Raw genomic sequence first — 72,089 nt, 5'->3', positions numbered from 1 at the left:
ATGTATCGCAGCCTCGTGGTTTTGTTCAAAGAGGGCAGGAAAACAAAGTGTGCAGGTTAAAAAAGGCTTTATATGGTTTAAAGCAAGCTCCACGAGCTTGCTATGAAAAAATACATGCATATTTGACTGCACATGGGTTTCAGAATAGTCCAACAGAAAGCACTTTGTATGTTAAACGTGTGGAAGGTGTACATCTAATCATTGCTCTCTATGTCGATGACATGCTGCTCACAGGACCAAATGAGAGTCATATTGCTGATTTTAAGGCTGATTTGAATGCCTCTTTTGAGATGTCAGATTTGGGGCATTTGCATCATTATTTGGGGATACAATTTAAGCAGTGTGATGGAGGTATTGCTTTGTGTCAGACAAAGTATATTGAAACATTGTTGCGGAGATTTGGCCTTGAAGACTGCAAGCCTATTGCTACTCCAATGGAGACAGGTTTGAAGTTGAGTCTTCATGATGCTGGAGATCACTTTGATGTCACACTCTATCAGACAGCTGTTGGTTGCCTCATTTATGTATGCATTACGAGGCCAGACATTCAGTTTGCAGTCTCACAGGTGAGCAGATTTATGCATAGCCCAGGCATTAAGCATTGGCAGGCAGTGAAGCGTATCTTTCGCTATTTGAGTGGTACTCGGCATCTTGGGTTGTTTTATCCCAAGGGGGGATCATTGCCGCCAGATTTACATGTTTTTTCAGATTCTGACTGGGCTGGTTGTTATGACACACGCGTGTCCACGAGTGGTTTTTGCTTCATGCTTGGAAGCTCATGCATATCATGGTTGAGCAAGAAGCAGCCTACTGTGGCCACTTCTAGTTGTGAAGCTGAGTACAGGGCAGCTTTCACAGCTACGGTTGAGTGTGTGTGGCTCAGACGCCTTATGGCTGATTTGGGTGTTGGGCAGCCATCTGCCACCACCATCTTCACTGACAGTCAGAGCGCATTGGCAGTTGCGCGGAACCAAGTGTTCCATGCTCGTACGAAGCACATTGAGGTGCACTACCATTATGTCAGGGAGAGACTCTCTGCAGGAGAGATCAGTTTGGCTTATGTGCCAACACAGGATAACCTTACAGACCTTTTCACAAAGGCTCTGCCTCGTGAGAAGTTCGAAGCTTTTCGCAAAGCTTTGGGCTTACTCCCTTTTGTGGATTCGTCCACATAGCTAGACACTTCCCTATACATGAGTGCTAGCTCTTGTTCACCGCATCACTCCAGGGGGGATTTGTTACCATATTATAGTAGTGATGTGTGTGAACACACTTAGGACCGCCGGGGCACTTTTTCCCTCACTAGGAGGTTTTTTCCCCCGTGCATTGTATATACGCCCATTATCTTCTAGGGCTTGTTATCTTTCATTTTTGGCACTCATAATACACTACGGTGTTGTGCTCAAGCTTTCTCATCTTCTTGAAGTTGTGTGTGCATTCCTGCAACCCTAATTCCAACAGAAACCACTTGTGTGGGCTTTAAGTGTAGTTACCAATGCCCGTAGGGTACCCACGTCATATGCATCTATGCTCTGGTCGGGTGCTAGAGCCTGAGCCACTAGAAAGCGTTTCAGTCTACGCACGCTCACACCATCCCTCCACGTTAGCATCTTGGCCTTCGGCTGGAACCCGAGGGAGTGCAACCCAAGATCCACGAATAGTGGATACTCGTCCTCTGACTCAGAAGCCATGGAAGGGCACCCTACCAAGAACCATCAGGAGACAAGCCAAAACATGCCAGTGTGGGCCCCACAACTCGGATCTAGCATGTTTAGTCGTCTAATAGAGACCTTTAGTAGAGCTACACGCTCTGAACATGCGACAAGCGAAGTAAATGAAGAAGGAGGGGTAGTGGATTCGCCATTCATATCTTATGTAGACCCTACCCTCCCAAAGAGTGTCCATGTGAATATTCTACCCACTTCGTTTAATGAGGGCCCTACTGAGCTACCACATTCCGATGCTCTTCCTAAAGTAGAAGTCCCTAGAAGCCAATCCATAAGAAGTGACATTGCGTCCACTTCAAGAGAACCGTTTGGCACACCAAGTCTGGATGGGATATTTCTCAATGAAAATTGGGAATATGATCTACACACAGAGACTCTAACTGACCTATACACGGGTTACACATACCATGTAGGTTGGTTAGAAGTCCTATGATCTACATCTAGCGCCACTAATCTAGAGGAGCAACAACAAATGATATGTGAGGTTATTCATAGAATTATCCAAATTGAGAGGCAAAATAGGGGAGTGAACTTAGTTTCCACTGGCCCTATGAGATTTTTGGATACGGGCAAGGCCAAACAACCAACTCTATCACAATTGGAGACTCCCTTGGTGAGTCCCATAGACCCTTCGTATGTTGTTTTGCCTGGAGTCTCAATGCAGGTTGAGCCCACAAGCAGTAACTTTAGCTTTCCAACCTTGGCTCAACTTTCCATATTAAGGAATCCACAATGCCTACCCCAATGCTGACAGAAAGCGCACCTGTTACCACTGTAGTTAGTACGACACCGTTACCTAGTGGAACAGTACCTACAACAGTGCGTACCAGTGCCTATCGACCCTATGTACCTATCGCTACTCATGCTTATGTAGCTCCTACGCCTCTTAGTATGCCAATGGCGTATGCTCCACAACCACCTTATCACAAGCCTTATCCAAGAGGAGCTAGGCCTAGTCACATATCATATCCTACGTCATTTGCCAACATACTTAAACACACCAACGCCAACTCCTATCAGCCAGGCTATCCTAGAAGTGCCTCCACCAGCTATGCCTGCTCACCTAGGTGATCTCGCAGGGTTTGCTCAGACGATCGGACGATCTATTGTGGAAAACATGCGGGGTATGCCTGAGAGAGAACCTAGAAGCAAGGCAGTACAAGTGGCTAAGCTCACTCAAAACTTCAGTGGTAACGAGGATGTTAGGAAGCACATTGAAGTCTTTGAACACGTGTGTGATTCCTTGGAAGAACACAATGAGCTGCATAAGTGTAAAGCCTTAGGCTTAACCTTGAGTGGGAAGGCCGGAGATTGGTACCGAACCTTAAGGATTGAAGAGCGCACTCACTACCCCACTCTCAAGAGATTGTTCTTGAAAGAATACATACGTGAGGGTGTGCTTGGGGAGTAGCATCTCAACTCCAAAAAGCTGAACGCGAGGAAGGGGAGTCAGTGAGAGACTTTATAAGTTGATTGAAGCATCTAAATTCTCGCTGCACTCCCGATGAGAGCGCTTCAATAATAACCAACTGCTCGATAGATTCATCCGAGGATTGCGCCACGAGGACATTTACAATGGCCTAGTCATTAGAGGTCTTACAACGTGGAAAGCAGTCACTGCCAATGCAATCCAGTTAGAAGACAACTTGATGATTGTGCAGGTAAAAAGGTGTCTTCGAAAACAAAATCCGTTAGTTCGCAAGTATCTGGGCACGAGCCAATGACGGTGAAACCTATTGCCAAGGAGCCCAAGATATCTGAAATGTCTGTGAGACCGGCCTTACTAAGGCTCTCCAAGAACACTTTAGGGGTAATCGAGCTCCTCAAAATAGCCATATGTACCCAAGGAGAGAGCAACAATGGTGTTCGGTGTGCTTAGGACCACATAGCACGAGTGAATGTCCCACATTCAGAGTCAAATTCAATGGGAATTGTAATGCATGTGGTAAGTACGGCCATCAATCTAAAGATTGCCTAGTACTTAAGCGAATGTTGGCAAATCAGGCACCACTGGCCTGGTCAAACACACCTCAAGTACCCGCGCTAATGCCTGCATAACCTGTCGAACCGCACACAGCATATAGTTCCAAGGAATCCGAATGTAGTCCAATCTGTGCCGTTACCACCGCCAGTGCTAGGACCACAACCTCCACATCCCAAGGATTACCCCAATAAACCAGATGGGTTGTGAGACACGTGCGTGTGGGGATTTTGAAGAGGAGATAGACCCCACTACTCCATATGGGATTGATGCGTTGGAAATGATTCCCCAGTACTACATGGAGGATCGTTTCGGGCAAGTCAAGCGTGTATATCAAGCGGCTGCTCTCGCCACAAGAGGGCAAAACCTTAATACCTTGGCAAGGAGACCACCTCTTCAATGTTACGAGTGTGGTGGACCGCATCGTATAGCGGAGTGCCCTAACAGGCTACAGAAGATCGCTACTCAGATGCAACCAAATCAAGGGAGCACATCGGGAATGCCTTTACTTACATGTCATCGTTATGGCATAGATCATTTGATCGCTCAATGTCCACATAATCCTAATGCACCCAAGATTATGCCATTGAATTTGGTTGAGGTCACCAACCAAGCACGAGGAACCACACCCATTGTACCCGTGAATGTAGTTACACGATCAATGCTTCAAAATCAAAACTACATTCTTGAAGAGAGGGATACTGCATCAATCGCTCAGGCAAAGAAAAAGAAAACACGGCGGAAGAGATCGCTTAATGCCACGAGCTCCAAGCCTAGTTCAAAGACTAACATAGGGACAGGAGATGACCCCGTGTATATGAATGATCCTGAAGATGATTCCGATTCAATAGAAACCATGGGGACCAAAGCCACTACCTTAAGGAGGGAGGAACCCACTCGGGAGCTCAATGAAGGAGAATCAAGCGAGTACATGAATAAGGGGAAACAGAAGGAAACTTCCTCGGCCCCACAACCAAGTCAGTTAATGCCCTCTCGACCACCCAAACTGACTGAGACTCCCCAAGACAAGCCACCTGGGCCAAAAACCCTCAAGAAAAAGATTGAAACTTACCCAAACCCAGTTGAGGAGATTGAACAAGTGCAACACTTAAGGGGTTTGGTGCAAGAAACACAAAGAGAACTGGAGCCAACAAACCCTGGAAAAATCAATATTCCAGACACAGTGTTTCCTACGCAAGTTCAGCCTCACAGGAACCATAAACCACTAGCTATACCTAGTATCATTTGGGAAGAAAGTGAGGATAGGACATCAGGAAGTGGGCAAACACCCTTTTTGCTTGAAATAATGTTTAGTGAGGGAATGCCTGACCCCATCGAAGAGGAAGTGATTCCATCTTCACCAGTTCCTAGTCAAGGGGCGATATCTCGAAAAGCACCATTGAATGTGTCCAAGCTAATGGATTTCATGTCCTCTGAAATCAGAACCATGATCATATCCAAATTATACGGAGATCCTGAGCTATTCTTAGCTCTTCGGGCATTTCTCAATGGAGAACTAAAGGCGGGGCTACCACAATTTGCAAATATGGATAGACCCGACACGCTTCAAGATGAAGGGGAGCATTGGGATCTACAACCCAACTTAGATGAAGATTCGGTCGTTGAAATACCTGTGAACAAGTTGGGACAGTACTTTGAAGGTGACGAATCTAATGCAACCCTCCCCATTACTACCAAGGGATTAACTCTAAAGAGAATCCTTGATGGTGATGCTGGAGTGAGCATTGTGACTAAAAACTGTTAGGAATCCATGGGGAGACCTCACCTCGAAGTCACAAACATAGTGGTTAAGATGGCAAACGGAACTATTGCTAAACCTATTGGAATGTTAAGGGACCTTAAGATCAAGGTTCTGGGATACAAGGTAAGACATACCTTCATTGTTATGGATTTCTCCAAGCATCCTATGTCATATCAAATGATCTTAGGACGTCCTTTCATGAGGGAAGCACAAATGGTGCATGACTGGTCAAAAAACCATGTCTATCTACAATTCCAGGACTCTGTCATTCGAGTTGATCTTGAGAATGGTCGTGCACATCCTTTAGGAAGCAAGGTTATCATTGATAATCGATCGGATACCACTATTCACTCCGCCCCATTAAGGTATTGCTATACATGCAAAAAAGAGACTGATGATGGAAAAGATTCTCCTTATATGGATGTCCTACCGGGTATGACTGAGTCGGATAACGTGGATTGGGTACACCTAGCGGCAACCATAGACACATGGGGAAATAGAGGCGCAAGTTGGGTAACACCTGAGGGGCAAGATATGCCACCGTTAGTGCCAATAAACATGATAGGTGTTATGCACTTGACTCCTGATGGCAAGAAAGTGACAAACTCAACTGACAGTAGTGAAGACTTTGACCAATGTAACTCTGAGTATGAATCTCAAGAACAAACTGACTCTGAGCCTGCTGATGGGGGGAATGAATCAAATATTCACCCAAATGTGGAAGCAAGGTGCTGAAGGCCTAGGACAGTGACCTCCTGCAGTTCATCCGAAAGTGAAGATCGACCAAGTGAGTCCGAATCTGATAGAAACAAAAATCAAAAACTTGGTAAGAAGAAAACGAGACATAAGCGCCAACGCTATCGAGCTAATGTACGCACTGCAATAAACAAGGAAAGATCCAATGATGCAGAATGGCTTAGTTATGTAGGAGCCATTGATGTTCATCGAAAGTTAGCGGATAATTGGGGACAATACCTCCAAAGTGTCATGTGGTGTATTCCGCAACCTCATGACGTCGCCCAATTAGAAATCGAAGAGAAGCCGAAACTAAGTTGTACTGCAAGAAGGCGACTAAACCAAGAGTTGGCTCAGCAACAAAAGGAAGCAGAATTGAAAGAAAAAAGCATGGCACAACAAGAACCAGTAGACTTACACCCCGCACCAGAGCATTTCAAATCATTTACCACAGGGGAACGTAAAGTGGTCTACACAAAAGCCCAACGAACGCCTACCAATGGGAGTAGCGGTGTCTACGATGGCCCTGCGGTAGTTAAGGAGATAGACTTAGCAGATCCGGGTGAGGAGTCTAAACCAGTTTTTATTGCTCAAGACCTCACCAAGGTAGAAGAAGCTGCACTTACAAATCTTCTTAAAGAATTCAAGGACATATTTACTTGGACATATCATGATATGAAGGGTGTTCCACCCTCGGTGGTGCAACACACGATTCCAATGATTAGCACTACTAAACCAGTCCAGCAAACGTCCCTACCCAATGAATCCTAAGTACGCAAAGATTGTACAAGAGAAAATTGAAAAGCTTGTAAAATGTGGATTCATATACCCTATTGAGCACTCAGAATGGGTTTCTCCGATAGTCATCGTATCAAAGAAGAATGGGAAACTCAGAGTGTGCGTTGATCTCAAAAAGGTTAATGCAGCCACCAGAAGGGATCATTACCCCTTGCCCTATTCTGAACATGTGCTTGAAAGAGTGGCAGGCAAGGAGGCATATAGCTTTTTAGATGGGTACTCGGGTTACAATCAGATCACAATTGCAGTCGAGGACCAAGCTAAAACAGCATTTATCACGGAGTTTGGAGTGTTTGCCTTTCGCGTCATGGCTTTTGGCTTGACCAATGCACCTGCAACATTCTAACGATTGATAAACACGGCCTTTAAGGAATATCTAAGGGACTTTTGTGAAGCTTTCTTAGATGATCTTTGTGTTCATTCCTCTTGGGATGAGCACTTGATGTGTTTACGAAAAATATTTGAAAGGTGTAGATTATATCGCATCTCCTTGAATCCTTTCAAATGCCAATTCTGGGTTAAACATGGAGTTATCTTAGGGCATATAGTGTCCAAAAATGGGATTTCCACGGACGACAGTAAAATCAAGGTCATTCTGGAATTGCCACCACCCACCAACTACAAGGGAGTCCAACGCTTTATGGGCCACGTTGGTTATTATCGAAGATTTATTCTATTCTTCGCCAAGATAGCTCGACCATTGTATAAGCTTCTCATCGAGTTTATTTGGACCGAAGAATGTGACCGTGCCTATGAGTTATTAAAGAAGGCCTTGGCGAGTGCTCCAATCTTGAGAATGCCTAACTGGGATTTACTCTTCCATGTGCATATTGATGCATCAAACTTTGCTATTGGGTGTGTGTTAACTCAACCTGGAGAACACAAGCTAGACTACCCCATTAGCTTTGCCAGTCAACGCCAGTTGAACGATGCTGAGATGAACTACACCACTACTACGGAGCGAGAAGGGTTGGCAATGATATATGCAGTAAGGAAATTTTGTTATTACCTCCTTGCCACCAAGTTTGTTTTCTATGTGGATCATCAAGCATTGTTGTATCTGGTAAACAAACCATGCTCCACAGGAAGAATCACACGATGGCTATTGATTCTTCTTGAGTTGATTTCACTGTTGTTGTGAGACCTGGCAAAAAACATGTTATGGCTGATCATTTGTCTCGCATACCTAATGGTGAGGCTCCTACGGGGGTTGATGATGACTTACCTAACACTTCCCTGTTCATGGTGGAGACAATGCCTGAATGGAGTGAGAAGATTGTTAACTTTTTGGTTAATGGCTTCCCACCCAAGGAGCTTCGTAAAGATCTAGCTCGAAAGCTGATCAAAGAATGCGAACCCTATTGCCTGATAGCCGGGACTCTTTATAAAAGAGGAAAGGATGACGTTCTTAGGCGTTGTGCTCGAGAGGATGAGTATCTATACATTTTGCAAGAGGCACATATGGGCGTAGCCGGTGGTCACTCTCAGGAGACTTAACTGCGCGAAAGATCTTACAATCAGGGTATTGGTGGCCCACTATGTTCCAAGATGCATCACTCTTTGTGAAGGGTTGCGATGAATGCCAACGATACAAGAAACCCTAACGGAAAGATCAGATGCCCCTACATCCAATCAAAGTAAACCAACCATTTGAAAAGTGGGGTTTAGACTTTGTAGGTCCAATTAGCCCAGCAGCCCGAAACACACAATCTCGCTATATTATTGTGGCCACTGACTATATGACCAAATGGGCTGAAGCGAAAGCGACACGTAAGGCAGATGCAAGGACAACATCCAAGTTCCTCTTTGAAAATATAATCACACGCTTCGGTTGTCCTTTTGAACTTGTGAGCGACAATGGGACGCATTTTATAAATGACGTGATTAAGGAGCTCACAACAAATTTCATGATATCCCATCATAAATCTACTCCTTATTATCCGCAAGCGAATGGCCAAGCCGAGAGTACAAACAAGACATTAATCTCTGTTTTGACAAAGACAGTTGAAGCTCATCGCACGGATTGGGATCTAAAGCTTACGACAGCTTTATGGGCCTATCGTACTGTATACAAAGTGGCTATTAATTGCACACCATTCAAAATGGTATATGGCCAAGAAGCAGTCATGCTGTGGGAATTTGTCATTCCTAGTCTTCGTGTTGCTACTCAAGAGGGTTGGGATGGTAATCCCTTAGTAGAGCGTCTATATATCCTTGAGTGGCTAAACGAAGAAAGACAATTGGCTGTAAACAATGCCCTTGTGGAGAAGGATAGAAGGAAAAAATGGTTAAATCACCACCTGAAGGACAAGGACATCAAGGTTGGGGATAAAGTCCTGATGTATGGAGTGCGTAACAAAAAGAAGAAGCTCAAATACGCTGGTAAGGGACCGTATAGAGTATGTGAAATTACCCCGCAAGGTACCATTAGAGTGGAGACTCTCGACGGAGTTGAAACCATTGGATTCCTTAATGGGAGTAAATTCAAAAGATACTACGACCCCCTGAGCCAAGAAGAGTTACATGCAATCCATCAAAAGAAGGCAGCTAAAGAACAAGCTGAGCTTAAAAAGATACAAGCGAGAGTCGAAGCCAAAGAACGTCAACAGCGTGCTAGGCGACAACGAGAAGCCAACTTGGGAATTACGCAAGTATTTTTTGAGGAAGCAGAGGAGGATTCACTGGAATCCGACCCACCTCTAAGATACCCAATTGAGTTACAGAGTCCTTACGGGGAGGTGCTGTATAATGCATTATTGGATACAGGAGCTCAACATAATGGAACCACCTTTATCCAAGAGCGCTATCCAAGTTCAAGGAATCAACAAGAAGAAAACCCCTGTCTCAGGAATTCTGCATACAAAGATTTTTTTGTAGATACATTGCTAAGAGAGTTACCTCTTGAGAGTCCCGAGGATGAGAAAGCACTTAAGCCTGATACGTTATCATGGCTATGGATTATTTGACCAAATGGGCAGAACCCAAGGCCATTGTCAAGGCCGATGCATAAAGCATAGCAAAGTTCCTCTACAAATATGGGAGATTCGGATTCCCATTAGAAATTAAAAGGGATCGAGGAACTCATTTCTTGAATGAGGTGACCAATTTTTTCTTGGAAGAATTCTTGATCATTCTCAATAGGAAATAATCCCCTTATTGCCCACAAGCCAATGGCCAAGCATAGACCACAAACAAGATCTTATGCTGCTCACTAAGACCTTAGAGTTCTCTAGGAGGACAAAGTGGAAGTAGAAACTTTGTGCTACTCTCTTGGCCTATAGAAAAGACCTCTATTAGCACTACACCTTTTCATTTGGTCTACATATTTGGTCTACATACTAGGTGCTATCCTGCCAATTTAGTTCTTAATTCCAATCTTAATAGTTGCTAATGCACAAGAATGGATAGGTCATGAATTGTTCGAGTGCATTTTGGAGCTTAAGAAACTTGAAGAAACTAGGCTTCATCTAGTTGTTGGGATGTATGCTAAGAAGTGAAGACAAAAAAGATGGTTTGATTCTAACATTTGTAAGGAGAGCTTCAAGAAAGGAGACCTAGTGCTTTTCTAGTCTTTGAAAAATAATAAAAGAAATTTAAGATGAGGGGCTTAGGAACTTATCGAATTTGTGAGTTTTCCAAAAGTGGGATCAAACTAGAAACTCTAGATAGCATTGAAATGGAAGACTTCATTAATGGAAGGGAACTCAGGGAAACACTATGGTCCCTTATCCTTTGAACAACTTTAAAGCCATGCATGAAGTTGAAGAAAAAATAAAAAATTAAAAAGAACATATTCACCAATCTCAGGAGAAAGCAAAGGCAAGAGAATAAAAGAACCGCAAAAAGAGAAACACCATCTCAGTTAACATGGCCAAAACCATCAACAGTGATCATGATAAAGACAAAGAAGTGTAGAAAGTAAGGCTCATTATTGACATTTCGACATCAAGGTCCATGATATCAAAGCCAACCTTGTTAGGTTATGGGGTTCGTCTCGTAAACCTTTTGTCTCATGAGACGTGGGTTGAATTAGGAAAACCTCCCCTAAGGCAAACACAGACTCTAGTTCAAAAATTAACATGATAATGTAAAAAGAGTCTGGGTTTGTTGCAATTATCATTTCTTGTCTGAGGAAGGTAGCTTTTATGTGATGCATGTAGGAGCAATGATCAAATATATGATCTTAGGAAGGAGTTGCCTTGCCAAGAAACAACTTAGGGAGGAGCAAAAGGAGAGGCTTGTTGGGTGGGGTTAGATCTAATCTTGGGAAAATGCGCATACCCCTATCCATCAGCCATATCCTCATTCCTCATCTATTATGTATGTGCTATGAGACCCATGCATATTCAATGATTCTAATTATCATCACAATTTATTATTATCCTGAAGTGGTTACAACCTTAAATTATAGGTGTTATAATATTTAGATAAGGATTGTTACTTGTATCTAGAGCTCCCAAACTCAGAATTCAAAACTTTTAATGCATTTGAAATCCCACAAGTAGCTACACAACTTCCTAGTTTGGGCTTTGTTCATTCGGCCATTATGATGGTGTTATCAAGCAGAGAGGTGTCAAAAAATAGCCTTCTAAAAAGATGAAGAAGAATCCCCTCTTGTCCTCCCTCTAGCCTCCTTTAATAGGAAAAGGGGGTAGCCACCATGTAAAAGGGGATCTCATGCAATCCCGTGCAACTCCTCATGTAAAAGGGGATCTCATGCAATCCCGTGCAACTCCTCATGTAGTCAAATTAGCCTCCATGTACTCAAGCAAGAGCCTCCATGCAACTCAATGTTAGAGCCTCCATGCAATCTCATTTTGTGTTAAGTGGAATCTAGAATTTCATGTTTATTTTCTTATTTCCTTATTTTCATCCCTTTAGATATTAAGGTTGGATACACCTTAGTTTCTAAGCCTATTTTCCCTTGAAAATACACATTAGAGGCAAAAAGGCTCATGTATATTAACACATTCCTTTTTGATATATTCACAAATTTCTATGCCTCTACTTCTTGTCAACAACCATGTTTAAAGATTATCTCTACGTCTCAACATTATCCCTTCAAATTGCACATCTCAAAATTAAACCTTAGAAATTTACATGAGAGGCAAAAAAGACTCATGTATATTAACACATTCCTTTTTGATATATTCACAAATTTCTATGCCTCTACTTCTTGTCAACAACCATGTTTAAAGATTATCTCTACGTCTCAACATTATCCCTTCAAATTGCACATCTCAAAATTAAACCTTAGAAATTTTCTAATGTGCAAAGTCTAACTTATTTATTTTCTAAGGAGATTCTACGTCTAGAAGAGAAACACTTTCCATTTAATGGGAGTTCTAATTTATTAATGTCTTGTATTTAATTAATCTATAATTTCACAAGACTTGTTAATGTAATGTTATAACCTTTTTATGACGTTAGGGTTATACATGTTCACATGAGAGGGTTATACATGTTCACATGAGAGGGTTCTAATGAATTTTCTAACCTTTTTTGTGAGGTTAGGGTTATACATGCACACATGAGAGGGTTCCAATAAATTTCGTACACACCAATCTTGTCCAGCTTGCTTCTTGCTTGGAAAATAATCTAAGATATTTATTCGACCTTATTTCTCAAATCAAGCTTCTCTCTCTAAGTGCACTCTCTTTTTTTTTAGAATTTATACTTAAAAGAAAATAATTTATTGTATTCATATTTACATAGCTTGGGATGGATCTTATATTTACATAGCTTGGGATGGATCTTATAATTAGCTTCTAAGAAACCTTTAATTTTCACTTTAAGAACTTTGAACTTTAGCTTAGTACTAGGGTCAACCACCACAGATGAATTCTTGTGATTTCTCTAATCTAAGCCTTAAATTATGGAGCCATTTCTAAGTATGCATTTGTGATTCATTAATGTCTAAGAGAACTTAAATCTCTAATCCTTAAGAACTATCTCTCCTATTTTTTCTATTTATGAAATTCTAAAAACTAACCTAGATAAGAAATCCATTTCAATGAAAATATTCTTTCAATTGGGTCTTATACTAAACTTGATCTAATTATGAGATAAAGATATTGTTGCCTAAGGGTTGAACTTTAGAGGGAAATAATAGATCGTCTTTTTTCTGGAATCCCATGAGATTTTGTGACGTGAGAGTTAAAGACGTGAAAGGGATTTCCATGAGATAAAGATATTGTTGCCTAATTATGAGATAAAGATATTGTTGCCTAAGGGTTGAACTTTAGAGGGATTTCCATGAGATAAAGATATTGTTGCCTAATTATGAGATAAAGATATTGTTGCCTAAGGGTTGAACTTTAGAGGGAAATAATAGATCGTCTTTTTTCTGGAATCCCATGAGATTTTGTGACGTGAGAGTTAAAGACGTGAAAGGGATTTCCATGAGACAGAATCATGTGAAAGGGATTTCCGTGAGATGGAATCCCATGAGATTTTTTGGCAGCGTGAAACTGCAGGTGCAGCTTCGTGAAGTTGCAAGTTTTTTACTAGTTTTGTGAAACTACAGTTTTGTGGCAGTTCCGTGAAACTACAGGTTTTTATGATGTTTACGTTTTATGTTTTTGTATTTATCCAAAGTGATGATACCGAAGTGGAGTTTTTACAAAAAACACGAAAATCGTGTGATGATACTGTCGATGCTTTTTAGAGTGCACGATATTGATCAATTATAATCAAGGATAAAAGAAAAAAGAAAAAAGAAAAAAGGATAAGAAAAGAAAACAATGAAGGGTCCAAGCTCCCACCTTAATGTGTGAATGTTGAACGGGGAATGCAATGCACGATCGAATGCAAGAGCTCAAGATGGATGACAAATTGTGTTCGGGCACACGATGCAAAATGACGAAAAAGGAAAGATTTTTGAATTTATAGCGCAGCCGTTGGACTGGGCAGCTACCTTAATGAAGAATGTCATGTGGCATCTTGCGATTGGCCTGTGAAGTAACCATTTCATGATGTAAAGCATTTTGGACCAGTTCACGGCGTGAACTGTTTTGAATCAGTTCACGGCATTAAACTTTTTGAGTTGGTTCATGGCGTGAACCTTTGAGGATTGGCTCACAGTGTGAACCTTTTAGAATTGGCTCACGGCGTGAACTTTTCTGGATCATGAGTGTGCAAGATTGATACCTTCTATTTTTTTCTTCATGCTCAGTCATTCAAACATGCATTAAATGAGTGAATGATACCCAGTTTTACCTTGTATCCATTGTGCGACAAATAGAAACCTTCATCTTTTATTGCCATGAAAACTAAGGTGACACCTTGGCACTTCTAGGTAGGTGTTGCTGCAGGCGTTTTAGCTCCGTGTGGGAGTTTTTGATTCTTCCTTCCACCCAACTGAACAATATTATTAATGGGTCCTATGGTTGGGGGCTTTTATATATGTCCCTTTGTTGAACTTATTTGTTTTTACCTTTAGGGTCCTTGTCTAGCTCCTTGATCTAAGTGGTTTACTGGCATTGCTTTGGCAACCCTCAACCCATCTTGTTGAGTTGTCTTCTTCTTCCATACCAATGTTTGTGTAGTTTGAGCATCAATTTTAGTTGGGAGTTGGTGCTGCATGCTTTTACTACCCTTTCCTTTGTTATCGTCTCGGAGCAGTTTGTGATGGTGGCCCCACTAGGTGGGGTTTGGGCACGCACACACTGATGTATTGCCTTGGTAGTATCCTTGTGCCAGTAGAGTAAATACTTTCAGACCCATTTCTTATGAATGCCTTGTGGGGTGTTGGGTTGGCTGGAGTATTGCCAACCTACTTGTAAAGGCCAATTCTGATTTTTGGCCCTTTTTTTAATCCTTCTTATTATCTTCGTATTATCCTTCTTCTCCTCCTTGTGGGGCTCGTTTTTGAGTTGAACCTTGGGCACCCATTTCTGTGTACCCTGTGACTTTGGATATTATTTGTGTAGGGTTTATGGAACTAATGATTTTTTTGTTTTATGAGTTGATGTCACCATGCTTAGTGTTGCTATCTCCTCAACCATGGCCTGTTTCCATGTGTTTGTCAGGCTCCATAAGGGTACGGACATGACATTGTCACCCTCGTTTAGTAGTGTTGTCCTCTTCTCCCATTGGATATTACATTTGTTGGCACAAATCTAGGATCGTCCTAGGATCATTTCCTCTTCCATGGAACCTACAGGCATGACAAACACCTTTTCAACCAAGGAATTATTTTTGATGGAAATGTTAACACTTAAAAATCCCTCGGCTTTCATAGTTATGCATACTTGTGCATTGGTGGGTTCAAGGTGTGGTCTACCTAAGGCTACCCATGTCTCATATGAGATCAAGTTATGACTTGATCCCTTGTCTATTAGTGTAATGCTTGTTGCATGGCATTTAGTCGTAGAGAGTTCCACCTTGACTCGTGCTGGCTCAATGTTCAGTTCCTCTTCATCCACCAGGAGAGTCAAGGAGAAGCCATGTTCACATATGTAACATCCTCTTCTGGAGTAATTATTTAGCTTTGGCCTCCCTTGCCTTAGCCTCTGCTTAAGCTTGCTGGATTTTTTCCCTTGCGAGCTGTTTTTGTTGTTTCAAGAGATGTTCTTGCAAGAGCATCTCTTGGGTCAGTGGTCCACCAAAATATTTTTTAAGTTTTGCTTCCATTGACGTAACCCTCCATCTGTATGCTGTCAATTGTCTCAATTCGAACGAACCCCTGAGGTGTGATCTCAGACACTCAAAAGGGTCCTAGTCCCCTGTATTTGAGTTTCTTTTTCCTGGTGCTTCCTACACCATACATGAGGACAAGGTCCCCCCGTTTCTAGTTCTTTTTGTTTCAAGTTTTTGTCAAACCAATGCTTTCTGTGTAGTTTCTCGTGTGTAGTTTCTCGACCATGAGTCCATGTGCGATGCAATTAGCTTGGTCTCATCATCATCAAGCTTCTCTAAATCAATTAGCCTTTCAGCTAATGCATTCTCCATCAGAAGTTCTTGCACTCCTTAAGCTCGGAACTAGGTATTCCATAGGCATTACTACCTCAACACCATAAGCTAGGCGGAAGGGAGTGTATCCCAACGCTACCTTATATGATGTTCAGTATGCCCATATGGTCGCTGTCAGCTTATGTTCCCAGTCCGTTTGACATGCTTCCAAGGTTTTCGTCTCAAGATAGTACACAAAATTTTGTTTGTTCTCTCCGCTTGACCATTAGCCTGTGGATAATAAGGTGATGATTTTCGATGGACTACTAAGAATCCAGCAAGTAAATGATCAATCACCTCATTATAATAAAATGTGAGCCACGATCACTAACTAATTCTAATGGGTAGCCGAATCTCGAGATAATTTGCTCATATAATAATTTAGTTGTTGTTCGTGCATCAGCTCGCTTCGAGGCTCTAGCTTCTTTCCATTTGGTGAAATAGTCCATTGGCCATGATCACATATCGGTTTTATGATGGATGTGCTGCTAGACTAATAGGTCCAACAAAATCTACCCCCCATTTTTCGAAGGATTGTCTTACAATAATAGGGGTGAGAGGCATCTTGTCCCTTTGTTGTGGGATAGCAAATCGCTGACATTCTTCACATCTTTTGACAAATTCTATGGTGTCTCTCCGAACAACATAGTCCACCATAACCCTGCTTGAAGTACCTTGCGAGCCGTGATCTCTCCAGCAAAATGCCCTCCTGCTATCCCTGAATGAGCTTCATCCAATATCGTGAACGAACTTATCTTCTCTCACACATCTTCTTAAGACATTGTCTTTACCCAACTTATATAGTTCTCTCGCAATTAATTAATAAGGTGAAGCAAGCTTGATAAGCCGCCACATTTTATCTTTGTTCAAGGGTGTTTCTTACGAAAAACCATGAGCTAGATAATTAGATATCTCCTCGCTCCATTTGGGTACCATATCTAGTTTGAACAAACAAGCATCAGGGAGGTCATCTCATCAACACCAGTTCCTGGTTCCCCATTTGGAATTCTTGACATATGATCTGCTAACACATACTATGTCCCTTTTCTTACCACAACCATAAAGTCGGACTCCAATAGTAATAGTAACTAGCGTGTGATTCTTCCCGTGGTGCAAGGCTTATTCACTAAGTATAATAAGGCCTGATGGTCCACGAAGAACATGAATTTGTTGGCCAATAGGTAATGTCGATACTTCTTGATAGCGTAAACGATGGCCAATCCTTCTCTCTTTGTGGTGGTGTAATTCATCTCTGCATCATTCAATTGATGACTAGAGAAGAAGACTGGATAGTCCAATTTGAACTCACTGGGCTGGGCTAGTACGCATCCAATAGCACAGTTTGATGCATCAATATGCACATAAAATATGAGGTCCCAATTGGGGGGTCATAGAATTGGCATGCTAGCCAATGCCTACTTCAATCGATCGTATACTTTCTGGCATTCCTCAGTCCATTCAAAGACAATGAGTAGCTTGTATAATGGCCTAGCAATTTTAGCATAGAAAATTATAAAGCGGTGATAATACCCAACATGGCCCATAAATCTTTGCACACCTTTGTAATTAGTAGGTGACGGCAGCTCCAATATCAACTTGACCTTGCTATCATCCGTGGATATACCATTCCTTGAGATGATGTGTCCCAATATCACACCATGTTTGACCCAAAATTGGCACTTTAAAGGGTTTAGGGATATATGATATAATCGGCATCGCTCGAACACCTTCCTTAAGCCAGATGGTTTGCCTATCTCAAGAGTGTGCACAAAGATCATCAATGAATACCTCCAACCACTTCTGCAAGTATTCTTTGAAGGCTATGCACATCAATCGTTAGAATGTTGCTATAGGACATTGGTGAGACTGAAGGGCATGACTTTGTATGCAAATGTCCCCCACATTGTATTGAAAGTTGTCTTATGCTAGTCTTCTGGTGCTATTGACACCTAATTGTAGCCTGAAAATCCATCCAAGAAGCTGTAAGCTTCTTCACCAGCCACTCTCCCAAAACATGTTATGTATAGGGTAACGGATAATGGTCTTTTCTAGTAGCTGCGTTAACCTTTTCTAGTAGCTGCGTTAACCTTTTTCGTTAACCTTTTTAAGATCGACATATACCCTAAGTTTTCCATTCTTTTTTGGCACTATTACGATTGGTGACAACCAATCTGTGTGTTCATCTATTTCCTCATTTAAAATTTCTGCATACTTAGGATCTGGTATGGTTTCTACCTAGTTGGTCTTGATCCTCTGAGAGCAAGTCTGGTTTCTGCCTAGTTGGTCTTGATCCTCTGAGAGCAAGTCTGGTTTATCCTCATTCTCACTTTTTGTTTTAGCCATGACTTTTCTAGCCTCATGCTTGGCTTCTACCAAAGCTTTGTTCCGTTTTTAACGCCCATCTTTCATAAGCTTAGGTGTTTCTGGCTCTTAAAGGGTGACTCTTTCCTTGTGTTTTCCCTCCGGTGATATCTTACTCAATTCCTCACCCCAATCCTTAGAAAACTCATCGTGCACCTTAGTGGCTTCGAGGTATCTCATCCACTGGCCATCCATGGGTTTTCTTCGATAGGGCATTTTATCGGGAAATATATCGTTTCTATTTTTGCCACCTTCTGAGGCGTTGAGCGTTGGTACAGCCTTGTGTTATGGTCCCTTCTATGCTAGAGGCCTCCTCTTCTGATTCTTCATCAATGGTTTGCCAATTAACCATATAGACAGAGGTTGTAGGGATAGTTTTAGATTCCACATATTGGGTCCCCCTGGGTTGCATCATAGCTATGGTAGTATGGTAGCTAGCACATGCATCCAATTTTCACTAAAGTTTGGAGGAGGAAGTGGTGCATACATTTCCATTTCCTTTTCTTCCTTGGAATTTTCCATCGTGGGCTGGCATATTTGTACGGATGTGGTCCCGCTCCGTTATGATCGAATCATTACCGAATAGTTGCCCTTCCATGTTCTCAGATCTATCTTTAAAATTTTCAAATCCCTATGTACATACATGTGATCTAATGCCCAATCATGCACACCAATTTGGATTCCCTCATGAAGGGTCTCCCCAATATTATGTCATATGAGTCAGGTTGGCGTAGGAAGTCTATTACCACAAATGTATGATGGTAGCGAAACGTAAAGAGTTTGAGTTTCACATTCTCCAAAAGTCCAATGGGTCTTGAAGATATTCCATTTGCCATTTTAATGATTAGATCTGCTCTTTTTAGATCGGGTTTTTCCCAGTTTTCCTAGCAATGTTTCGTTATGATGCTAACCCTTGCCCCACCATCCAAAATAGCCAATGCTTGGTACCCATCATGATGAATTGGGATTGTAGTATTTGTGTCATCACTTTTGTAATAACGTCCCAATTGATTAACTGGTATCTTGACGACTCGAGTTTCCCTTATGTGTTTTAGGGTTCTTTCTGCCACACAGAGGTGGTAGAACCTCCTCTATAGTATCACCTAGCCTTAGTCCGCCTTCTACCCATTACTTTATGTCTGTCCATAGGGTTGGTGAACTGTGTAGCAGTTGCCCCAATGGCATTTGCACAGGTGTGGACAATACAACCGCCACGAGACTTCCTATGTCTCTGGGTTCTTTAGATATTGAGGGTTCTCCCCAAGTGTGTGTCTCATATTCATCCCTAGGAAAGGAATGGATGGACTCACCCTGTGCATTTTCCTCAAACATCATGGATACTGTGTTTGCTTGAGATCCCTCTTCTGTTTCTTTTGGAATTGGAGTATGTACGTCCAATTCCCTTTCCCTTGTTGGCTCATTTCTTGGATACATTGTATCCCTGATCCAGTTAGCCCTTAGGTTAGCTTCATGAAGCCGTTGACATTCTTTTACTAAGGCCCTGGCATCTTTGAGCTTCCTTATCTCCTCTTCGGTATTTGGGTACTCACCGACTCCTTTAGAAGTTGATGGTCTCCCCCTTTTCTCCTCTAGGTCTGGCTCTTTGTGGTTGATCCCTTGGTCCTTTCTTCTCTCGATTGGGTGGATCCGATGTCGATTGTATCTTCTTCTTGGATTGTGACCCTAGTGTCACCCTTACCCACTTTTTTCACTCTTCTCCCGTGGCCAATGCTGGAAATGGTCGCATCTGCTTGGTTCTTCCCCTTGTCTCCCAATTGGGCTTGGGCTCGTGTCAGGACATTGAGTGGTGTGATATTTCTAGGCTGCACACTAATGGTTCGGATCGTGGTGTGATTAGAAGTGGAAGTCAAACCACTTCGCAGTATGGACGATCCTTGATCAAATGATCAATACCACATTTAGTACAAGAGTACTAGCATGTCATTGGAAAAAGCAGTCAATTGTTGGGGTTTGTGGCGTATGAACCACATTCTTGTTTAGGCACTCAGCGATTCGGTGTGGCCCTCCACAACCAAAACATTGTAGTGGTCCTCTCCTCATGTTCGAGTTCATGTCCTTACCCTTCCACTGTACTGTGGTTTGAAACACAAGTACTGGCGTGTTATTTTGTAGGACATAGAATTCAGGTCTGGACCTCCACAGCTTCCTCATAATACTCTTTGCTAAGTTCTACTTCAGGTACCATCTTATGATGGATCTTTAATCAATACTTGGTTGATTTTAGCCTCTGGTGGTTATGGTGGCAGAACAGGTGGTGGTAGAGGTGAAGTGTCTTGTAGCCAGAACATTCCCCTAGGCAAATAGGAAGAGTTGGGTTGTTCTGCAGCTATAGTGATTTGTCCAGGTGGTCTGGTAAAGCCAATGGAGCTCTAGGTGCCAGCAGCTATGCAACTGCTTGGAACCTTGGATATCTGCACATTGACGTGTCATGATTCCCTAATTTTACACAGTGTGCACAATAGAGTAATGGCCTTGCTCTTAATTGTGGACATTCGTGGTAGTGTGATTAAATCTACACATAGAGCACCACACCAATTCCCTACGGGGGTAAAGATGGTTATGCCCATGCCTAGATGTTTCTCTTCCCTCCTTTACCTTCAATTTCTCTAGTATTGCATTACTGAGCTCGCGTCCACAGTCATGTTTTCGACTTTCTTGCTCCGAGTTCCAATCTCTTGGTGACTCAAAACACGTGAAGTCGTTGTTGCCAAAGATATTCTGACATCTTTTGGTTGTGCTGGCGGTAATTCTAGCATGTTGAATTGCCAATTTGCAACATGCATCTAGAGTGGCTGGTCAGGCTAGTACTAGATAATCATGCATCTTGTGGTCTCTAACTCCTCTCCTGAAGCAAGGCAATAATTGATCATCAGTTAACCTCTCCCTTAGCTTGCACCTTGAATTTAAGTGCTTAAGTCGAGACACATAGTCTCTCGTTGGACTTCATTTCCTTTTGTTTGATATTATGCAAATGTGCCACAGAGCTCCATCTATCACCACTTCTGGAAAAGCTGGGCACAAACACATTCTTGAGTCGTGTGTGAAGTTAACCTTATCCTTGGGTTTGAGGGTTCGGAACCACTGATGCGCTTTCCCTTCTAGGGTCAATGAGAAAGCGTGAATCATTGTCACATCACTAACAAGCCCGCAGGTTTTGCATGTGGATTAAAAAATCTCTACATGTTGAATAGGATCCCCGTCCCCATAGAATTTTTGGACGAGCTTGGAAATGATGTGTGGCTTCATCTGGGAGGGTCGGGATTCTAGAGTAGTGCCTAGTTCCCTGACCATTCCTCAGCCCATTTCTGCGGCGGCCATATTCAACAAGTCCGTCCTTGTGGCTGCATTAAGATCAATGGTTGGATCCACCCTTGGTCTTTGAGGAATTGCTCCCCCCCTACCTAGACCTCGTCCTCTTCCTGTGTTGGCTCTTCTAGGTATCTCCGGTCCATAGGATGGTCCTACCACTGCATCTTGGAGTGGCTCATCATTAGTTGCCTCCTTTGTATGCCTTTGCAGAATTAAAAGTTCCATGTCTTGTACGAACGTAGGATGATTGATCATCTGCTCAATATCTTTTTTGGTGTACAGACTCCTCCACATCACCGCCGCTCTTGCTAGATTATCCTCTTCTTCTAAGAGGGTTACAAACCCTTCCTTAGCTTTGGGCTCTTCATTTAGGGGTTCTAAGTTTGGAATTTCTCCCTCACTTCTTCCCATAACTAATTCTGTCTCCTTACCCCGTGATTGGAGTAAGTTTAAACTTCCCATCTCCTTTTGTTCAGCTCTTGCACTTCGAGTATCGAGCTCTTGTTCCCTTAAGCTCAACTCTCGTAGCTGTCATTCCACCTCGATCCTTTTTAGATCTAACTCTACGTCCTCTGAGGTGGTGGGGAAGAATACTTGGCCCGTCCTGGCCACACTTTCCATGTCTCGTCTCATTCGGGGGGTGCCGATGCTCAACCTTGAATTTGACGTTTGGATCTTGCCTCCTTGGACCAAGTCCAGTGTTGGTTGATGGACCCATGCCTGCAGATTGTGCTTCTTCATCATGACTGGTTTGGAGACCAAAAAATCCTCGGGCGATATCAATGATACAACTAGATCTGGTTGGGGAGGGTGGTTTCTCCTCTTTCGCAAACCCAGAGTACCTTATACCTTCTTCCATGGACTCTTCACTACTAGTTTTAACGGTGGTTAGATTCAAGACACTCAAGTTAGTGCTTATACTGAGTGGCCTGAACCCACACTTTTTTGATAAGAAGATCTTAGGTGATTTGATGCACTATCGTCAGGTGTAAGGTTGTCTCCGATGAGCTTTCCATACCTTAAGTGCATGTATGTATGATTTGATAAGCTATTTTATTATCCCAATTAAGTTTTGATCAGATTTTGTCAACCTATTTCTAAGGCCATGAGATTGGAGGAAAAAGTTCATGTCGTGTGAAGAGATAAGATTTCACATTGTGAAAAATAATGGGTTCACGTCGTAACAAAAAATGGTTCGCATCGTGAAAGTTTCTAAAATGGTTCACGTCATGAACGAATTGGTTCGCACTGTGGGAAGGCTAGAAAAGTGAAATCACCTCTATAGCTACCCACCCAATAGCCTTGGAAAATACAACAAAGACAGGGGGCACCACCAACAGGATGCTGGAAACAAAAATTTCACAGATACCTTGTATTTTAGATAGGGAGTTAATACTTACAGTTGTTCCCTTGATCTCATATTTTACATGTAATATAACTCCATCGAAGTCATCGAAAAAACTAGAGCTTAAGTGTGTGACAAAAATCCATCATATTAAGGATGAGTTTGAGGATGTGAGAGACAGATGAAAATAAACAATTGAAAGAAGAGCTGAAAAAAATTGAATCAATACCAAAAACTTGCAGTCCTATTCCCTCTTGAAGTAATGAAGACCTCATGCTCTTTGATATGAAGCTTCGACTTCTATTGTTGTCAACTTGCAGGAGCTTTAGCAATGATAGGAGCCTTCATATAGAAGCTTGGATATGGCCTTGGTGTAGGAGAGAATCTGGTTCAGTCGAGCAACACCTTCTTGGCATAATGGTGGGCGCACAGGCAACTCTCACACCCTTAGCTTATAAGTACCTTCTCTCTGATGACTCGGGTAATAGCAAAGACGGAACCAGACTCAAAGTTAGGAGCTCTTTTGCTTATGACAGCTACCACACTCAGGATTCACTTACCATGATCAGAGCAGCGAGAGGTAACAAAGACTCTCTAAATGCTATCTGTTTCTTCCCCCTCTCGGAGACTACTAGTTTAGCTTGAACAAGTTGATGGCAAAGTATAGAACTAAGATGCCATTAGCAGCTAGCAGAAAGCCCATCAATCACAATAGAAGGTCCACCAACAATCCCACAAGTGATTGCTTTAGAAAGAACCTCCTACTCTGCTCTCATCAGGACTCTAGCTAGCAACCCAATACAAACACACACACTCTCTGGCTCTTGTGGTAGCAATACAAATCAACACACTCTAGCTCTGCTCTCAGGCCCCCCAGCTCTCTACCTTGGATCACACCCCTACTTATAGTTTTTTCCAATGTTATACAGCCATGAAGGTGACGGGTTCTTCCTTTCTATTTTTGTTCTACTACAGCGATGCTGCTACTTCACATGCTTGCCATTCTTTCATTAGACGACTGCCTCGCCCTCCCACATGCTTGCCATTCTCCTTCGGCTTTGGCTGCATCTTCTTGGCATTCCACAACGACCAGCTCTTCCGTGAATTCTGCTCACGATCACCTTTGACAATATCTTTGTACTAAGGTATTTAATACCTTAATATAGGCTTTAACAAAACCTTTTGTTTAACCTTTATATACAAGTTCTAATATACAAGTTCTAAAAAACCCATCTCACAACCTTTGCCCATTCCAATGTGTCAACATATAAGATCCAGCATCCACTTTGATCAAAGACCATGGGTCTTGGTAATGCTTGAAACTCGATGCTCTTGCCTAAAAAGGCCACTTGAGCACTTTAGCATGCACATCATCATTCCACATCCTACCTTGGGTACCTGCAATCACATTTGATGCCCTATCAAAGGCACCATGCCATATTGCATCTACACCTGGGATTGCATACCACCATGGCCAAAATAGTTCAATACTATCCATCTCCTCTTGCATAAAGGAGTCCCATGTATCTTCCACATCGTGTTGCTTGGTCAAGTCCAAGCTCACATAAGCACACATAACATCAAAGGACACATCTCTATGGAAACCATCATCTCTTTGGCTGGCTTTGGAGTTTCATACAAAGACTTTGCTATAGCATCATGACATAGGGAATCATCATGGCTCAAAGGGAGATATGAAAGAATAGAAAGAGAATAAAAATGGTTATCTGCATCAAACACATCATCACATGCTAAAAAGGCTTCATTGCCACTTTAGTGGGTGGAGTATTGGGCATCCCAATGCTATATGAACATGCATCTTTATGTACATATGCCAAAAAGCCACACTCAAAAAACTCCTAGCAACGTCATGAAGAGTTCTGAAATAGTTCACATCGTGAACGATTTTCTGCACTTTCACGATTCTTAATTTTGTTAGACCTCGTGGCGTCATAGGTGTCAGGATATTTTTTGGCAAGGTAATCTCATGAATTGTGGTGTTAATCACGACACTGATGTCGGGAGTGGTTCACGGCATGAAGTTATAGAAAACGGTTCACGACATGAACATTTTCCTAGAGTTTCACGTGGGAACTTCTCGCGACGACTAATGTGATTCTGGGTGCAAAATACTTATTCAACAGTTCCCAAAATTATTGTGCCATGTCTAAGGAGTGGAATACAAGTTCAAGGCACAGTCAATGGCTCCTTATTTTTGAAATTTTTGTGAATTGGGTCCCTTGAGGCCTCCAAGCTCACTTGTTAAGCTCCAAACCTCCAAGCTCCACCTCCACGTTGTCACCGTAGAGTCGCTCACACCATTGAATAAGGCAATCACTCTCTCTCTCACTCTTCCACACAAGCATGAATCATATAAGCATAGAAGAGGAACAAATGCTAAAATGCTCTCTCTATCAATCTCTCTCAAGAAGAAGAGCTCTTAATATAGCACAAAGGGGGATTGTGTCTTTTCATTTATGAGAAAATGCCTTATATACAATTGGCCCTTATTCACACTTGAGCGCCCAAAACTTACTTAACTAAGGCCTTGGGTGGCCAATATCTCATAATGTATAACTTTTATAGTGCCTTTTCATAACACTTATTAATGTCCTCAATTGGAGGAGCATACTTGTTAATCCAAAATGGGATTAACAAAGGGAGAAGTCTAGATAGGGGGAGAGAGCATATGGTGGCAATGAGAGAGAGAGAGGGATCGACAGAGTTGGAGAGAGCATGAGGGTGCATGTTGAAGGAGGGAGAAAGAGAGATAGTATAGAGGGAGAAAGAGAGATAGTATAGAGGGAGAAAGAGAGAGGGAGAAAGAGAGATAGTATAGAGGGAGAGAAAGAGAGGTAGAGAGATAGTATAGAGGGAGAAAGAGAGAGGGACAGAGAGAGGGAGAGGGAGAGGGATAGATAGAGGTGGAGAGAGCATGAGGGTGCATGTTGAAGGAGGATGAGAAAGAGAGGGAGAGAGAGAGTGTGTAGAGGGAGAAAGAGAGAGAGGGAGGGAGGGCAGGGCAGGGAGAAAGAGAGGGAGAGGGATAAACAGAGGTGGAGAGAGGGAGGGAGGGAGGGCATGGAGAAGGAGAGGGAGAGGGCTAGCCGTAGAGACCCCCGTAGTAACCTAGGCCAGCACTACAGGCTCCCCAGCAGTGAGTCGGAAGAAGAAACCGGCGTGGGGACCGAAGATGAACTACTTGGGCCCATATGCCCAAGCCGTCCATGGGGCCATCATCAGCAAGGAGATCCATACGGCCCATGGAAAGGTAGCATTGTCGTATCATAGCCCGGAGTGCCTCCAAATCCTGGAAGAGGCAGAATTCAAAGAGAAGGGCCTAGGCAAAATGGCACAAATTCTTCCTCCCAAGAACGTTGACACGGAGCTCTGTGCTGAGTACATAAAGACTTATGACAAAGCTACCAACAAGCGAGGCACAGTCATGAAGGCAGACGGCACAATAGAGCAGGTCCTAATCACAGTCATGAAGGCAGATGGCACAATAGAGCAGGTCCTAATCACAGACGAACTAATCCTTGAAGCTCTGCAGCTCCCACCACCAGTCAAGGTACATGCCCATACATTTGATAAAATGCCCTTGGACGTTATGCTGAAGAAGAGTTTGATTGTTGTAACACTCGACACTAACTATGGAGGTTAAGCACGATTGGATGTAAGGGATAGAAAAATATATCAGTTGGATCCGTTAGTACTAAGTCACCCCTAAAGATACCCATAATGATAGTTGGATCGGGATCTCTTTTTGTATTTTGGCAAATTAGTGTTAAATCTCCTAAACTGAGGTCTTCAATTAAGTTTATCTCATACTGAAAAAGGGAGAGGGTTAGTGTAGACAAAAACAAGGTTAGGGTTTGAGGAGGGGCCGGGGAAGTTACCAGCAAAATGAACCTATCTCCGAGGCTCGTTCAATGAGTAGTCTCAATTCATCTGTAGGCTCTGTTCTTTCATCCCTTTCCCTTATTGCTAGTAGCTGGCATTCTGATTCTTGTATCCTCACATACCATTTGTGCAGCATCTAACTCTTCATATCTTCTTGTAGTTGCTTCTTGTGCCCGTCTAGCCGATGCTTCCAATGCATTAGCAGCTTCAATTCTTTTTAGTTGCTCTTCAACTAATAATTGGCTGCTTCTTAGCTGTTGATTGACGTGATCAAGCACTTATTTATGGATAGACATCATTTTATCAAATTTCCAAGGATTTTGTAGTGATTACGTCATATAAGGCTTTGATTCTTTTGGCATGTGCCTTGTTTAATTGCTCCCTTTTAGCTTGAAGATTGACCACTTTCTGTTCCGCTTCCGTGAACGAATTCAGTGAGGGTGGAGATTTGTTTGGTTAACCCTTCTTCTTTGACCTGAAATAATGCCTCCTTGAGCTATTGTGTATGTTCTTCTTCTTTCTCTCAAGCATTAGCCACCTCCTATTGAAGCTTCTCTTTAGCTTGTTTGACTTGTGATGTCAACTCTATGTTCTCTTTGATTTTTTGCACTATGGTTTTGCTAAGCACTTGGTTGTTTCCTTCTAATACATGGTATCTTGCCTCTTGTTCTTATGCAGCCTTCAGACCCTTATGAATGACATCTCTATGTATAGTGTCGGCTTCATCCATTTGTTCCTTGAGTAGTTGTACTTGATCTGTCGTATCCCGTACTTGCTTCCACATAAGGTTGCATTTCTGTCATGTAGCAAATGAGTGGTAAGTAAATGGCATTGCCAAACCCATTATTCTTACTCCCAAATGGAAGTGCTTGTAGAGGTTGGCCCTTCTAATTCTTGTAATGGCAATTGGAGCAAGCCATCAAGACCCTCCTTTGTTTCCTATAGAAAGCGATCATAATCGATGTTATGTGCAGAAATGAATCTACCGTGACATGGCCTTCATCATCCAGTCTTTGTCTCTTGCTTGAGCTCTCAAGCTCGTCAGCGTGTTTCCTTTTTTTCAGCTTCTTGACCATCCTCTAGAATCTCTAGTTGTACGGATGCGGCCTCTTCATGCCTTTTATCCACGGCTTCCTTTGGCACCACTTCTACTGGAACCTTTTATGCACCAATCTTCGTGGATGTTTACTGATCGGAGAGAACAAAATCATGGAGTGGGGAGAGGTTCTTAAAAACCATATGTGCTAGGCTTGGAGGGGGTGTTTGTTGAGGCAAGTCTGAAGTTGTGCTCACTGGTACATCTGAAAGGCTAACTCCCCTTGCCTCTTGCTGTTCCACCACTTGCTGATAAGAAGCAATGTCATGGGCCAATTCAGCTTCCAAGCATTGGTACTCCTCTGCAACTCTCAGAATGATACCCCTCATCTTTTTTTCTATCTTTTTTTGTCTGTCCTTCTTCAATTTCTGCATTATCTCCTTTGTTTCCGTTAAAAATGCTTGCCCTTCTTGCAACTCTTGAGGGTTAATTGCTGGCAGTTTGAGGGGTGCTGCAGCTTGTGGCATGCTTTCTGGAATTGGAAGATCTGCTACATGACTAAGTACCTTGGTGAGCAAGTATGGATTGCACACTTTTGATTGGTGTGCCTTTAGATAGTTCTCGATCTCTCTGTGGATATACCAAGCCCAATCTTCGTCTTTGTCTTCATGCACTTTAGCTATTCAATTGAGAGGGACTCTGTTGTACCGGTCGATTGGCTTGACCTGCATAATTACAGACATTGCTCGGCATGCTTTCTCTATTACTTTATCTCGTATATTCTCATATTCTGCCCCATTTGAATTGTACGAACTCCTTTTGAGCATTGCTTCTATTGGCATCTTTTCAAAATTGTGAGTGTGTATTTTTATCAGTGGTGGGCAGGCAGAGCGACAGCTGCAAAGCTTCATGTAGTAACTCTTCGAAGATGAGGACCTGCTCTGCTATACCATCTGCTTTTGTGACACACCTGCCCCCTCTTGGTTTCCCTATCATAGGATTTTAAGTATTCTGCACATAACTTTGTGTTGATTGTGTTGGGGAGGCATTTGGCCATTCTTCCAAGCCCCACTTTCTCTAGCTTTTCTTTGACTTTTGAATCCTCCAAAAATCTATAAACACTCTGGGCTATGGTACTGTAGGGTTATCTTTCCATGTACTGTCTATTGATCTTTGCTGATCATTGAGCCCTTGAACATCTGTGCATACAGCCCCAGATAACTGAGTTTTGTACTGCGTGGTGCTCTCTTCTTTCGTCCATTGGTGACATTGTGGTACTTGTTTGTGTGACGACCGAAGTCACTTCAACTTTCGATTTTGGAGTTGCGGACAACATCTGGAACATTGAGAAGAGTGTTAGTCATAATGATTGGTAAGAGCTTGTGGTCCTCCCCCTCTTTTTTTTTTGTGATATGGTGTGTTTGTGTGCTATGCTTGATGAGAAGGGGTCAGTGGGGTGAGCAATAACAAGGTGTATACAACATGAAGATGTAGACATGAGTGCTTATTACTTGAAGATGCAAGCGGAAGGCTGAAGCCGTGAAGCGTTTAATCGTGAGAGAGTTAGTATGTGAGAGGCTTAAGCCATGAGAGGGTTAGTATGTGAGAGGTTTAACTCGTGAGAGGGCTTAACCGGGAGAGGCTTAAGACATGAGGGGATTAACCCGTGAGGGGCTTAAGTCGTGAGAGGCTTAACCCGTCGTGAGAGGCTTAACCTGTCGTGAGAGGCTTAAGCCATGAAAGGCTTAACACATGAGATTGCAGGGTTCTAACTTGTGAAGTTGCAGGGTTCTGACCTGTGAAGTTGCAGGGTTCTGACCTGTGAAGTTGCAAGGTTTTAACCCATATGGTTTTTTATTTTAAACAAGTTTATGGGTTAGCTAGGGCATGATTTATTCATTCAGACTGAGATTAAGGACTGTGTAGTCCCATCAAAAGGGTCGTCGTGCGGATGCCGTAAAATAGCAGACTGCTATTTCACGGGTATCTCAAATGCTAAGAGTGATCATAATTTTCATGCATGTTATTTCTTCATACACGGGCGACGGGTGAACACATACAAACCATAGAACACAATCAGACGAAGTGCTTCTATTCACAATATAATGAACAAGACATGCGATTGATTCCCACTATTCCAAAAGAAGGAATGAAAAGAGGTTCAAACATAAGCTTCCACCTAAAATCAAAGGTCGCAAAAGCAATGACAGACAGAAGACCTCGTGAGTATAATCCCGCGAGCGATGAGCATGAATGCAATGTATGAATCTTGAATCCAAAAATCACACAAGAAAAAATACACAAAATAGGGAAGAAATGGCTTTTATGATTCAGTCGTCAGCCCCCGACGGCTAACTTAAAGCTAACTTAAAGAAGCATGCCACGTATCATCGTTCAATTGATGGATGGCTAGTGACCGTTTCACAGCATGAAACACTAAGGCGGTTCACGACATGAATCGTATCTGACAGTTTCATGACGTGAAGTACTAAGCGTTTCACGATGTGAACTATTTCTGACCAATTCACAGTGTGAAGCACTGAGCATTTCATGATGTGAAGCTATCCGATCATTTGTGCGTGCAAATTTGCATACCCTATGCTTCCTATATGCTCAAACATTTAATACCCCATATCATGCATTCAGAGAAGGATTAAATACACATGAAACGAATGATCATGTTTCACGGTATGAAAATCGAACTGTTTTACCTTGTATTCTCAAAGAATGGATACCTCTTATACTTCTTCTCTGTTTATTGCCACACGGAAACCAATTAGGTACTTTGGCACACTTGTGGGAATTTGTTGTTGTTGTAACCGCTTCAGTTTGGAGTGGGAGTTTCTGATTTTGCCCTCCATCCAATTGAAGAGTGGATGGCAATAACTCATCATCCGTTAGCCTCTCTCGTAGCTTACATCTTGAATTCAAGTGCTTGAGCCAGGATACATAATCTCACATCTTGAATTCAAGTGCTTGAGCCAGGATACATAATCTCACATAGACTCATCCGTTAGCCTCTCCCGTAGCTTACATCATCTTGAATTCAAGTGCTTGAGCCGGGATACATAATCTCGTATAGACTCATTATCTTTCTGCTTAATATTGTGAATCTGAGCCACAGGACTCCATCTGTCACCACTTCGAGCGAAGCTTTGGTATGAACACATTCTTGAGCCGAGTGAAGTTGATTTTATCTTCTGGCTTCAAGGTTTGATACCATTGATGAGCCTTTCCTTCTAGGGTCAGTGATATGAGAAGGCATGAATCATGGTCACATCACTCACTCGTCCACAAGTTTTGCATGTTGACTTAAAGATCTCAACATGTTGGATCGGGTCCCTATCCCCTGAGAACTTTTGTGTAAGATTGGAAATGATATGTGGCTTCATTTGGGATGGCTTGGATTCTAGAGTAGTGCCTAGTTCCCTAACCATTCCTTGCCCCATTTACAAAGCCATATTGAGCAAATCTGCCCTTATGATCGTGTTAAGATCTGCATTTGAATCCACCATTGGTCTTTGAGGAGCTACTCCCCCCTACCTAGACCTCGTCCTCTTCCCACATAGGCTCTTCTAGGCAATTCAGGTCTATGGGTAGGTCCGACCAACTCATTATGGCCTGGCTCATTATTAGCAGCCTCCGTCCACCTTTGTTGAATTAAGAGCTCCATGTCCTGCAAGAACGCAGGATCATTGATCATTTACTCTATGTCTTCCTCATATAAAGGTGATGCTCACTTTCAACAGTTTCCCTAGGTGAATTGTCTCCTTCTTCATTGTGTGTATTAATGCCTTCCTCCTCCCTTGGATCTTCATTGTGTTGGGTTCTAAATTTAGGGTTTCTCCTTCAGTCATACCTAATTCCATACCATCAATGGTGTTTCGTGATATTGAAATGGATTTACATTCTCCATGTCTTTCTATTCAGCCCCCCTTGTTCTTCGAGTATCGAGCTCTTGTTTCCTTAAGCTCAATAATCGCAGTTGTTGCTCTACTTCAACCCTCTTCAATTCTAATTCTGTTTCTTCTAATGTTGGGAAGAAAACTTGACCAGTCCTAGCTGCACTTTCCTTGTCTCTCCTAACCCTGGTGGTTCCACTGATCCTCACAATGTTGACAGCCTGGTACTCAAAGGCTAGGTTGGTACTTCTGGTGTCTTAGACCTTGTCCAACACTGGTTGACGGGCCTATACCCAACGATTATGCTTCGTGTTCTGTGTTGCTTCTTTGGAGACCAAAAAACCCCCTAGCTATATCAAAGATACCACTGGATGATCTTATAGGGGAAGATGGTTTTTCTTCCTCTCCAAACCCAAAGAATCGTAGCCCTTCTTCCATGGACTCTCTTCACTACTTGCATCACTGGTGGTTAGATTTCTCTGAGCTGAAACACTCAACTTTGTCGAGTGGCCTAAACCAACACACTTTTGATAGAAAGATCCTAGGTGGTTGGATGCACTATCGTCGGGAGTAAGGTCATCTCCAATGAGTTTACCAGACCTCAAGTGCATGAGAATGTGATTCTCAAGTGCATGAGAATGTGATTTGATAGGCTGAATCACTATCCCAATTTAGATTTTTATAATGTTCTGTCGATCTAAATTTTTAGGTTGTAAAATTGCAGATTGCAGTTCACGTCATGAGATAGCAGGGAATTGTTCACGTCGTGAAATCGTAAATGGTTCACGTCGTGAACAATTTTCTACACTTTTGCGTGTTTAATAGTCACTTCGAATTTCAGGTCCGCGTTGCCCTGATCTAAGTTGGTTGGTCTCAATTCGCACAATAGAGGCACTTTCCTAACTTTGACCTGATCATCATTGGTTCGTGAACTAAATCCGTCACACTGACAGTTCATGTCGTGAATTCACAAAAGACAGTTCACGTCATGAAGTAGTAAGAAAGGGTTCACGCCATGAAACAGGGAATGTTTCACGTTGTGAAGTATGAAATGGGTCACGTCGTGAACAGGGAATGTTTCATGTCGTGAAGTACTTTTCTACTAATTCACGGAATAAGATTCCTTAGGATCCGTTGTGTCAGGATAAGGTACCCTATTTTTAGCAAGGTAATCCCAAAAATTGTGACGTTGATTATGGAAGGCAGTTCACGCCGTGAAGTAGCAGAAAATGGTTCATGCTGTGAACCGTTTTCTACACTTTCACATGTTTGGCCCCGTCATCACAAAATGAAGTTTGGGTGAAATTTACCTATCCAAATGTTCTAGAATGGTTGTGCTAGGAGTAAGGAATGTAATGCAAGTTATAAACATAGCCATTGGCTCCTTATTTTATAAATTTTTTGATTAAAAAAAAGAAAAGAAAACAGAGTATCACACTTGCTCATTCATGGTAGCAAGTTTGGTGATACAAACATCAAAATTAAAAGAAAAAATGATGCAGCTTTCCTCTAGGATAACCCAAGTACTCACCCACACAGTAAAAACAAACAATTTCTAATAACTCTTCACTTCCAATCAAACCTTATCCATTCATTCTCATCACAATGCACTTTCTGAATGTAAAGGTAATCATGAATCTTGCATAGTGGGAGCTGAAGCTCAAAGAGGATGGAAGAAACAATGGTGTTCCCTGACAACGGCACCAAAAATGTTAATGACTACCGTACCTCCCAAGAGAGAACTCTAAACATTCACCATTGAAAGAAGCAATAGACAACAACCATCGTTGGGTATTTACCAATGCTTCGAGCTCACATCCCTTGAAGTCCCCAAGCTCACTTCCGAAAGCTCCAATCCTCCAAGCTCCACCTCCATGCTGTAACCGTAGAGTCGCTCGCACCACAACATAAGGCAATCTCTCTCTCACTCCTCTACACATACATGCACTAGAGTACTCTCTCTCTCTCTCTCTCTCTCTCTCTCTCTCTCTCTCTCTCTCTCTCTCTCTCTCTCACACACACACACACACACACACACACACACAAGACAAGAGCTCTCATAGCACAAAGGGGTATTGTGTCCATTCATTATAAGAAAATGCCTTATATACAACTGGCCCTTATTCACACTTGGGCGCCTAAAGCTTACTAACTAAGGCCTTGGGTGGCTAGTATCTTATAATGTACAACTTTTATAGTGCCTTTGCATGACGCTTATTAATGTCCTCAACTAGAGGAGATATTTGTTAATCCAAAATGAAATTAACAAATGCTTAACGGTGCACGAGCTTGTCTGGGTTGCTGCTTTCTCTCCATAGTCTGGTTCCCTTGGCTCTTGCATGTATTCCTATTATGCTGCCTTGACACCCTTGAGGTGTTGACATTATCATAAATAGCCTTGGGCTTTGAATTGGAACTTGGGAATCCACTGTTGGCTTGTTGGATACATATAGTGCTTTTGTGGTGGTCCTCTTGTGTGGTGAGGGTTGTTTGAGGTCGATGCATTTTCCATGGATTCTCTTGATTTGCTTACTGGCAGTTCCATGTCGCACTCAATTGCTTATCTGGCGGCTCCATGTTGCACTCAATAGCTTACTGGTGGCTCCATGTCGCACTCAATAGCTTACTGGTGGCTCCATGTCGCACTCAATTGCTTGCTTTTCTTTATTCGAGGGAATCCATAATGGGATGGTCAAGGTTCATTGCCATGGTGGAGTTGCACTTTCCTTTTCTCCCACTGGATGATACGGTTTTGGTGACGTAAATCCAAGACTTCCCTAGTATCATCTCCTCTTCCATTGTATCTGCAGCAGGCATAACAAATACCTTCCCAATCAAGGGATTATTTTTGATGGAGATGTTAACATTAAAAAACCACATGGTTTGTGTAACTAACATATACACACTCTGAACCTGGGCGTTAGTTGCCTCTAGGCAGGGTTTATCTAGCGTTTCCCAAGTTTCATAAAACTCAAGTTGTGACTTGATCCCGTATCAATCATCAATGAAATGATCTTTGTTTAACTACCCTTTGTAGAGACATGTAAACTTAGGTGTGCAAGTTCAATATCTAGGTCATCCTCTTTGAGCAATGTGAGCGAAGCCATATGTACATGTAGCGTTCCTCCCTAGACTCTCTGTTTTACTTTGGCTTCCCTTGCCTTGGTTTCCACTTGAGCTTATTTTTTCTTTTTTAAGCTGTTTCTTTTGTTTCAAAAGATGCTCTTGTGCGAGCATTTCTTGGGTCAGGGGTCTGTAATACTTTTTCAGCTTACTTTCGCTGATATAACCCTCCATTTCTACCCCATTGATAGTCTCGATTCTTACTGACCCTTGCGGGGTGATCTCAGACACTCTAAAGGGTCCTAACCCTCGGTATTTCAATTTCTTTTTCTTAGTGCTTCCAACACCATAATGACGATAAGGTCCCCTTTTTCAAATTCTTTGTATTTTAGGTCATGGTCAAACCAATGCTTCCTTCATAGTTTCTTGACCATAAGCCCATGCAATGCAATTAGCCATGTTTCATCAAGTTTCTCCAAATAAACAATCAACCTCTCTCGGCTAATGCATTCTCCATGAGCCTTTCTTGTACTACAATGTGTAGGCTTAGAACTAAGAACTCCATAGGCATTACCACATCGATGCCATAAGTTAGATGAAAGGGAGTATATCCCGTCGCTACCTTGTATAACATTGTGGACAGGAAGCCAAGTCCTCCACACTCCACCAAGAGCAACTCCTCCCACTATCACCTCCGACATCTCTGACTGCCGCCGTCACCACCGGTGCCCTTCGACACCTCCAACCGCCGTCACCGCCGGTACCCTCCGACATCTCCGACCGCCATCACCGTCGGTGCCCTCCAACATCTCCGACCCATTGGGTTCTCCGACTACCAGTGGCACTTATGGCATGCATGACCAACTCCCATGGTACTCATGGAGACACACCACCCTCTCCCTTTGCCAAGGCAGGGCGAGATCCTCTTTGAGCACCATCTCCCTTTTCCTGATGGAAGATTTTCCCTCTACATGTTGAAATTAGGGCATTGTGATGAGCTATGGTGGATCAAACACTAGAATCAACATCAGTAACAAAGTGATTAACAAATAATTTAGACGTAATTAGTGGGTAATTAACAAATAGATTAATGTAGGCATGGATACTCAAAAACCAGCAAATTCTCATTAGGGCAATGCCTCAATTTATAGAGTTTACATCAAGCATCTAATCCCACTGATTTCTCCTTGATTCACTCCACCTCTTTTCCCTGATTCTCTCCACCTCCTCACTTTTCCCAGAATATCTCCACACTTTCCAGAATATCTCCACACTTCCTAAATCTTCTCATGCTACCCTTTATTCTCTCCCAGTAGATTCTTCTCACCTTTTCACAGGTTCTTTCACATTTACATCTTCTCTTTTACAGCCTCTAACCAAGGGCTTGTTCCCGCACACACCCTATTCACTTGTATATTTCAACACTACACAACATGATGAGGGTTGGGACTTCAAGGAGGAGGACACCTAAGGAGGAGTTAAGGGGAGCACTCTCTGTGCAGTGGAGGGCATTATCTCTCGTGTATGGCATTCTCTCTTGGAGCACAGTCTCTCTTGTATCATTCTCTTTAGCACTTTGGTATATAGTGTTATGCTCTTGTGATGCTCTCTCTCTCTCTCTCTCTCTCTCTCTCTCTCTCTCTCTCTCTCTCTCTCTCTCTCTCTCTCTCTCTCTCTCTGAGGTGAGTGAGTGGTCAATGGTGGGTGTAGTGTGAGTGAGAGGCCTATGGGGATACTGCGGTGCTAGGAGGTGGTCGGAGAGCACGATAGACCATGTAGAGTATAGGTCTTACGTGTCTAGTCAGTGAGGTCGACTCATCCTTGGCGGGTATGCTTCCCTGAGAGGATCCACACTCCCTTCCCCCCAACCATAGTTTTTGTGTCGGTAGTCTACGAGTTCCCTAGGGAGGACCGGCGGAGCCATGTACAGCTAAGACAAAATTTGGCAATCACAATGGGACTCTCCTAGAGGTCAAGGATAGTCTCAAAAAAAAATCCTTTTCTTTTTTGGTGGTTTTTGTTTGTGGGTGAGAGGAGTGTTGTGTATGCCCTTGTTGACGTTGACGACTAAAGCTTCTAGAGGTGATTCACCCCTTTGTTCTCCTCTTTGAACTAATTGTCGTAGGGTTCTTCCTCATTCCCTTACTCTTCCCTTAGCACCAGGGCTAGAGCCATTGGCTACTACTGTCCTTAACCATGTGCAAGTTAAACTACCAAACAACCTTCAAAGCTACCATCACTGAAGATGCAGAAGCCCATGTGTGGCGGTTCCTCACTATGTGTAACTCAAGAGGGCTCAACCAAGATGATGCACACTTGGTCTTATTCCCAAAAATGCTAAAAGAAAGTGCAGATCAGTGGTACAGTCAATTCCATGCCAACCACTTCCTGGATTGGGCCACCCTTGACCAACTGGCGGGGGAGTCAGTGGCCCAACTTGTCACAAGAGCTAAATTTTTGGTCGCTCATCAACTACCCCAAGATCCAAGAAACTACATGCTGCAACAGTGGGTACTTTGTGTACTCCATACTCAAATGGTGATGAAGATGAGAGAGACCTTTCCACCCCAAGACACCCTGCAAGACTTCTAAGACATGACTACACAACTGGAGAATTCTTGCCTCATGGCAAAGCACAGTACCTCTTGGTCCCCACTTATCGAGCTAGCATGTCTTCAGCTCCTCCAATGGTCTCTCTAGCCCTAGTGGTAGCTTCTACATCCACTTCCATGGAAGAGCTAGCCAAGATCAAGAAGGAGCTTGAAGATTTCAAGAGGTCACAACAAGAGGACGTGATCGTGGCAGCGCTGAGGAAGGAGATCGAGCAGCTCAAGGCCAAAGATCCCAAGACGAGTCCATGGTGCCCAGTATGTAGTACCCAAGGCCATCTTCCAAGTGATTGTCCCACCAAGAAATATTGCTCATTTTGCTCAAAGGCAAGCCATGAGGACAAGGAGTGTTACAACCACAAGGGACTTCGACTTATGCAACAAACAACTTAAGAAAGGTGCCACCCTGCTGCTTAATCCCTTCACCGAAGACTACATGGTGACCCCAACTTGTAGTGCTTCGACTTCTCCCTAGGTCCCTAGCCACCAACCAAACCCAACACCCACCTTCTTGAACCATCAATCAATAGGAGTAGCTATCCCCCAATCCCAAGCACCACTAGCCCCTCCTACTTAGCTTCCCCACTTACCCCTTCCCTCTCCCCTAGCCACTTATGCACCAACCCCTCAACCATCCTAGGCCACATCGCCTCAGCAGGGAGCTCAAGCACCCATTGTAGCATACACCAATACCCCTCATCCCAGAGCAACACTAACATACAACACCCTACCTATGCAAATCCCATATCAAGTAGGCATTATCCCAACCTATCAGTCGTACCTCCCACCCATGCTAGTCCCACAAACACCCCAAGCCTATCAAAACCCACCCCCAATGGTCTATGCAGTAGCTCCTCCAGTAGCTCCAGCCGTTGACAACCCGTATGGGGCCCGGCCTAACCAAAGGTTCCCAATCGCCATCCTCCCAACAACCCCACTCGACCCCTTATATGCTACCACCCATTGTGGGGGGAGCGGCCACATGCAAGCTCAATGAACTGTACCAGAGGACTCGCCCCCATGCCTCCATTGCCCAGAGAGCCAAGACCACTACACCCAGGATTTTCCTAAAACCCCCCTAGTTAAAATGGTGGAAGCAGTGGTGGCATCTCCCAAGGCTAACACTCCCCGATAGTGGTGGTCATCACCCGGTCCCAAAGGAGCCCCAAAGACACCAACTCCTCCCCCTGATGGTGCAGTCCACCCATCCATTGTGGAATAAGCTTATAAGGAGGCCGTGGAGGAATTCATTCAAACACCACCCATGGAGAAGGAAGTGGCACCTACCTTGGCCATTCCCCCAATCACCACACCTTCAAAGGTGGGTGAGGAGTCTACCCAACCCAAGGTTAGTAATTTATGTTGGGAGGTAGTGTTGGTAGGGGAAAAGGTGGAAATCACCCTTCCTCAATTATGTGGTTTGAGCCAAGAAATAGGAGAGAAACTGCTAGGCTTAGTCCAGCATTGGGTGGATTCCAAGGCAACTCAAGGTGAAGACACATCTAGTAGTAGTGGGCGACGGCCCATGCATCAAGCAAGGGTATGCCTCACCGCCCTAGGAGTGGCTGATCACCAAAGCCCAAGGGTGACAGTCTCCGTGGGAGGAACTCAGATTATAGGGACCATCATGGATGGTGGTTCTGGTGTTAACATCATGCCTGAAGCTACTAGGAAAGCCTTGGGTCTCCGAATTACAGAGCCAGCTCCCTTCACCATCAGAATGGCAGACCAGAGGGAAGTGATGCCCTTAGGACTAGTCAGGCAAGTTTCGATCACTTTTGAGGGATTAGTATTTGAAATGAATTTTGTGGTGTTAGACCTCCCACCAACTAGAGGGGCCTATAGCTTGGTCATTGTAAGGCCTTGGTTGAGGGCAACTCAGGTAATCCATGATTGGGGCCTAGACAACTTGCATATCCCTAACCCAGAGGGGACGGTAACCTTGCCCTTGGAAAAAGGCCCGGATGAGAGTGCAAGGCATTGCCATACATGGCATGATTCCCATTTGGGAGGGAGGAACAGTGATGAGGAAGAGCAGGAGGAATGGCAAGGATCACCATTGGATGAGGCCTAGGATCCATTCAGCTCAGAAGGAGAGGTGGCATAACCTCTATGGAATTGGTTAAATTCCTATAAGGGGTTCTAGTGCAATATGGTGTGGACATAGTGGAGTTGGGACCCAGACCCTATTCAAATGGTGTCCCAAGAAGAAGAGCTCTCACAGAAGAAGCAGTAGTATGAGATTCGATAGCAGCCTTGCTTACTCTAGCTTCCTCCTCGGCACTAGTGTCTCAACAGGAAGCAATAGAAGTCATAGGTCTAGGGGAACCAGTGTTTTATAGACAACCTAGAAAGAAGGGTCTCTCCTCCAGAGGACTTATCAGAGGTGGCGATAACCCCTCCTAGATGCACTTGAAGGAGAGGCGGGCAGAGCACCTCAAGACTAGGGAGGAAGCCTTGCCCCAGTAGAAGAGATACTCGCCGGCTGGGTGGACAAAGGAATGCATTGGTGACTTCCCTCTTGACATCACCCCAATCCATGACCCCTTATCTCTCCATCAAGCAGCACTAGGCACCGCTCCTCTTCCATCCACCACTTTACCACAAGGAGGTGAGAGAGCTGAACCTGGGCATATAACAGAGGAGCCATGCCCCATCTTAGTGCCAGCTTGGGTTGGGAGTAGCCTTCCACTCTTCAGAGAATCACCAAGTTTTTCAATGAACACCAAGATGTGTTTGCATGGACCTACAAGGATCTCCCTAGGATAGACCCAATCATTTGCATGGACCTACAAGGATCTCCCTAGGATAGACCCAATCATTTGCCTTCACATAGAACTCCACTAAAAGAAGGCAGTCGGCCAGTCAGGAAGGGCATGTACCTCATGAATCCAAAATATTCAGAAGTGATAAAGAAAGAGCTGGACATAATGGAAGAGGTCAGTATCATTGTTCCCATTGAGCACTCCAAGTGGTTGTCACCTATAGTGGTGATCCACAAAAAGAAGACCAACAAGATCAAGATATGTGTGGACTTCCGACCCCTCAATCAGTGCACAAACAAAGATGGGTTTCCCTTGCCCTTCATAGAGCGGGTTTTGGAAGATGTGGTCAGCCATGTGCTCTATTTCTTCATGGATGGCTTTATTGGGGTTACAACCAGGTAGTCATAGATGAGAAGGAGGATCAGCTCAAGATAGCATTTGTCACATAGTGGGGAACATATTCCTATAGGATGATGGCCTTTGGTCTTTGCAATGCCCTAGCCTCCTTCCAAAGGACTGCCACCAAGATTTTCCAGGAGTATTTGAATGATTTTTTACGTATATTTTTGGATGACTTCTCTAACTTCAGTAGGAAAAAGGGCATGCCAAGGGTGGTGGTTCTAGAGGAACACTTGCCTCAACTCACTCTGGTATTCGAGACATGCAAGGTATCGGGTCCCCACCTTAATCCCTTCTAGTGCCACTTCCTAGTGGGTCATGGTGCCTTGCTCGCTCAAAGGGCCACATAGGTGGAGCAACTTCGGCACAAGGCGTGGCATGATGGACACTTGAGACTTCCCCAATTTCGTGAAGGTGATTTGGCTTTGGTCTATAATTCTAAATATTTAAAAAAGGCTCGGAAGTTGGTGTATGCTTGGCAAGGTCCCTTCAGGGTAGTGGAGATTTTGCCTATGGGTGCGGTGCAACTAGAAGCTCTCCAAGGTGCCTCCCTTCCATTGGTGAAGTGAAGAAGTATTGGCCTCCTCAGGTGTGACATGCTGGCAAAGCGGTCAGAATGACACGGGTTGTGCATATATGTATATATATATATATATAATCTTCTTTATCACTTATTGGTTTTCTTCGCATTTTTCTTTTTCTCCCTTGGGTAACATGGTTACCTCCCATCTCTGCCGACCACCCTAACCCCTCCCCTCTCACTTCTCTCCTCGGCCCTCCTCATTGACCACCCCCCCTTCTCACCGATCAAACCAAAAAAAAATCCCCCTTAGTATTTTTTCCAAAAAGAAAAGAAAAAAAATCCCTCTTAGTATTTATTCTATTTTTTTCCATATACAAAAAACTAAAAACAAAAACAAAATCTCTCTCTCTCTCTCTCTCTCTCTCTCTCTCTCTCTCTCTCTCTCTCTCTCTCTCTCGTGCACCGCCACCCCCTCCCTCCCTCTCTCTCTCTCGTGCACCCCACCGCCACCCCCCATCTCTCTCCCTCGCTCCTCTCTCTCTCCTGCACACCCCACCGCCACCCCCCTCCCTCTATCTCCCGCGCACCCTACTGCCATACTCCCCTCTCTCTCTCTCTCTCATCAACACACACACCCCCCTCTCTCTCTCTCCCTCGTGCACCCCCTATCTCTCTCTCATCGACCCCCCTCTCTCCCTCGTGCACCCCCTATCTTTATCTCACCGACCACCCCCCTCTCTCCCTTGCGCACCCCCTATCTTTCTCTTACCGACCACCCCCCTCTCTCCCTCGCGCACCCCCTATCTTTCTCTTACCGACCACCCTCCTCTCTCCGTTGTGCACCCCTCCTCTCTCTCTCCAACCATCAAACCCCCCCCCCCCCCTTCTCTCACCCCACTATTAAACCCCCCTATCTCGCTCATTGACCACCCCACCATCAACCCCCCCTCTCCCGCCCACCATCACCCACCCCCTCTCTCGCTTGCCGACCACCCCCCTTCTCTCGGCCACCGTCACCCCCCCGTTCTCTCACCCTCATCTCGAGCCCCCTCTCTCACCCTCACTAACCCCCCTATCTCTCTCCCTATGGACACTTCACCCCCTGTCTCCCTCTCTCACCTCACCGATCATACCCCACCCCCCCACGCCCCCCCTCACCGACCACTCCCTCTCACCCGACCCCCCCTCTCCTTCTCTCTCTGGTGCAACCCCCCCCTCATTTACCACCTCACTGCCCCCCTTGCTTCACTCGCCATCTTGATTCTCCTCTACCTTTTGTAATTACATCATTTGCTCATCCACCAACAACATTTTTAGGATAATTTTTTTTAAGAGACTTGAGATAGAGCTTAGAGAGAAATGGGCCATAGCAAGAGCTTGAAACTCAAGGAATGGCTTAGCACATCACAGTTATTTTTCAGCTTCTCAGTGTGCAGGGTGCTTGGGTTTTCCTCATGTTGACTTAGACATTTGACGACACACTATCTATGGTGTTTGGAGTGTTCAAAGTGAAGGGTGTTGGGAAGACGTGACCAATAGCTTCATCACCTTCTCCCCCTCTCACCCGACCCCCCCTCTCCTTCTCTCTGTGGTGCAAAGCCCCTTCCTCCCTTGCTTCACTCCCCATCGACACCCCACACCCCCTCACCAACCACTCCCCCCTCTCTCTCACTCGTGCCATCCCCCTCTCTTCTCTCCACCATGCAACTTCCCATGACCAACCTATTGTGCTTTCACTGCTTTTGGAGAATGTGGCTATGGTGGATGCATTGAATCATCACAAATAGACACCATTGATGTTGTTTGCAAGCATGGAAAAGTAGCTTGCATTGAGCTATTGGTGGAATGGGGACTTGCATGCACTACATTGCAAAAAGTGGGCACCTCCACTGCCTTCAGATAATCTTGAATTCTGCCCAATTGCCTACCATCACCCAAACTTGGGGCTTTGCATGGTTCAACGCTCGAGATGGGAGTGGAGCTACCCCTTTACACCCTGCGGCCAGGTCTTGTCATCCAAATGTAGTCCACTTGCTACTAAGCCTTGTTTATGCAACAACAACAAAATCTAGCAGAAGCAGCCTCAGATTTGGGAGCACTCCCTTGCATGTTGCGACCCTGAGGTGGGTCAAGTGAATGTGTAAAAGAGCTTCTAGCATGGGGTGCAACTGTGCAAAGCTCTCTTGCTGCTCTGGCCTGCCCTTTCTATCGCAACATTGAACAACTGACACACGAGCACCCGGCCCAAAGAGTAGAGCAACAAGGGGAGGGAGGTAAAGAAGAGGACAAGCAACAAGTGGAGAGTGGAAAGGATGAGGACAAGGATCTGAGCAAGGTAACTACTACAAACAGGGCCAAGAAGCCTACAGATGGTGGAAGTAGTAGACCTAAACCCTAAACCCTAAACCGGTTTTGTAGGCCTCATCCCACACCACTCAGGATGGTTGATTTTATCTTCAGTATTTTTATTTTTATTATTTGTCTACAAGCTTGCACTGGCCATGGCCATGGCCATGTTTTATTTTATATCTTTGTATGTGTGGACTTCATGGCGGAAGTTTTGCCTGGACGAAGTGGCTAGTGATTATTATTTAGATTGGTTTTGTGCTTCTATTTGTGTAGGTAACCTTCCTGCTAGATTCTTTGCCCGAGAGACGATAGTGGTAATACAGGTAGAGATAGCTTGCTGGATCACCAAATTTGTCTTAGTTGTGGGTGGCTCCGCTCGGTCCTTTTGCTAGGGAACTCGCGGACTACTGACACAAACACTAGGGTTGGGGGAAAGGGACTGTGGATCCTCTCAAGGAAGTATACCCGCCACCAAGGATGGGTCGACCTCACTAGCTACACAAGAAGACCTATGATCTACACCATCTACCGTGCTCTCTGACCACCTCCTAGCACCGCAGTATCCCCACATGCTACTCACTCACACCACACCCTCCACTGACCACTCACTCACCTCACACACACAGAGAGATGGCCAAAACACCACAAGAGCGTAACACTGTATATCAAAATGCCGAAAAAGAATGATACAAGAGAGACTCTGCTCCAAGAGAGAATGTTATACACCAGAGAATGTGCTACAAGAGAGAATTCTCCCCTTAACTCCTCCTTGGGTGCCCTCCTCCTCGAAGTCCCAACCCTCTTCTCCAGCAAAATGTCCTTCGGCTATTCCCAAGTGTGCTTCTTCCAAAATCGTAAACGAATATCTTTTCGCACACATCTTTTGAGGATATCGTCTTTACGCAGCTTATATAGTTCTCCTACAATTAATTGATAAGGTGCGGCCAGCTTAAGCTAACGCATCTTATCCTTATTCAAGGGCCGATCCTATGGAAAACCATAAGCTAGGTACTCGGATATTTCCTCACTCCACTCAAGCACCATATCGATCTTGAATAGACATGCATCTGGAAGGTCATTGAATCTGGAAGGTCATTGAATCCACACCAGTTTGCAAGTTCTTCGTTTTCGAATCCTTAACATATGGTCTGTCAAAACATGTTGTGATCATTTCCTTACCATGATCGTAAAGTCAAATTCCAAGAGTAAGAGTAACTAACGTGTGATCCTCCCCGTGATGCTTATACAGATACAATAAGGCTTGATGATCCACAAAAAATACAAACTTATTGGCCAACAAGTAATGTTTGTATTTCTTAACAACATATACCATGGCCAACCCTTCACGTTCAATTGTGGTATAGTTGGTTTCTACATCAGTTAAGTGACTGGAAAAGCATACTGGTAATCCAATTTAAATCAAAGTGCACATGGAATACAAGGTCCCAATTGGGTGGTCTCAAAATTGCCGCACCCCATGTCTTTTTCAATTGATCATAGGCTTGTTGGCATTATTTAGTCCATTCAAAGACTATGAGCAGTCTATACAATGGTCTGTTGATTTCAGCATAGAATATGATGAATCTTTGATAGTACCCCAACATGTCCCATAAACCGTTGTACACCCTAGTAGTTTGTTGGTGGGGGTAATTCCAGAATAAACTTCACTTTGCTCTCATCGGTGAAAATACCATTCTTAGACACAATGTGTCCCAATATAACACCGTGCTTGACCCAAAATTGGCATTTTAAAGTTTAAGGATATGCGATATAATCGACATCTCTTAAACACCTTCATTTAGCAAGCTAGATGTTCAGTCCATCGTGAGTGTGCACAAAGATCATCAATGAATACCTCAAGCCACTTTTGCAAGTAGTCCTTGAAGGCCGTGCATATCAATCGTTAGAATGTAGCAGGGGCATTAGTAAGACCAAAAGGCATAACCTTATAAGCATAGATCCCCCACATTGTGTTAAAGGCCATCTTGTGTTGGTTCTTTGGTGCAATTAACACTTGGTTGTATCCCAAAAAAACCGTCTAAGAAGCTGTAGGTTTCTTCACCTGCTACCCGTTCTAATACATGCTCCGTATATATGGTAATGGGTAGTGGTATTTCCTGGTAGCTACATTGACCTTTTTGAGATCAACACACACTCTAACCTTCCCGTTCTTCTTTAGCATGATCACGATTGGTGATAGCCAATCTGTGTGCTCAATCTCATAGATGAAATCCGCAACTATGAGTTTATCAATTTCCTCCTTTATGATAGTTGCGTATTTAGGATTTATCTAGTAAGGTTTTTGTCTAGATGATCTCGATTCCTCGATGATCAGAAGTGTGTTGAACCACCTTGGGTGGTACACCCTTCATTTCAGTATACTTTCAAGCAAAACAATTCTTGAACTCTTTCAAGAGAGCAATGAGATCCTTTTCTTCAGTAGAGCATTTAAGTCATTATAACAATGTAGACAGGTTTGGGATAGCTCAGCAATGTCTATCTCTTTAACTTTTGTTGGTCCATCGTAAGACATGGAATGGCCATTCTCCTTCACTCTTTTGGCTCGTCAATTGGACTACATTCCACTCATCAATGGTGTAAGTTTTGAACTGGTCTGGTGGGTGCAAGTCTAGCTCATTATCATCATCATCCTCTTTCCGAGCCATCGCCTTCCTGGCCTCGGCTTCAGCCAAACCCTTATTTTGTTTCCTTCTTCCAACCGTAGTAAGTTTAGGCGGATCAGGGTCTTGAAGAGTAGATTTTTCTTCTCATTTCCCTTCCAAGGTGATCTTACTCAACTCCTCACCAAAGTTCTTAGAGAACTCATCGTGCACCTTAGTGACCTCGAGATATCTTAGCCATTGGATGTCCGTGGGTTTACTTCGCAACAGTGTCGAGCGATATACCTCTTTTGTTTCCGCCACTTCCTGAGGAGTTTAATACTGTTAATGACCTTGTGGCCCAAGTACTTCTGTGCTTGAGGCTTCATCCTCTATTTCCTCTTCTAGGAGTTGCATATTCACCATGTGTACTGAGGTTGTGTACTGAGGTAGTGGGAATGGTTCCCAATTCAATATACTTTGTTCCTCTGGGGGGGAACCCATCCAAGTACATGCATCCAATTTTCACTAAAATCCGGAGGTGGAAGCGACGCATACATCTCATTCTCTTCCTCTTCACGTAAGTGTTCTTTAACTGTTTGGCAGACTTGTAAGGATGTGGTTTGTTCTATTGTGACCGAATCATCTCCAAACAATTTCCCTTCCATGGGGAGTGCCTTCTACCTATGGAGATAGATCCTCAGAATTTGCGAATCCTTTCGTATATATACTTAGTCTAATGTCCAATCGTGCTTCCTCATATGAAGAGTCTGCCCAAGATAATATCATATGAATCGGGCTAGTGTAGAAAGTCCATTACAACAAATGCATGATAGTAACAGAACAAAAAGACCTTACGTTTAATGTTTTTCAATAATCCTATTAGCCTTGAGGATTTTCCATCTGCCATCTTAACGATTAGGTTCGCTCTTTCTAACTCCGGTTTTCTCAAGTTTTCCCAACATTGCTTGGTGATAATGCTCACACCCACACCTCCATCCAATCGTGCTCCCTCATATGAAGGGTCTGCCCAAAATAATATCATATGAATCGGGCTAGTGTAGAAAGTCCATTACAACAAATGCATGATGGTAACAGAACAAAAAGACCTTACGTTTAATGTTTTTCAATAATCCTATTGGCCTTGAGGATTTTCCATCTGCCATCTTAACGATTAGATCCGCTCTTTCTAACTCCAGTTTTCTCAAGTTTTCCCAACATAGCTGGTGATAATGCTCACACCTACACCTCCATCCATGATAGCAAGTGCTTGGTATACCCATTATGGTGGATTGGAATTGTGGCATTTGTGTCATCGCCCTCATAATACCTTCGCAATTGGTTGACAAGTATTTGGATGAATATGGGTGCTTCCCTTTCTTTAGGTACTAGGTTTTCTTAGCCAGAGGTATCTGGCTCTCCTCTGTAGTGGTCATTGGCTTCATTCTTCCTTCTATGCAATCCTTGACATTTGTCCACGATGCCAGTGTGTTGCGTAGCAATGGTCCAGCGGCATTTTGACAGTTGTGGGACAATACTGCTAAGAGACTGCCTATATCCCTGGGTTCTCTGGCAAGTGAAATCTCCTTCCACGTGTTTGTCTCATACTCAATCCTAGGGAATGAAATCTCCTTCCACGTGTTTGTCTCATACTCAATCCTAGGGAATGAATGGGTCGACAGTTCTTGATCTGCCTCCACAAACATCCTTGAGACTGCCTATATCCCTGGGTTCTCTGGCAAGTGAAATCTCCTTCCACGTGTTTGTCTCATACTCAATCCTAGGGAATGAATGGGTCGACAGTTCTTGATCTGCCTCCACAAACATCCTTGCAATCAGATCATTATGAGTCCCTTCCTCGGACTCTTCTGGAATTGGAGTTGGGACATCTAACTTCCTTTCTCTTAGAAACTCATTCCATGGATACAATGTATCCCTAGCCTTGTTAGCCCTCAAACTGGCTTCATGGTTGTGTTGACGAATATTCCTCTACAAGAGCCTTAGCTTCTTTGATCTTTCTTATTTCCTCCTCCGCATTCGGATATTCTCCAACACCCTTGGGGGTCGTTGGTCTCTCCTTTGCAGTTCCCTGTGCCTGCTCATCCGGTCTCGCTAATTGATCTCCTCCTTTCTCTGATTGGGTGGAGCCGGTGTCAATGGTATCTTCCTCGGATCCATCCTAAATTACAACCAAGGTGTCACCCTTGCCCACCTTTTTCGCTCTTCTCCTTCTCCCAATCTTAGAAGTTATAATACCTTCTGGGTTTTTCCTTTTGTCCACCTATTGGGCTTGTGCGCGCGTCAGGATATTTACTGACGTGATATTTCCAGGCTGCACACTTATAGTCCTAATGGTGCAATGATTAGATGTAGAAGAATTGCCATTGGTGCGATAAGGGCAGTCCTTGATCAGATGATCAACACCACACTTAACATAGAAAAGAGTTGGCATGGTGTTGGACTTTTTAGATTGTATTGAAGGTGGTGGTGCACGTGGTGAAACTGTGGGCGAAGATGAAGATGATGCATTAATTTAAATAGTTTTCAACGTCTTCATCTTTATTCATTTTCAGACATGAACACCTTACGTAATTTGTAACTATATGTAAATTATATGCAATATAATCCATGATATTATTGTATTGGAAGTATTTTTTATGTTTTAAGTGTTTTTTTAATGTGATTAAGTAAATGTGTTTTTTTAAAAGCGAGGACATAATGGGGGAAAGATGTGGGGACACATATCTCTTCCATTGTGTCTCCGTTATTTTTTTATTGACAATCAATGACTATAACCACATTCGGCTATACATAGTCTATGACTATAGCCACATTCGACTATAACCACATTCGGCTATACATAGTCTGTGACTATAGCCACATTCGACTATAACCACATTCGGCTATACATAGTCAGTGACTATAACCACATTCGGCTATACACAGTCTGTGACTATAGCCACATTCGGCTATACATAGTCAGTGACTATAACCACATTCGGCTATACACAGTCTGTGACTATAGCCACATTTGACTACACACACGTTGCTATATGTGTAGTTATAGCCGTGGGAATATTTTTTTTCCATATATAGATTCTTTTAAATTTGGGCGGCGACTGTAGTGACACTGTAGCCCAACTCTCCAACAACCAAAGCAATGTCACTGTAGCCCAACTCTCCAACAACCAAAGCAAGGAAGGCGGCCATGGTGGCGAACTGAATGGCTAGTGAAGTGCTTGATGATGTGGTAGCAGTGCAGCAAAGGAGCGACTCACCACCCAATAATAGAGTCCTCCGGATTCACCAGACCATTGTGCGGTGGCGTTACCAGCAGCAAGAGGAGGCTGCGATAAGGCAGTTGTCGTGGCGGTAAGCAAGGGGCGGCGTGTGCTCTGTCGGAACGCTGCAGCAAGGGAGGGGAGGTGGGTGTCATGGCAGAAACGCCAGTCAACGTGGAGGTAGCACATAGCAAGAAGCGGGGGCGGCTGTCGGAGCCCAGCACGGACAGGAGAAACGCTGGATCAAGGAGAGACGGAGCAGCTCGGTTGTAGCATCGTGCTGCTGGCTGTCGGCGACTGCCGAGTCCTTTCCCTTTTATTTTTTTTTTCCAAAAAATATCATATATACATATATATATATAACTCCTCCTGTTTTTCTACCTCCTTGCATTTCTTTTTATTTATATCTTCCAAAAATAATTTAAAAAGCCTTTTAAAAAAAACTAACCTTCCTCCCCCCCCTCTCTAACCTTTCCTCCCATTTAATATTTTCCCCTCTTCTAACCTTTCCTCCCATTTAATATTTTCCCCTCTTCTAACCTTTCTTCCCATTTAATATTTCCCCAAACCATCTTTTTCTCTTTTTTTCTCATTTCTCTCTCCACCACTGACATTTTTAACTCGTGTATATTTGACATTTTTAACTTGTGTATATTCTTCTCCTTTTTTACTTACCTTCCTTCTTAGATTAGGGGGTTGAGTGAGTTCATCTCCTCCTTATTCTCTTTAAGGAGTGGAGCTTAGGGCATCCTTATGGTGAGTTGACTGAGTTCATCTCCTCCTTGTTCTCTTAGGAGTGGAACTTAGGGTGCCTAGTGTTGGGTGTGGCTTGCTCAATCTTTCAAAAACACTCCTCATGTGTTAAAGGCTTGCAGTTGAGAGCTTGTGTGGGTTCGCCTTCATCTCATTACCATGTCCTTGTCATTTGCTTGTCCTTAGGCTTGTGAGTGAGAGGTGATTTTGGTGTGGAGTGAGTGTGATGGTGTGCTATTGTTTGCTTTTCCTTTTACATCAGGTTCCTTTCCCTCTTGTTACCCTCTTAGAGTGTACACCTCGTCAGTGGCTTAACACGGTGCAAAATAAAAAATCAAGAATTAAAGTTGTAAAAGGTACACAAATGAATGTAATATTAGGTTTAAAAGGCAACACACACATAGAAAATGTTATGAATTCTAATGTAAGATTCAAAGAATTCTAAAATCCACATTTCCATATCATAAACAAAATATACAATATGTATATGTATATATATATATATATATATATATATTTGTAATGATTCGCAAAATAGACAATCCAACATTTTTATCACTTTGTCTCATGTCGAAAGGTTTTGGACGCCTCTTACAACTTGTTTTAAGAAATCAATCTATGAATTATTAAGCGATTTATGAATCTTCCAATACTTGATTTGAAAAGATCAGTCTACTTAACTTGAGCTCGATATTGTAATCATAAATTATAATAAAAGTTGCCTACAATATGAATGGAAGCACAATACATTCTATATTTTACATATTAAAGATTTGACTAGTTTATTAGGAGAAAACCTTTCAACATTAACCCAAAAATATCACCAATTAGAACTCGTGTGGTTATTTTTGAAATCTCCAGCTAAGTGTATAAGTATTATAATTTGCAAGTAAAGGAATGCAAACTATATATACTTCACAACCACCAAGGAAGTTTTAGAGGTTTGGATGTCATCCTTTGTGGTGATCTTCACTAAGTGGGATATGTATGTAAAAGACACTTGGGTCTTCAAACTTAATAAAGGGAATCTTAAATCTAAGGAATGTTCATATTGACATATTGACCTAAAAAACTTTGAATTAACCAAACCTATGAGGCAACATAGTTCATTGTTTATAAATAAACTTAGAAAAATACATATAGGATCACAAAAAACCTCAGACTTAGAAGAAAATTTTCTCCTAAAAATAACAAATAATTATATCATTTTTATAGTATACAAATGAAAAACAAAACTAATGAAATGAACATGAAAGAAATAATACTTAAAGCAATCAATAACTTGCTAAAAGGATTACCACTGAAATTTAAAATTTTGGATGATGCTAAAAACTCATGGGCTAGTCGCCACTATACACCTAAAATATGATATGCTAGTTGAATTAGGTGCAAGAAAATTTGACAAATATGATGGAGTAGTAAATGGTGCAGATGGCATACTTAAAGCATACACTAAGTATAAGGATGCACCCATACGTTGGATTGATTTTCAAAGCAAAAGGCAAAGAATGAATTAGTAAATGGGACAGATTGCAATGCTTAAAAGCACACACTGAGTAGTATAAGGGTGCACCCATACTTTGAATTAGCAAAGTATGGGTGCACCCATACTTTGAATTAGCAAAGAATGAATTAGTAAATGGGACAGATTGCAATGCTTAAAAGCACACACTGAGTAGTATAAGGGTGCACCCATACTTTGAATTAGCAAAGCTACACAATATAAATGGGACAAATGGCATACTTTAGCTTACATACATAATATAAAAACATACGCTTGTTGATATAACAAAACTAAAATGTGACACTCTAATTAGACAAATTACTAAAGAAATATAAATAGAACAATGTAGCTTATACAATCCCTAAAAAACAATTTCTTATGCATCCGGCGTCGGCTAGAACCATACATCATGCATAAGGGCTTATTATGGAGGCATTTGACCTATCGAAGTTAAAAGCCATGGCCTTGCTGATACAACATTTTCTAGAGTAAATAGATATAAATAATTTATACCTCCTAAATTCATTAACAACACAATTTATACCTCCTAAATCCAATTACAATATATTATACCTCCTAAATTCATTGACAACACAATTTATACCTCCTAAATTCGATAACAACATAATTATACCTCCTAAGTTCATTAAAAACACAATTTTCACGTGGACAACAAAGTTTTAATAGAAATGAAATGATTAAGAATTGAATCCAAATAGGTCCTAAGTATTCAACCAAACCTTCTTAATAAAAAATATACTTTATGGTACATTCTAAATCATTAACAAAACATTATGAGGAGATAACACATACGTGTCGCCTAATGTTATCTAGCATATTAGTTTTATAAGAAACTTGTTCAAACAATACAAGCCAACTTATTCAAAATGATTCTCAATCAATTAATGTATACAGAAGCCATGGATTAGCACTACTATTTGAGGACATTGCATTAATTAAAATTTATATTGAAAATATTGCAAGGAATAGAAAACCACACATATTAAAAAATAGACTACTCTACCACCCTCCACAATCTTTAACAAAAGCATTTCTTGAAATTCTAAAATAATATGTGTACTCGGCACCTAAAACAATAAATATAATGGTGCTTGGAGATTTCAATATAAACCTAAAAAAAACACATTTACCATAGAAGCATTGGTACTAAGGAATCATTGAACTAAGTATTTGCAATGTACAACATACAACACTATCACATATAACTTCTCATTAAGGTAGTACAATTTTAACAATAGACCTTTGTAGTTTGTGCTCCAAGGGAGCAAAAAGTCTTAAAACTAATGATTGAGATAGATCCACTTTTAATTATAGTTCATAATGTAGAATTGGCATGATTTTGTCACGAGTACCCTATAAATTATTCACTTTAAAGATTGTTTATCTCTAAAAGAGATCACATGGCATAGCTCTTATTATATCTAGGAAAGAAAGAAAGAAAGTGTGATGTAGCATGTAAGTATGCATTTAAGAAAGTTGTGCATTTGTGGTCTAGATGTGAAGTGGGACTTTCCATCCATCAAAATCAACTATAAAAAGTGCCTCATGCCTCCATGGAGTAGCAAATAATAAACCTTCACCACCTTAAAGAGTTTCACTTTTACAAGCATTGAGGAAGTTGGAAAGAAGCTTTTGGGGGTATTCTACTCTCTAGAGAGGTTGGTGTGATAAATGTGAAGCATGGGATGGGAAAAGGTGAAGAACTAAAAAAAGGTGCTACAACATTTCCCTCTCAATGGGAAAGTACCCAAAGGTTCTAGGGGCCATGGCGCTTTGTAACACCTTACACAAAAAGTCCATGTAATGATTACTCTACCACTTGCAAATGACTAAGGATAGGAAACGATAAAGACCCCTCTTTGCTAGCCATTGTTGTTTGAAGCCTCCCGCCAAGAAGATGTGTCGAAGCAATCGAAATGAGACTCGAGAGCCCTTGCAACAATTGGTGTTTAGTGGAGTGGTTAGTGCAACATCTCTCATAGTTGGGTCATTTGTTCAAGTCCCCCCCCCCCCCATCTTGCATACACCATCATATCTCGTGTATATGAAATTTGCAAGCACCCTCCACCCCAAAGTTAGATAAAAAAAGGTGAGCAAATGGGTGTGAGTATAAAAACACGTGCGAAAGCAAAAAATGTGCGCCTAAAAGTCCAGACTTAGGTGGTTTAAAAAGGCCACCCATAAATATGTGGGACCTACAAGAGATTAAGACAAAATACACCCCTCTTTCCGCACCCCCCTCCCCACATCACTCATGAAATATATCCTATTCCCCTCGTTGAAAGAGGAATAGACACATCACTCATGAAATATATCCTATTCCCCTCATTGAAAGAGGAATAGAAACTGTTTTTGATGTAAGGATCTTCTAAGGAACACTCCCCAACCACACACCCCGGCTACCTCCTACCTCTTGTCCATCTTATGTATCATCATGTTTGCACCTCTTTCATTTGTTTTTAGTTATAGTTGGGATCAATGAACTTCCTTCACATTCCATAAAGCAATGTTCTCTCTCCTACCTTGGCCAATCAACTCAACATTTCACAATGCTCTGTTTTTCTTGTACCCTCAAGTTCTTCCTTTGTTTTGAGGGTTAAGTATATTATATAGCAATAGTAGACAAATCATACCACTAGTGTAGATTAGGAGATCCTTGCACCCTAAGCATCATCGTCTATGGAGTTTTCTCTCACTTCTAAGTTCCCAAAAGGAGGGTGGGAAGGGGTAGCAATACTACTAGCCCTTTGTATGGTTTGCGGCTCTTAGGATCTCAAACCATTGTCTGGTTTAAAGGTAGAAATACTACTAGCCCTTTGTATGGCTTGAGGCTCCTAGAGTCTCCATAAAAAGGGGGAGGGAGGCACCTATGTTTTTTGCGAACACTTTGACTTTGGAATGATCTATAATAAATGAGAAGGCACCTATGTTTTTTACTAAGATGACCCCCATTTTGATCCACCCCTTGGTGAAGTGCTTCAACTAGGTCAGTCCCCCCTCACTTGTTGCTTCTCCTGGCTCCACTAGGAAACCTCTAATTATAGGTTTAACTGCATTTAAAACAAGATGGTTGCCTCTAATCTAATTTGATTAGTGTACTCCATGGTGTTAATTGTTCTCCCATGGTAATGCCACGAATTTATAGGGTAAAGACTCGAGAGTTGATACGATGAAAGAAATTGGAAATGCAACAAAATATTTGTAGAATGGATATATAAAGTGAGGGAAAAAAATAAAAAATTTAGAATATCTGATTGTTTGGCATTTGATTAAAGTTCCAACGAGATGAAAATGCAAGTTTCATAAGGGTAACAAACCTGTGAGCAGTGTTTGGGAAATTTTTAAAACCAAAACAGACACAAATCCATTTACCTTAAACGAATTCCAACAAACTATAAAACACACCCGGCATTAGCCTTTTGGCACCAAATCAAAATAGTCATTTTCCTTTTCCCTTTGAACATAAACCTATATTGTTTCTTTCAAAAGATTACAAAAGTAAATACAGCATACTTATCAAATTAATGATGATATTCCAGTTGCGCAAAAAAAGATGCCTATGTGCTTTGCTTTTCCAAATCTCCATGGCCTCAACAAAATCCATTGTCTCTTCCCCTTCGTTTGCAATCTTCAACAAGGCATCCAAGCTATTGATTTCCATCCTGTTACGCCACTTTGTTTTGATTTTTGTTCGAGAGTTGAAACCTCGTTCACACATGGCAATGCTACAACATTGCACTAGAGCAACCTTGGCAACACACAATACATTAGGATATGTTTCACTCCACATTTCATTGCTTGTTGCCATAACTGATGTCAATTCCACCAAATTCATTCTTGCCCAATCCATAACTGCTTGGCATTTAAACATTCTAAACTCTTTCTTGAATGATTCTCCATCAATAATAGGAGAAAACATTTTACCATTGACAACTTTTGACACTCCATAGAATGAAGCAATGTTGTCACATTCTGTATTGCCAAAATCTTTGAGCAACTTCTCATGAGTGGGGTGTTGAGCTGGAACGAGAATTTTAATGCAACTCAACACGGAGTTATCTGCAAACCTCTTTTCCAAATTGTCACATATTTTCTTTGAAAAAATAAATTGAAAAGTTAAGGCATTATGCAAGTCCACACCATCAAGATCATGTTTGATTTGTTGTCCATAGAACATATCACCTTTTAAGGATGAGCGCAAGGCATGCAAAAATCCATCTTCAGGTCCATAATCAGGCATTATGGGATAACCACCTCTGCCTAGTTGAGAGGCATTCATATCTATCACCCTTTCTTCAATAACTCCTCTTGGATACATAGAATAGTATTTCTTACCACCCCTTGGATGGTGGTCACGTCTACATAATCCTTGGATGGTGGTCACGTCTACATAATCCTTTTGAAACTTTTGACTCAAAGTAGTCAATTTTCCCAAAATATCTGCAAGAAAGTGCATGGCATACATACATTCAAATGTACTCAACATTGCATATAGATCCACACGCTCTTCCTTCAAAATTACCAATAAGGCATCCATTGATTTGCACATCCTTGCCAAGCACTTATGGCGACTTAACCATCTGATTTCATAAATGCGTTGCATTTTTATTGTTTCGCAATCCATCTCTTCTTGAAGAGCTTTCAACCCTTCCATTCTGTTGGAACTACTAGAAAAGTAGTTTGCAATTGCATTTACCAATTCATCAATCTTTTTAGCATAGAGAAGTTTTTTAGAAACATCTGATGTTGCTAAATTTGTGTGATGGGCCACACAATGATCGGAAGTTAACATAGGATTTAACTTTTTAAGAAGTGTGGCAACACATCTCTTCCAATCATAGTTGCACAACCATATGATCCAAATGCTATCAACTTTGTTAAATCTAAATCAACTTTTTGCAACTCATCCAAAATGGCACTGTACACACCTTGAGCCGTACTATCATTAGTACGAACCATTCCATAAAATGTTGTTTGAGGTACACATCCTGCTTCTAAGTAGGAAAGATATATGATCATGTGATGGTGTGGATATATCGGTGGATTCATCCACCATTACTCCAAACCATGGACTCAACTTTACCTTTGTGAGTGTGCTATCCATGATACATTTTGAAATGCAAAATATTATACCCGCACAACTTTTGTCATCATTATATAAACTTGTCAAGCATTTTACATCCACATTTTTCAGAAGCTCTAGTAGAGATGGAAAAAGTGCAAATGACAAGTTATTTTTAGCAATGAAGTATGCACTTTTAAACAAAGTAAGCAAGGCATCATCTTGTGACTCATGCATTTTTCTCATTCCTTGTTCCATTTGCTGATTGACCAAACAACTTCGCATTCCTTGCATCTCGATGGCATTGTGTTCTAGCATGTGATCTCAAATTACTAGTTTTGAAGTTTCTTGACCCTCCCTTGGCATATGCACTTTTTGCATGAGGAAAATCCAAACAATATGAACAAAACAATCTCACTTTATCATTGTCATATATTAACCATTTGAAATCAATTTTCCTTTGTTCTTCAGAACCATGCACAATATCATCTTCACATTCATTGTCACTAATGACAATTTCAGCATCATGTAACTGCTTACCATTCTCATTATTTTTTTGTCTTTTGTGCACATTATGTGTCACTCCAGAAAATTGTAACAAGGTGCGTTGGTTCTTTGGCAAATTTCTCATTGCCTATAGAACCAAAGGCAAATAATAACTTAGAATTTAGAGCAAAGCAATAATAATATTAAAATAAGCAATAATAATACCAAAATAATATTAAACGAGCTTCAGCCTTCAACTCACAGTGTGGAAAGTTGGAAACGCTACGATTCTCCTTCAAGCCTTCATGGTAAGGAAGGTAATTTGGCATGTATCAAAAGTCCCGGAGCTGAACAGAATGCAAGAACGAGAGAGAGAACACTATTACATAAGGCTTAAGCAGTTACAAAAAAATATGTTTCTCAAAACAGCAAAAATGCATGCAGCATAGCCTACTTAACGTACTCTTAAAACATAAGTATTAAGCAGAGACAAAGCCTACTTAACGAGTCATGACAAGCAGTATTATAACTACCCATACAAGCATAACAACTTTTAAATTCTGGCTGCTAAATAATTAAATTCGTGAGAATTTTCTCGAATCTCAAGAATAGATCATAGATGATATCATGATAGCACTTGCCACTAAGCACTTAGCATAGTATCAACAAACAGTAAACAAAAATCGTAGGATTACCAATCAAGACTCAAGAGGTTATAAACAGCGCGCCAGTGTGCGCCGTGCGGGAAAGTGGTGTATGATAGCACTTGCCACTAAGCACTTAGCAAAGTATCAACAAACAGTAAACAAAAATTGTAGGATTACCAATCAAGAGGTTATAAATAGCGCTCCAGTGTGCGCAGTGCGGGAAAGTGGTGTCTCAGGCAGCAGCGCCACAGTAGGCTAGAACTTAGAAGTTAGCAACTTAGCAGTTGCCAACTTGACAATGAGGCTGTGAGCACTGCGTTCGCCATTCAGCCTTCAGGCTTGCCGCTTCAGCTAGAATGGGACTCGGGACTCGGCCCTTGTGAGCACTCAGGAGTCAGCAGGAGTAGTGAGCAATGCGTTGAAGCGTTCACAACTTCACCGTTCGGCCGTTCAGGCTTGCCGATTAAGCTATGCGCAAGCTCCTATTTATAGGAGGCTCTAAATTACCATTAAAATTGCTAATCATCGTAAATTGTAATTTACAATTTAATTGTATAGGCAGGCCGCAACAGGCAACAGGCTACGCTGCTACAGCTCAGTGCTGGCAAAATCAACTAAGTTATCAATTAATTTCATAAATTCGTAGCAGTGCATTGGTGCAGCGGCCAGCCTGCAGGCTAGACTCTGGAGCCTAGGACTCGTGACTGTTGGCCGGCGGGCCAATGGACTGTAGTCTGTGTTACTAGTTAGGCTTTAGAAATTAGCAAATTAGCTCTTTTAAATTTTAATATTTATAATTTATAAATTATAATTTAAAATTACAATTTACTCATAACTTATAACTTATAAGTCATCATCACTAATTTCTAAACTTTCAAAGTTTCAAGAGTCAAACGACAAGCTTTATATTAATATATATATATATATCCTTTTCACATTGTATTAAGCCGGTAGAAATCTTCCTTAAGTAGTTAGTAAAAGTATAAATTTCCTAAGGTGTTTTTTTTAAAACGCCAACTTCATTTTAACATCATGTTGATGCCAGCACCAAGTTCCTCCTGAAAGTAGCAAAACCGTAATTTCAATCAGCTGAGTGTTAAGCTGACTTCCCCGCACACTGCCTGTGAGGATGGTCCTCCTCTCAACATTTATGAATGCTGGTGTTGCCACCTACCCAACCTAGGACTAAGAGAGAGAGAGAGAAAGAGAGAGAGAGAGAGAGCGCTCGTCGCTCGATAGCACCAAAAAAAAAGCAAAAAAAAGAAAGAAAAGCATTTCTCTGCAGGCACACTTGCGTTTCCCCCCATTTCCCGCCCACTCAAACTAAAAATAATAATAAAAACTTGTTTTCTTACCCCTCCTATCTTCCTGTTCCTGCAGCACTGACCAGTATCCTCTCTCTCTCTCTCTCTCTCTCTCTCTCTGTCTCTCTCATCTCTGATCTCCTTGCCAGACATGAGCTAGGCCTAGCCTAGCCATAGCTGGAGCCTGGGTCCTTCTATCCTCCTGCCTCCATCGCCGTCTATCCTCTCAGTAAACAGTTCTCTGCTCAGTGAAAACGAAGGGAGTGACAACTGAGTGACCGTTTCACAGCCTTCTCCCCATCCCCACCCCCACCCCCACCCCCACCCCCCCTCTCTCTCTCTCTCTCACACACACACACACACACATTCCTGGCTTCTCTTTGCTGCTCTCACCTGCACAGGGCCTACACATCCTCCCGGCGTTCCTCCCCCTGAAGATTCCACCACCACACGTTTTGGACCTCCTGCTGCGGTTTGTGTGGAAGACGCAGCAGGCCTTTTCTCCCAGCTATCTCTGGGAGCCCTCACATTACTTCCCTAATTGGAGATCTGGAGCCCGATAGCCATCCTTCTCGGTATACATGATTCGCAGTCTTTTAGAAGCCGAGGGAGTTCCTCCTGAGAGCGTGCAGGAGCACCAGCAAGATGCAGGAGAAGGCGGGAGCAAGACGAGCATCGCGCTTGTGGTGCTGGCCGTCATCGCAACTCTCGCCGTGTCCGCTTTACTGGTGGTGTTCCTCTACTACTGCCACATACGCTGCAAGGTCAAGAGGAAGTCTCGCAGCCAGAGTAAGTGCTACATCCAAACAGTATTTGCTGCTTCTCTCTTTTGCTCTCAAATCACAAGGCGAAGGGCATGCAAATGCCATACACTTGCCTCTTGTTGTTGCCGTGCATGTGTGTGTGTGCGCGTGTTGTCTGCCTTACACTTCTCTGTAAACAAGTATAGTTGTGGAAGTAGCAGTGAACCTCAACACGTCTACTGCCACCATCTTCAACTATGCGTAATGCTTTTCGTTGCTTTCGATCCCCCCACCCCCCACACTCCTTCTTCGCCCTCTGGTGGTCCTCACTGGCTTTCTTTACCTTGTATTCCATGGCAGGGCTCAAGAACTCTCAAGTGCCCGAGTGTGCGCCTCCTGCTGTGAGCTTGGAGCAAACTGAGTCTCAAGTCTTTACATTCAAGCAACTGCAGGCTTCCACATGCAACTTCAATCAGGCCAATGTAGTAGGGCATGGTGGGTTCGGATCTGTATACAGAGGAGTGCTTTCAGATGGAAGGTTAGCTGCTATCAAGCAGCTGGATCGAGCCAGCAAACAAGGCGACCATGAGTTCCGCATAGAGGTTCCTAATAATACCCTCATCTTTTGACCTAATTGTTGATGTATTTATAGATCGGATGTTAAGAAGACCCAAGTGAACCAGAAAGGCAACACGTTTTATCATTCTTACAGACTTTCACTTTTATTATTCTTGTAGAGTTGTAATGGGAAAATCTTGTCGTCACTGTCAGGTTGACATGCTCAGCCGCCTTCATTCACCATATCTTGTGGCATTACTTGGATACTGTGCTGATCAAGATCATAGATTATTAGTCTACGAGTACATGCCCAATGGCAATCTCCAGGAGCACCTGTACTCAGATGGTAACATTAATTTTATCGCTTTCCTTTTTATGCATGCACAGGTGGAATGCTTAGCTGCAAACTGCCTGATTTGTCTATGCTACTATCAGTTATGAATGGATTAAGACATTACAGATGGCATGGTTAGTCAATTGAGTCAATTGAAGCTCAATCTAATCTACCAACTTATGAATGCTACTTTTACCTGACAATGATTTTCATAAATATGGAACATAATTCAATCATAATCAGATGAAATGGAATGGCAGAATGTACTTGAACTCTAGTATATCACCCAAGAAGGTCCTGGTTTGAAAGTAATTGTTGTTGCGTGCTTCAGGAATTTCTGGTAATCCTCCTGTCCTTGACTGGGAAACACGAATGCGGATAGCTTTGGACTCAGCCAAAGGCCTCGAATACCTGCACGAGTGTGTGAGCCCTCCTGTGATCCATCGGGACTTCAAGAGCAGCAACATTCTTTTGGATTCAAATTTCAATGCGAAAGTGTCCGATTTTGGCCTTGCAAAACTTGGATCTGACAAAGTTGGAGGATTAGTTTCTACTCGTGTCTTAGGAACCCATGGATACGTTGCGCCTGAGTGAGTGGTTACTGTTAATGCTCATCTTTACTTCTGTGTTTCCTTTTCTGTCATGGCTCTTTTTAAGAGGAGACTACTGATTGGCTTTTGGTGCCTTGAAATACTTTTATACAGGTATGCATTGACAGGGCATTTAACCACGAAGTCAGATGTATACAGTTATGGAGTAGTCTTGCTGGAGCTTCTGACAGGACGTGTTCCAGTTGATATGAAAAGACCCCCTGGGCAGGGTGTTCTCGTCTCCTGGGTAAGCCTTTCACCCTGGATTGCATCAGAGAATCTTGAATACACGTCTGTAGACATGCCCCTGAGTTCACATGTTTTACAAATCTCCCATCTTGTAGGCACTTCCTCGACTTACAGACAGGGACAAGCTCGTGGAAATGGTAGATCCTGTTATGGAAGGACAGTTTGCTGTGAAGGACCTAATACAGGTTTCGCTTTTCATATCACACCATGTTTGAGCTGATGTAACACACGAGGTTTGGTAATCATTGTCCAAGTCTTTTGTATCTAATGTAGATGTGTTTGTATGGGTGGGTTGTTTAGGTTGCAGCAATAGCTGCGATGTGTGTCCAACCAGAGGCTGATTATCGACCCCTCATGACGGATGTAGTTCAGTCTTTGATTCCTCTGGTTAAGCAGAAGAAAGGATCCAAGATCGTGAGCACACCCAATTTCCATCATAGAATGGTGACACTAAAGTCCTCTTCAATAGACAGTGGCAGCAGTGGAGCTGGTGAAGTTTGACCAAAGTGTCCTCTTCAGGTGCAGTGTCAGATTATCAAGATTGTCGTTGAAGGCAAAAATCTGCCTATAATATACGTGAATCGTATGTGTTGTAACAGCTGAGTATGCCGTTCAAATAGTTGATGGTCCCTTCAAACATAGCCACTCATTTCCCTCAGGGCTTGTGTATGCCTCGTAAAAGTGTGATTGATGCTTGAGGTTTTATTTGTGAAGTATGTCTTTGGAATCCTTGGACAACATAAAAATCATCTTGGTCATCTAAATACGTTTGGTGCAAACATACAGGATTTTTGTGTTACTATGGTGAGAAGAGTTTTTCAAATAACATGTGGCATATGTGGTTGGAAACGCTGAAACATTGTTGAAATCAGGATTTGAGTTAGGGTGTTTACACAGTTGGGTGGAAGCCCATGAAAAAGTTTTGGCCCAATCAATCAGATCACTACAATCATCCCTCATTTGACATTTTTTTACAAAGTGTGACCACGCCCATGCATTTTCAGCACTGATGTGTCTGTTGATTGAAGCCCAACAACCACCATTCCAGTTCTGAGCAGAATAGCCTGCTCACAGCTCTCAATGGCAGGACTCTTTTTTCGTGAGCATGCCTGCGCTCTGTAAAAAGTATTGTCGCTTAGCAATTGTTTATCAAAAAGATACCTGCCCACAGCTTTCAACCTTTTTCATAGGCAGGACCTTTTTCATAGGCAGGCGTGTAGCCTGTAAACGCCCTTAGTTTGAAGATGGCTATTCTACTGTGTTAATCATTTAATGGTGGGAAGGCGTGCCTGAGTATACTTGTTTTGCCTATTTATGGGTGGGCCAAGCTGCATAACCTGGGCAGTGGGCACCTACTCTGCGAGGCCTTGGGTGCCTTGTCTGATTTGCATAGCTGCCTTAACAGTAGCCAACAAGGGTGCTGTCTGCAGCCGTCGCTTGTTGGATGCATCTCTGTAGTCCTTGTTGCCACGCTGATCTGTAATTCCTGTAGTCTTCTCGTCTGCCCCAACCTCTGCACGTGTTTTGTGCCACTTGGCACTACCTTTCTTTGCATGCTTACAGCACAGTAGTTATCAAATCCGCAGTCAGAGTGCTTTAACAGGCTAAAGATCCAAATTCATAAGTGAATTTGTGAATATGGTAGCTTTTAAATTAGTGTGCTGTGTAGAACAGACAGCAAAATTTTCACCCTTTTTCTTGTTGCACTCTAATCTTTTATCCACTCATCACTTTCTTTAATCTGCATCCGAAATCTACGACTCTGATCTCTGTTTCCGTTCTCATTATCTTCAATCACTTGTTTATCACTCTCTAATGTTCTATTAACTCTACACTTTATTCATCCTATATTTGTCTCACTTTGAGCTCAATTTCCCGTATATTCATGAAGATGCTCTCTGATCGGAATCCTTTTAATTGTTGTAAACTTTTCACCCTAAGCCCAACGCTCTTGATTTGTCTCCTGTCCATGATGGCTCCCCTAGGAATCTATGAAAACGCAAACACAAACACAGCAAGGTCTATCTATACATTAAAGTACTTGAAGAGCGGAGGCTACACAAGAAGGCTATTAATTATTCGGATATGGATTGATCAAAGGGTATACGCTGCAAATAGAAAGGGCTACACACAATTATGTGTGGGAGTGGGTCTCCTCACATGGAGCCTCTTCCTTGTTGGTTGTCATCGTTTTAGTATGTTTTTACTCCATGCATGTTTGCATGGGTATTTATGTTGTTGGTAAGAATGTTTTGTAGGTTTTTGTGGAGGTATTGCATTTGTTTCGGCGTTGCATGTTGTCGTGCGGTGGCCTTGTCAGCTATTGCTATGTTTGGCTTATTTATGTGTTGTCGTTCTCTTGATTGTGTTAATCTTCTAATGCTGTAGGTGGCAGTTGTGTTTTTGAAAATCCTTTATATACAATTGATTTTTGTGTTATATACAATTGATTTTTGTGTTATGAAAACCACTAAGGAGTATTGTTATGGGTAGTGCATTATGTGAGATCAAGATGCATACATTTGAGGTTATGGTAGGATACTGTCTAAAGCATCTGCATAAACCTCACTTCCGCTTCTAGGCACACAACGTTTTTGTTGAAGAGATGTCTAGAGGTAGAACTCTGTATGCACAATTCGAAAAGGGTGATTTGAAGAATCGAGTGCTTGATGCCTGTGAATGTATTTGAAAGGGCTTTTGTGTACATGGAAGATTATATATTGAACAAATGGACTGTGACACTTGGAGTATCTCTTCTGAAGATGATGAGGAGTAGTGCACAGCGGATAATTTCTAAGGCCGGTAATGGAATGGACTCCAGTAGAGTTCGTGCTGTTTGGAAATGCTTGAAGACATCGGAGTTTGCGTACATCTTCGATATAAGGAAGGTCTTCTTCTGAGATCACTACATCGAGGGTGAATTTGCTAGATAATTTCTCCCAAGAGGTCATGACAATCTTGAAGAAGTAGATCAAGAACAACCTTCGTTGACAATGAAGATGATGGGGTTCCAAAAGGTGACCACAACAGTCCAATCCTCGTCGAGGAAAGCTCGCTTGATGTGTACCCTCGTGAGCCATACATAAACTCCTTCGAAGAAAAAGTTGCAGAGTTTTTGAGAGCGATCGTGAGGGAGATGACTTCATACCGGTGCCTCCACAGCATGAGCTTATTGATGAGGTCTTTATTTAAACCGCTTTCTCTGATAAATGAGCAGTATATATGCTCCATTGTACAGAATAAAAGTTTTTGTGAAGAAATAAAATGCGTCGGCCTTTTGTGACCTTTTGTCCATTAATACGTGTCACTTCCATAAGCTTATGTAAGGTTCGACCCTTTATTAATTAATGCCCATGGTAGTGGGCATTAATTAATATGCACCATTGACAAAATTGTGAATATGCACTATCGAAAGCGTATGGAGGGTCATCATTTCATTGCCTTAAATAGAGAGGATATGGAAGGGTGATTGCATGCAAATAGAAAGCATATGAGGGGTCATCATTTTGTTGCCTTAAATATAGAGGACATGGAGGGTCATCATTTCATTGCCTTAAATAGAGAGGATATGGAGGGTCATCATTTCATTGACTTTTTAAAGCATTAATCATTACATACTAAAATGAAGCCTTAGAAAAATACTTATTCTTGAAAATCTCACATAATATATTTAATGGAAATGCAAAAAAATATTTTGGTGCTATATTGATCAAGGTACTCTATGAAGGCTATGTGAATAAGGGAAAAAAATGTAGATTTTTAGGCGGATGGTACCTTATAGGTTTGGAATTGGCAAGATATATATGAGATGGCAAGATATTCAATTAGTAACATGGCAAGCCTCAAATTAGTATATTTTGGAGGGTGCCAGATGTAAGAAACACATTTATAGATGCAATCATTTGGCTTCTAGCAAGCACATGCTAATTGTCTCAGTAGGGCGTCAAAATGTTATTTTGTATTTTCATAAAATATATCTTGAGTTTTTTTAAGAATAAGAGTGTTTATCTAAGGTTTAATTTTAGTTTGTAATGATTAATGCTAGAAAAAGTCAATGAAATGATGACTCTTCTTGTTCTTTTTATTTGTATGCATTTACCTATATATCCTTTCTATTTAAGGTCTCACAATTCTCTACAGAAGGTCTCAAAGGCTCATTCTACGAGTAGAGAGGGAAGGAGAGGGAGAGAGGAGAGGGAGGGGATGGAGGGAGCAACTCAAGGACTAAGATAGAAATTAAATGCCACATTAGTGGCATTCAATTAATACACTTACAAAAAGGAGTGAATATATGCTTAATTTGTTAAGCTGTAGGCTTGACAAATCATTTGAATCGATTTCAATTTAAAGACAGTGAGATAAATTATGACTTATTGTTAGTCATAATCTTTATGAGAATGCTTATTATTTTATTTTGAGATACTTTATTTTGGATACATCTTTTATTTATATAATTTGTCAAGATTAATGTATTTAATTGGATGTGTGCATCGGCATGATAGAGCCAAGATTAATGTGTTTAATCAGTTGCTTACATTGAATAATATTATTTTGGGTGTAGGTTGATTGAGTGACAGATTATGTGTTAATCGTCGCGAGTGGAACATGTGTTGGACCGTTATGAGATGTTTTAAAAAATATGTGAACATCTTTTATGGTTTTACATTTAGATATTAATAGTTTTGTAAGGTTAAGTTCTTAAACTTTTGTACATACTAAGTAGTATTTAATACTTTTGGAAAGTCCAAAACTTTTTTATTGTAGTTTGTTATATTTTTATAGAGCTTTTGTGCTTAAAAACTCAAAAGCGCTTGTGCTTTGTTTTAGAAGTTATTTTTTTGAAAAGCAACCTTTTCTAATACACATAAAGATGGGTGAGTGGTACTGTTGAGATGTCAAGCTCAACATGAGCTGACAGTCACGAGGCGCCTGCATGATCGTTCGAGAGATTCTATAGTTAGACTACACCGACTAGTCCACACCTACCCACTCCACTTAGCATGTTCGCATTATGGACCACTTGTATATACTCTATTATGTGTGTTAGTCACTTTATCTTCTTGGTAGACCTCTTTTGATGTGTGAAGAAGAAGAAGAAGAAGAATTTTCAGCCTCTCACCTTGTGTGTTCTCTTCTAGGGTTTGTGTGAATGTGTGTGTCACGTAGGCTGTAATGCCTGTGTGACCGACGGCAGACCGGATGGCCATATCCGGGGTTCAGTGGGAGAGGACGCCCATGCGGAGTCATGGGCGGCCAGGCTAGTGTGGACGGCAGGCCACACACTATATAACCTGGGGGATGAGGGGCAATCCTCATTCTTCCTCTATGGCTGGGTGGTGAGCCAGAGGCCGTCCCCTCTTGTGGTAATGCCCGTAGCGGCGTTACAGGAATGTAACATTGGTATCAGAGCGTGGTGCGAGGGAATCGTGCGAGTCCGCGCGTGACCGGGGGACCGGAGCTCACTCGATGGTTTTCGACCATTCGTCTCCTTATCCTTATCTCGAATGGAGGGTGTGGAGGGAGGCAGCCATGGAAGAATGGAGGGGAAGAACTCTATCTCTCTCTCTCTCCCCGTCACACACAGCAAGGAAAATCGAGCAAGCGAATTGGAGGTAAGTGAATTTCTCTTTCGTTTCTGCGTTTCATAGACAGAGAAGCGCCTCTATGCTGTGTGTGGGGGAGGTGGAGGGGGGGGGGCGAAGAGTGCCCATTGCTAATAATAACCAGTGTGGGGGGCGACACCAGCCCCACGACTGCTGGGGGTAAGCTAATTTCAACTGCTGAAGGCGAAGACACGACCTGCTGCTGCTGAAGGCGGCGAGGGCCGCGTTGAAGAGCTGGGGCGTGTGGAGCGGCTGTCGAAGGCGAACACCATGTTTGAAGGCGGCAATAGCCAGCCCAGCAGCTGCGACTTGCGTTGTGTGGAGCTGCTGCTGAAGGCGAAGAAAACAGGCGGCCGTTGCTATGTTGACCAGGCGGGGGGGGGGAACGCAGCCCAGGCGTGTGGACAAGGATGGCTTGGCCTGAGCCACGGGCCAGCCAGGCGGCGGCCGGCCTAGGCGGCCAGCCAGGCCAGCCAGGCGGCCAGGCCAGCCAGGGGCGGCCAGCCCCACGGCGGCCAGCCCAGCGGCCGGACGGCCATGCCATCGGCCGGACACCCCCCACGGGCGGGCGAGCGGCCACGCCCAAGCGGCGAGGCGGCCCGTTATTTTTTTTTAAAAAAATAAAAATCAAAAATAAAAAAATCACATTGGCGGCCAGCCTGGACACTCCCCACGGGCGGGCGGCCACGCCCGAAGCGGCGAGGGCCGGCCCGGCCCGTTACTTTATTTTATTTTATTTATTTAAAAAAAAAAACACAGAACAACGGCACACTCCACGAAACCAACCCACACGGCCGTCGTGCCGTGTGGCCGTACTGCCTATTTTCAACGAGAAAGACCCACCGCACATGGCCGTAGCGCCGCGTGCTAAGAGAGAGCAAATCCCACGACCGTAGTGCCGAGTCCTTCGAGACAAAGCCGTTCTATGGCCGTTGTGCCTAGTGAACACGTCTATGACCGTAGCCCGCGAGAATATGCGCAATGCCTGCATCCTCCAATGTTTGGTACCAGTTATGGACGCATTGGTAGAGTCCAAGCCAATCGTGTCATAGTGTACGTATACCCTCATGTCTGATTCGTGCCGTAGTGCACATGCTTTGCATTCATGGTGTAGTAGACGAATATATGTGCCGTAGCACACTAACCCCCCACCAACACTTGGAGTTATATCTTTGGGAGAAGTGTGGCACAGTCGTGCCGTAGTGCACCTGGCCATTTGTGGCATAACGCACTTGCTCGTGCGGTGCACGTACGTCTAAGGGTGCCGTAGCGTGCCCATGTCTGCTGAACCATTGACAGTCTTGCACACACGTCATGTCATGGCGTGCACATGTTGGTGTCACATCGTAAGTGCACTCATACCCACATTGTGCCGTAGTGCACTAGAAATTTTTTTTTTTAAGGTGGCAAGAGGGAAATCGATGGTAATGTTCTCGCGTAGTTCGAGAAGTATTCGTTGACAATACATAAATACATGATATAAATTCTCTCTGTTAGTGGTTTAACCATGTGGTTTACCACAAAGTAAATATGAGAGCAGATCAGACACATTGTTCTTGTTGAAAGTCCACAAGAAGAAGTTCGTGACTCCAATGTGCTTAGACCCAATGAAAAATGTCTACTTGGATGTGGTCCATTGTGACGAACAAATGTAGTCCTAGAGACACTTTTGCAAGCGCAGTCTTGCCATGGTCATGACTTCTAAAATTGGTCAATGGCATTAAAGATAGCTGGGATTGAGGTCGCGTTTGTCGATTACCTGCTAGTAGCCTTGATCACATGACACCATTAGCAACGTACTCTCTAGACATGACTATTGTTAGACTCTGGGAGCGTAGCCTCGCCAGATTTCAATTTTCACTTTTGCGAGCGTCGTCTTGCTAGAGTTAAAGTTTTGTTCGGACAAATTTGTGTTTGTTTTGTAGTGACAAACAAATCTGAAGGGGTATAATCTTGAGATGTAATGCTCAATGCCCTTATAGAAGTTGATCGAAGAGAACTGTTCTTAAACTTACTAAGCATGGTTTTCTCTTCTTTTTATTGCCATGCGTCGACATCCCACTGCTCGAGAGTTTGTGGTGATCTTTCGAGGGGGGAAAGAGCCTTTTTATATGTCACATCAGTTGGTTGGGTGGTAATTTGATGGTATGGGACATCAAATTCTCACGGAATTGATTGTAGTCTTGGTGGAATGGGACGCCAAGGCTTGTGCATGTAACTTGACTCTTTGGCAGGTTGTATGTACACTTGTCTGTAGTGATAAAGTGTGCAAGATAAAATTTGAACTTTGACAATTACAAATATAGCCATGAGTTGGGATAAAACCCAGTTACAGAGTTCGGAGAAGCTCTAGGTAGCAAGACCATGTAGTGTGCTAGTGCTAACAGAGTGATTTAGTTCCGGAGTGATCTAAATCTAGAGGTTAGCAGTAATACTAGTTGGTTGGACAATTTCATGCATGGGGGACGCCCTATAGCATTTTGCAAGTGTAGTCTTGCCTGTGTTCAACATAAGTGTGCAATTGTGATCACAATTTAAATGCTACCATATGAATTTGGGAAATATATTACTTTCCTACATAAGCAATTGTAATATTGCATGACAGGCTATTTTGCTTACAAAGTTCATGTGCGTGTAAACCCTATAAGTCGTATGACCCCTGGAAATGAGTGGAGCATTTCTAGGATTTAATAAGGTTTTACATGGCAATAGTGAGTAGTATCTCACTCCAGATGAGCCTGGTTGTTGTTAGTATCGGATCCGACATATGTAGTGTACATAAACTCGGGCTGAGTTAGGATAGAAGGCTAAGCCGGAGAGCTTAGTGGTAAATCCTACTGTATCTGGTGAGTTTTGACTTAACCGGAGTGTTAAGAAGTAAACTCAAAGTCTGGGGCTGAACCGGAGTGTTCGGAGGCAGACATATCTTTTGTTAAATCGGAGAATTTAGCAAAAGATGAGCTTGGGGTGAACCATGGTACCCAGGAAAAAAGCTCTTCACACTAAAATAGTGCACAATAATTTTAGGGTGATAAAAATCCATCTCGCAGGAATGTTTTACAACTTTCCATAGATGATAGATGAAGACCATGTACTTTACGGAGTTAAAGTACATAGGTGGTGACTTCGGCGCCACATTTTTTGTAGAAAGTCACTAGTGGTGTGGTTAGGTCGGCCGAGACTCCACAAGACCTATGCACTAGTTTTTAAGTTGACCTCTATGATAAGGACGTCTAAAAATTTGTGTTGTAATACCAGATATTGTACTGCAATGTGCAATGGAGGGGTCAATTTGTGTAGTCACTTCTTAGCAGCAAGTGACTTAAGCATCTTGTTATAGATGGTTGTATATGGTACTCCCACTCGGGGGAGGTACGCCATTGGGTACGGAGTTACTCACAGACTAGTATGGAGCTACTAGTGTGATGATAATGGGTACGTAGTTACTCACTACTAATACATAACTGCTAATAATTAAGATCCTCGAGTGAAGATACTCTAGATCAACATTTTAAATTACCGAACCACATTCATGAGTATCGAGGTACTCATAAATATGTTGACGTTGCTCAAATCGAGGGACCGATTTGTTCGATGGTATGGAATAAGCAAGAGAGTGGAGTAACTTAAAAGTTACACATCACTAGTCCCAGTGAGTTGTCGAGGTCATCCGTAGTTTGATGATCCCCTCTACCTACTATCAGATAACATTCAATTTTGCAAGCCCTGGCATTTAATCCGTAGTGATTATGAGTTGGGTGTGAGATATGGTTATGAAGTTCTTACAAGAGTACTCGTTTATTTGCTAGTCATTGGTTATAGCTTGGTAGAGATTGCCACCTGTGATGGGTAGGTAGCTTTGCCGCTATAATGAGGAGGCAGCAAATAATGTTCTCATAGTTATACTTCATACCAACACCAAACAGGGATAGGATGAAATTCCTAAATTCATCATCACGAAGTACTGTGATGTTTGCATTTATATTGAATGTATGATGTAATGAGACATTGGGCTTGTGTAATTACCATCAATTATCTAGCAACCTATGGCTTTGCAGCAAGCTCAGTCATTATCTGTGGATTTATAATGTGGTTATTAGTAGTTTGGAATTTTTCTTGATAGATGGTACAACCCACCCAAATAATTCATAAGTGTGTAACCGCTTAGGAAGGGTAATAATATGCAACAATGAAGCACTTTGTTACAAGTGTGAAACCACTGATCTGTTGCAAAGCAGTTTATCAATAGTACCACCATATGTGCGTAGACACTATACCACATCTTCGTTGCAAGATGTTTAAAAGTTTCTTGGAAGGACTCAAGAATATAACATATGATATTAAACATGGTCTAGATTTGTTCTTGGACCTATGATACTAGCGCGTAGTCCGCTTGACACTAGAGTTTTTGAGGACAAAAACCTTTCTTGAGGGAAAGGAGGGATATCCTCAAATATCACATAAACTCGAATAGTTGTGTGAGTCCAGACAATACTTGAAGGGATATGTCTGGTAATAGCAACAGAGAGTTGTACGTGATTGGATGTAACTCCAGACACCTGTAGTGGTGCAAGAATCTTTATCAAACATCTCCACATACTATATGGTCTACCCGCAGATATAGTATGGCATAAGAGATAGGAAGTTTGATTGTTATATTTGAAGGGAAATCTTCAAAACTTACATTTACTCTGAGTTAGAGTGGAGTTTAACCATCCGTAGATTGATGGTAGTTAGAAACTCAACAAGATTCTAGAGCATATGCTTGTGCAAAGATGTTACTCTAAGAGAGAAGTATCTCTCAACTTTGGAAC

The 72,089-nt window shown here is 42.5% G+C and overlaps 2 protein-coding genes across 2 annotated transcripts; one reads left to right on the top strand and one right to left on the bottom strand.

Annotated features, from left to right (window-relative positions):
- Positions 1-55,189: 55,189 nt before the first annotated feature.
- Positions 55,190-57,019, bottom strand: LOC147622016 (uncharacterized). Its single transcript, XM_086823535.1, has 2 exons — positions 56,038-57,019; positions 55,190-55,992 (listed from the first exon to the last, which is right to left on the bottom strand). Exons 1-2 carry the CDS (start codon positions 56,489-56,491, stop codon positions 55,190-55,192), a joined length of 1,257 nt encoding a protein of 418 aa, XP_086679661.1. The 5' UTR covers positions 56,492-57,019.
- Positions 57,020-59,457: 2,438 nt separating this feature from the next.
- LOC147622015 (putative serine/threonine-protein kinase PBL7) lies at positions 59,458-62,452 on the top strand. Its single transcript, XM_086823066.1, has 7 exons — positions 59,458-59,987; positions 60,302-60,543; positions 60,713-60,845; positions 61,165-61,423; positions 61,538-61,670; positions 61,768-61,857; positions 61,973-62,452. Exons 1-7 carry the CDS (start codon positions 59,780-59,782, stop codon positions 62,171-62,173), a joined length of 1,266 nt encoding a protein of 421 aa, XP_086679192.1. The 5' UTR covers positions 59,458-59,779; the 3' UTR covers positions 62,174-62,452.
- Positions 62,453-72,089: the final 9,637 nt, after the last annotated feature.

This window comes from Cibotium barometz, chromosome 29 (genome assembly GCF_041138505.1).
Source record: "Cibotium barometz isolate CiBa-2024 chromosome 29, ASM4113850v1, whole genome shotgun sequence".
Classification (NCBI taxonomy): Eukaryota; Viridiplantae; Streptophyta; class Polypodiopsida; order Cyatheales; family Cibotiaceae; genus Cibotium; species Cibotium barometz.
Note: the sequence above shows the minus strand (reverse complement) of the source record. Positions and strands in the feature narration are given on the sequence as shown.

Excerpts from the sequence above, each read along its gene's own strand:
- LOC147622016 (XM_086823535.1), bottom strand. The coding sequence starts at position 56,491 with ATGTTAACTTCCGATCATTGTGTGGCCCATCACACAAATTTAGCAACA. Across the intron at positions 55,993-56,037 it reads ACGTGACCACCATCCAAGGG|AAAGGGTGATAGATATGAAT; the intron begins GTGGTAAGAAAT and ends GAGTTATTGAAG.
- LOC147622015 (XM_086823066.1), top strand. The coding sequence starts at position 59,780 with ATGATTCGCAGTCTTTTAGAAGCCGAGGGAGTTCCTCCTGAGAGCGTG. Across the intron at positions 59,988-60,301 it reads GAGGAAGTCTCGCAGCCAGA|GGCTCAAGAACTCTCAAGTG; the intron begins GTAAGTGCTACA and ends ATTCCATGGCAG. Across the intron at positions 61,671-61,767 it reads AGGGTGTTCTCGTCTCCTGG|GCACTTCCTCGACTTACAGA; the intron begins GTAAGCCTTTCA and ends CCCATCTTGTAG.